Source organism: Argiope bruennichi, chromosome 2 (assembly GCF_947563725.1).
Source record: "Argiope bruennichi chromosome 2, qqArgBrue1.1, whole genome shotgun sequence".
Taxonomy (NCBI): domain Eukaryota; kingdom Metazoa; phylum Arthropoda; class Arachnida; order Araneae; family Araneidae; genus Argiope; species Argiope bruennichi.
This window is the reverse complement of record NC_079152.1, coordinates 130,035,029-130,107,117: the sequence shown is the minus strand read 5'-3', so window position 1 is coordinate 130,107,117 and position 72,089 is coordinate 130,035,029. Positions and strand designations below refer to the sequence as shown.

The 72,089-nt window shown below is 28.0% G+C and overlaps 1 protein-coding gene across 1 annotated transcript; it reads right to left on the bottom strand.

The window, feature by feature from the left end:
* Nucleotides 1-14,229: 14,229 nt before the first annotated feature.
* Nucleotides 14,230-70,633, bottom strand: LOC129961781 (protein turtle homolog B-like). Its single transcript, XM_056075347.1, has 13 exons — nt 70,384-70,633; nt 69,641-69,751; nt 68,498-68,701; nt 44,139-44,441; nt 42,595-42,885; nt 40,462-40,740; nt 29,780-30,079; nt 27,083-27,202; nt 20,258-20,285; nt 19,488-19,576; nt 17,959-18,089; nt 15,058-15,202; nt 14,230-14,330 (listed from the first exon to the last, which is right to left on the bottom strand). The coding sequence occupies exons 1-11, from the start codon at nt 70,631-70,633 to the stop codon at nt 17,992-17,994; spliced, it is 2,073 nt and encodes a 690-aa protein (XP_055931322.1). The 3' UTR covers nt 14,230-14,330; nt 15,058-15,202; nt 17,959-17,991.
* Nucleotides 70,634-72,089: the final 1,456 nt, after the last annotated feature.

Genomic DNA, 72,089 nt, shown 5'->3' with positions numbered 1-72,089 from the left:
TATAAATATGAAATTCTAAATTTTTCCTCAATATATTAAAATCATCACATCTTTTTTTTTAGAAAAAAAGTAGTAAGATTATAATTAAAATACAAAAGTTTAACTTTTTTTTTCTAAGAATTGTCAAATTCCTCTTACATTGGCACAAGTTAATTATGGTAATTCATTTATGTTTATGCTCATAAAATTCTATATAAAACTGGATTCATTTATCTTCAATACATGGAATTTTTACAAATCAAATATAAATTGATTTTTCTTAATTCAATGTTTTATTGTATGTAATGAATTTTAAATACAAACAGAATTAATAAATGCTTGGATTTTGTTGCTTATTCATGCAATTGTCAAAACATTTGTCTATAAAATGCAGACACATTTACAGACATATATTTAAAATGCTGAAGGATAAAAGTGAACAGAAACCTTTTTTTTTTTTTTTTTCTATTTCAGTGTGTTGTTCTAAATATCCAAGTTTCTCTTATAATAAATGCATTTATTCCGGCGAATAAAACTTTATTTTGTATATTCTTGGGTACACTAGATAAACCAACTTTGCCTTTTGGCTAGCCATTCAATCACATTTTGGCCAACCAGCCATTGAACACATCTCATAAAAGTTTGAAAATTCGAAAGTGGATTTAAAAATGCATAAGTTCCACCAAATATAGATTTTTTTCATCTCTATTTTCCATATATTGATATATCTTTTTCATATATTATTAAGAAATAATAAAATACTTCAATAAAAATAGTGTATTAGCTTTGCATAGTTTATAATTATGTTAAAATGTCAAATTAATTTATAAAACTAAATAATTTATATATTATAAAATCTTTTAAGTTAGAAGTCATAGATTTTTTCTGTGTTATTTGGAAAGAATTTCGTTAGTTAGTTTTTTAATAAATCTATGAAATAAAAATTATCTAAATTCTGCCTAATTTATTGAAATAACTTTATTATGCGTGGAATATACAATATTTATGATAAAATATGATTAGTAATTTTTACAATGATATAATATCTTCTAATTAGTTCAGACCATGCAAATCTATATGAATGATAATGTTACAAAAAAACGTCCAAAATATTTTTATGGGCTTTACAGTATAATGTGCAACAGGCTTAATAACGGATAAAAACGCTTTATTCCACATGAAAACAAGAATACACTGTAGCAAAATACAGCCAAATATTACAAAAGAAGAAAATTTGAAGTAAAAGCAGCCTTCTTGCAGTAAATTACTATTAAGCCAAAACAACAGCACAGAGTGCTCAGAGTGATCGACACTCCAAAGAGAGATTTCACTCAACTACTCGTATGAACTCATATCAGCTGACTATTTCATTTCTGTCCCTTAGCCTTTCAAGGCTTTTCGTGACAGGGCAAAGAAACCTCTAGAACGATGTTGTGGTGAAAAGCTTATAAGCCAGATAACAGCCACGAAACACGAGCAATTCCTTTTGTCTTGTGGTCTTGTTACTCGGCTGCAAACCACAAGGCCCCAGGTTCTATCCTCGCTCATAACAATCCGCTACAATGTCGTCTCTTCGCTTCTAATAGAAATATAGCCAAAACTCTTTAATATTATTCTGTTCTTCCTTTTTGAGTCCAAATGCATTGCCAAGTATATCAGCTGTTTCTATATTTTCATCGAGAGCAAGGACCATTAGTACGTTATCCATTCACATCTAATAGATTTATCTGAAGACATAGATTTACATATTTTGGTTACTATTCACAATTAAAAACTATTTATTATTTATTAATTGAATGAACATGGTTCATTTTTAAAAAATGCTATATATCTTCATTTATGCAGATGGGAGCAAAAATTTGATTTATTTTATACTATTAAATGGAAGCATCAAATTATTATAATCGGATTTAGAAATATCCAAGAACTTTTGAGCAGCGCTATTGTTAGAAGATATAGTTGAAACAATAAAACTTCAAAAATGACTATGGTCTTCTATCTGAATGAAAAATAAAACTTTGTGACGGTTTTTTAAATTCTTTAAACCAGCCGCATTTTCAAAAGTTCCTGTTGAAATGATTAAACAAGTGATTGATGGGAAAGTTTCCACAGTAAAATTAAATCTTAAAGTTAAAATTTCAGGAATGTGAATCACTTTCTTCAAATATGTGACTAAATCAGAGAACTGAGGTAAATTTAATTGCCCTTAAATGTTAATGTTTTCAACAATCATAAAGAAAAAATAATCGACGAATTATTCTAAAACATTTTTTAAAAATCCTTTAAATGAAATGAATCTTTCTAAACTGTGGATCAGAGTAACTTGCATAAGATAATTAAATTTTAATGTGAAAGGTAGCATCTTCATTTTACTTTTCTTCAAACTTCTTAAAGGACTTTAATTTAACTTCTTAAATGAAATATATTCCTTTTACAAGTAAAAAATAAAATTTTCTCATTAAAAGTTATAATAGCTGTTTAATTTTCTAAAGTATGTGTCTGTCAAACTGCAAACTTATATCAAAGTTAATTAAAATGGTTAATGCTATTTTGTGACAGAATGTTTTGTTGAGCAAGAATATTCAATTATACATATCTGACTTCTATTTCGAAAACTCTTCTTTCATTTATGTTACAATAATTAAAAACATTTATTGTGATTGAAGAGTATGGGTAGCAGAATAGAAACGAATAGAACAGAAATTATAAGGATGGGAAAGTTTATTTTATTGCAGTGAATTAAATATTGAAAGTTTTATATTTTGAGATTTTACAATTCAAAACTTTTTTCTTTATTTTGCTTGATTAATTTTCTGTGCGAAATTGTTAAACTGAGAAAAAAACTATATACAATAATACATTAAGATTTTTATGAGAATTTATTCATTTGCAACTTTTTAAACTAATTTTAATATTATTTAATATACTTTTTTTTCATTTGACAGGGTACATCTTTACAAAAATAAAATTTTGTACTGAATATAATACAGTATTTTCATATTTTAATTATTCGTAAACTGATTAACAGCAAAAAATTTCTGTTTTATAGGAATATCTCTACATGTTAATGAATTTAAGGTAGAAAAATTCCTTTTAAGATTTTCTAGTATTTATAATATAAAATTTATAAACTAAAAAATAAAGATAATTTAAATAAGATTTTAAGTTCATAGATATCCCAGTAAGTAAATAGATAAGAAAATAGATATTTTTGAACATTTATGTTTAGCTTGAAATATTTAATGTTTGCTAAAGATGGAATATAGCAATTTTTCTTTACTGACTTCTTCAGGATTTTACACGTGTGTGTGTGTGTATGTGTCAAAAGAAATGCCAGGAAAATGCAATAATTATATGGTTGGCAGAAATAATTAAAATAATTTTCCAAAGAAATTTTTCCAATGAAGCCTACGAATATTTTACAAAATGTGTGGAAATCGGATAAAAGATGCAGATTGGTACAGACTTTACCGTGTAATTACCTCCATCTAATCAGTAGAATAGCTTTACATCCAAAAATTGATTCAAATATATAATCGTACAGCTTTAACGTGGTTTCTTTGCTTAACTATTATTTAGTTTCTCATTAAACTCATTTTTGTATCTCTGTAAACTCACTTTTCATCTTTTTTATCCAGAGCTTCCGAATGCAAAGTTGTTTTTTTTATTCACTTATATAAACATCTAATTTTTAAATCTACATTAAGTTGACTTTGAGATTAATCTCATAATTTTGAGCAGCGGTTACGAAACTAGGGTGCCTTCTTAGCTGCCACTTCCTTCTCCAAACTTTCGGACCACACAAGAGAGAATAAATTTGTAATTTTGATAGGGTTTCAACACGAACTTGATCCGCTTACATGGATATTCTTCGGTGTTATCAGGTTTCGAATTCTTTAGTCCCAGACCCAAGATCTTATCACCAGAATATCGCTGACCTTGCAATACTCGAAAGAGAATCAACTATCCTTTTTAATCTGGTTTATTGCTTCTAAATTACGACTATTTTAATAAAATTGATTTTAAAATAACATTTAAATTTCCTTTTATCTATCATTTTTGATATTATGTGGTCACATAACCTTGAATTGGTAGACCGAATGTACTGATATCACTCTGATGAGATTTTCGAAACCCTACAGGTATACAAAATTCTACTGATAGAACGTTTCATACATGTTATTCCTTGCGATTTTAAATTATTGTGTTTATTTGCACGCGAATAGAGAGTCACGCAGAATTTTCGCTGATTTACGTCATCTAAAATAGGATAAAAATCCATCATTTTGGTTTGAAGAACATTAACAAATTTCACCTATCTAAATTCTTTGCATTTTTCTGTCTTCGTATTTACAGACTGAAAAACATTAATCTAATCCCTGTCATGGATGTCTGACATATAATGATTCATCACAGTTGTCAGATAAAATTTCTTGACAATTACACTCCCCTTTTTGCACCTTTGTTACAACATAATAAAAATTTTTAAAAAATCAGTTTTGCGGTTTTTAGGGAAAAAAACATATGTTAAAAGGGAATAACAGTATTAAACAACTGTACAAAAAACTAAATTCAGAAATTTAATTTCTCTCCTCCACTCAGCAATCCAACTGAAACATTTGAAACATGATTCATGATGTATTAGTTAGTTGACCATTTATCTTAGAAGCCGTTTCATTATCAACAAATACCTAGAATCCTGATTTATCAATTTAATAAAGAGCGCAATAAATCGTTGGTGCAGCTTTAATTCACTAAAGCCAAAAGCACCTATAAGTTAATGCTCATATCTCTAAGCTCGCTTTTCAAGATAAATTTTATTGAAGAAAGAAGTAAAACAAAAAACATTCATTTCCTATTCTTTATCAGAAAATATTCCTCACTTTTCAATATCAGTTTCAATTTTTTATCTCAAAATACATTATGTACGAAATGAAACTTTTAAACTACTATAAATATTTTTATAATATTTAATGAAATAATCTAAGAAGAATCTGTTTAACTAGAAAAAGTATTAAACAAACTTTGATTGTTTTTTGAACTTTTGCATTTCTCATCCATCTAGCTTAAATTTTGAATTCGAAAACTGATTTAATAATTATCTATATTTGTTTTGAAATATGCTCTGCTTCTAATAGGGCCATTAACTTATTCAAATTAGAATTTAAAAATATTGCACAATCGTAAGCATTAAATCTGATTGTTGCACAATATTTTGAAATTTTGAATTAATTTGTAGTCATCTTTTTGAACATTGACCCAAATAACTCTATGAAAAAATCTTTTTCTTGTATCAATTTTTTAATGTTCAATCAAAAAGCAATTTTTTATTGTTCTTTAATAATTTTCTTAAAATAAGAGTCAGATGGCCCTTTGCAGCGTTGTATGTGAGAAGCTTAGTAAATAATTTTATATTCAAAAATTCTTGTGTGATGTCATATATCGGTATACATATTTCAGTTTTAATCTGGTTTTAAAATATTTAACCCCTAAAGGCTCAGGCCTAAAATTTACATTGGTGCTCCAAATTTTAAATTTTGTTGTTCATATTATTGTTTATTGACTTAAATCATCTTTAATCTTTAAGGTGTCTGTACACACTTGAAACTTCGAAAATCATTCCAAATATCGAATATTTTTTTTATTGCTTAATATTGTTCTCCGATCCTTCAGCTTTCAAACGATACCAAGATATTGTCAATATTCGAAAAATTTCTCCAGTTATAATTATTTTTCTTGAGATGCTTTCATTAAAAACTCTAGTTACGGTTTTTTTAAAACTCATTTTATGAAGAATGATATTTTTCCACTATGTTGCTTCATTCAAACAATCATAACTCAACAAGAAATGAACCAAATACAATTATTTATATATCAAAATAATCTGTATGAAACAGCGGATGTTTCGGGCTTCAATCAGAGTAATATTTATAGAAATAAATTTTTAATAGTTATTTAAAAGTAAAAATTACAGAAAAAATCTTGCTTTTTCTATTCGTCGTTGATGAAAAAAATTGTTAAAAAAAACTATATATTTTTATAACTTGATTGAGGCAGACAACATGAAGACTAATATGAGGCATAATTTCCAACTAGAATTGTGTGTCTGTACAAATTAGAATTTAAGATGCCATGTTTCAAAAAATAGGCTAATTAGCTCAATAAATATTATTTAATTAATTAACAATTAGTGTAATATGGTTTTTGTCACTGGAATGAGTTGAAACATATATTAATAACTTATTGTGAAAAAACTGGACTTTTAAAGTTAAAATTTTAAAAAAAAATCTTCTAGTATGTACGTACACCTTAAAGCTATCTTCTTTTTACAAAGTGACAATCTTTTCAATTATTTCCAAATTTTATAAAATTCAAATAAGTTTCAAATGACCGGTTGTACTTTATTAAAATTTACTTTTCAAGAATTTATATTTGAGATTAGCAGCAGGAAAAAGTATTATATGTATTAGAAATCGAAAATTAAGGCTTAGATTATTCAAAAATTAGTTAATGCTATTTATAAATTCTCACAGATTAAACCAATAAGGCACTATTATTATTATTATTATTTAATTCTGTGCACGTATAAGCTTTCTCTTTAATTAAGCGATTCGTTAAACAAAAATTAAAAAAAAAAAAAACATTCAGTTCCACTTCACTTTTCACGAAATATTAAATGCAAGGCAGTTCTTAATTTACACTAAATAATTTTTTTTCTATGCACGCATTATATTCATTACCTTTATCTTATTATTGAGGCTTTTTCTTCCAAAAATAATTTTCACCCTTTCTGTTAATTGAATTTCTACATGTAAACTTAATTCTGCTGTTTAGAAATTACAAGCTTTTCAAAAAAATACTTATAGTGGCAGATTCGAAGGATTAGAAAACTGTTTAATAATGAATTGTAAAACTCATTTAAGGGAAATATTTCTTGATTGATAACACAAAATTTTCAACAAAACAAAATGAGCAGTCTTTTAATTAACTTTTCTTTCATAAGTTATTATTTTCTTACTTTCAATTTGCAAAAATCTAAAGTAGATCAGAAATCAGTACTCCATTTTTATACGGGTGGATCCTAACTTTTGTTGTTTTGATAGGAATTAATCTGTTTTTCCTCCATTAATAGATGCAAGGATCATAAATTATTTTAATGGTCCGGTACACGATATAATAACCGAAAGAATTTTATTTGCTTGAACAAGGTACCTACTTCTAAAAACAATTTATTAGTACATCCGATATGATAAATTGTTGTTATTATAATATGAATCTGCTGAATAAAAACATCATAAATCATCATTTATTCTCATATATCAATTTTGGAAACATAACAAAAAGTCGTATCTTAACTTATTTTTGCAGTAATATTAAATTTCTGAAACTAAAGAAACAATTATTTAATCAAATAAGTTAAAAGCATAAATAAAGATTGTGTTTATGCTTTTGGAAGAATGAAGATAAAAAAAAGCAAAGTTTAATTTTGAATAAAACTGAATTAACTTTCCTTCGCAATAAAAGAAAATATCAGTATAGTTATATAAATCATTATTAGTGGGGATGGATGGATGGATGGATGGATATTGGATTTTTTATGGCGCAAGAGCCAAAACTGGCTATGCTGCGCCAAAACAAGTGGTATGTGTATATTATCATATGATTGTTAAACGAAACATTTCCTCAAGGTTAAAATACAGACAACGTTTTACACTTATAAAAAGAAAGCACAATAAGTTTAAAAGACAAAGATCTTAAAATTCAGACTCCAAATATGGAAAAAATTCCAAGAAAATGTTTAAAATCCCAAAAGTTTTCATATAAAATGGAAAAAATTTATAGCTCTTAGAAATTCAAAGATACTCCTGTGAGGGTGTTCTCCCACCAATTCATGCATTTCCAATGTTAATGAATTAAAAAACCGCACACGATGAGAATTAAATTTAGGACACTGAATTAAAATGTGTAAAACTGTAAGATTAACATTGCAGTCTGAGCACATCGGTGGACGCTGACCAAACAAAAGATGTCTGTGCGTAAGGCGGATGTGACCAATTATTAGTGGGGAAAATTGTAATTGGAAATAATGATTTCAAAAAATTTTAGAGAATAAGTCAAATTAATTGTCTAGAATCTTTTCTATATTTTAAATTGATACTTAAATGACGAATTAATGGCATATATTTTAAGATTCTAATTACTTTATGATTTATTTTTCATGCTTTATTTTTCATTTCATCGTATTGTGACAATCTTGGTCGGTATTTTTCTTTTTATCTTTTAATTGCAGCTTAGCAAAAGATTAATCAGCTGTTTTCAGTTTTATGTATATATAATAAAGCTGGAAATGTTCTAAACAAAACACACTGGAAAAAATAAAATGAACTTTTATTTTCAATATATTTTTGACCTATAAACCGGAACTAAGTTTTTCAAAAGTTCAAATTAATAAAAGATTAACATTCAATATATATTGATGATGATGTCCTATCCGCGTTACTACGGAAAGGGGGCGCAATAAAGACCCCTGAGCTCCCGACAACAGAAATCTGACTTCTTGCTCATATGAGGATGAAACTCACACATTCGCTTGCACAACCCCTTTCTACAGGGGGCGCATTCACACACGTCACAGATAGAACACAGATGAGGAACAACCATGCCCGAACCGAATTCAAACCCGGGGCGCTCAGATCAAGGGGAAAACGCGCTACCTCTACGCCAGGACGCCGGCATTCAATATATATTGTATGGAAAGTTTAAGTATTCATAGCTAGCTAAATATGTTTCTATTTTTAAAAAAGGGCATTACAAACTTATATAAATGTATGCTCCAAAAGCTTTTCCACCTGTAGATACTGCGGATTAGAGGCGAGTGTGGTCCATTAAACCCATAGCTGTATTAATTTCAATTTTTCTCTAAAGCTCTAGCTAATATAGAAGTAAATATTATATACAAATATAGAAGTAAAACATTAGCTAATATAGAAGTCTTATTTCAGATGAAATAAGAAATGCTAAGCAGTCAGGAAAGGATGCCAAATAGTTCGGGAAATATCTTTAGTACACTTAAGCAAACGCAGAGCAAATGCGATAAAGAAAAACAATTCATTATTAAATAGAGAGCAAACGAGAAGTGTGGATTTTTTTGTCAGCCCTACTAATAATAAAGATGAACGGGAGTGCATGTGTTGGTGCTCTGCACGCCAGACTGTTTGACTTACAGAAACCAACTCAACATTGGCAAGCGCGAATATGCACTTCGGAAAGAGTTTTTTAAATATAATATTCATTGATTAGAAATTAATCCGAATTTTGGCATTTTTCGGCGGTTTTGTTAAATACCTGTTTGTTTTACGAGATGAATTAAAAAACTAAAGTAACATTATCGCAAAAGTTAGAAGATATAGGAATTATTTATCTCATTCATTATGAGTAATTACACCATCATGTTTTAAGATATATATATATATATATATATATATGATGAAAAAGATCTAAAGAAGATCTAAATAAGAAGAGGGAATAAAACCAAATCAATAATCACTAATTTTAAATTTTACCATTTTGGCACTACAGCAAATATTTCATTCAAATTTATTATTCATTTAGAATAACTTTATAACTGATCTATTTTTACTTACAACTATTGCAAAAATTTAATTTATATCATTTAAAGTTTTTAATGATTCTATTTGTTTTTTCAAAGTTATTCAATATAAATTTTGGATTAGAAACTATTTTTTAAAAGCTTTAAAATTAATTGTTACTAATAACTAAGCATTGGAACTGAATTGCTCTTATGTATTTATAACATTCTTATAGTAAGTGCGAAAATTTATACATTGAAGAAAATAAAAGTAACGTGCATTATGAAATTCAGTTGCAACATTTTTCAGGTATTATTTCCTGAAATTTCGTGGTATGATTTCCGTTCTGTGGGTTCGCCCCAATTGAATTCCGTTAAATTCAATGGCGTTTTTTATCGGCTAAACCCCATGATATTAATGAAATTGGAATAAATCATCGATCTTGAGCGTAAAGTACATCAAAAAGGTATGCGTATTTTGCTTTATAAAAAAATTGTATTCTGAGAAAGCCTAGTGATATTGCGTTATCTACGTACGCGATGTTGCCTTTGCATTTAATTCCATAATATTTTATTTATTCATTTATATGTTTAAAACCTTATATATTTTGTCTTCATGGAGAATTCACTTCTGTGTTTTTTTATCATTAATTAAAGATCTCTGAAATAATTTCTTCAACTGAAATCAGTTCTCATCTGTCCCAAACGAAACTTCTCTTGAAATGTAATCAGAGTAGAACCTACTATATTTATCGATTTTTTTCTTCTTATCGTAGTATTCTTTTAAAATGACAATATATATATATATAGCTCTAGCTAATATTCTATATTAGCTACAGCTTTAGAGAAAAATTGAAATTAATACAGTTATGGGTTTAATGGAGCACACCCGCCACTAATACGCAATATCTACAGGAGGAAAAACTTTTGGAGCATGGACTTATATAAGCTAGTGTTGCCCTTATTTAAAAATAGAAACATATTTTAGACCAATTGGAAATTGCTAAACTCGAAATTTCGGAAGAACTTTCAGACAGTTCTTAGAGGGAATTGTGGGTAACAAAATCTGAAAATCGCTGAAGTCGAGAATGCTTATATTATGGATCATTTGCATCATTGTACTTCAAATTTGTGCTTACTGACAAATGCCTCCGTTTACAACCGCCAACGCAAATTTAAATTTATATATATATATATATATATTTCGTTCCTCTTAAGCAATGTTTTTTTTTTTTTTTTTTTTTTTGCCAGAAAATTCTTTTGCGTCAATGAAGTATCTCCTGAAAACCGGAAAACTCATGCTGTTCCAAAAACTTATAGTTATTGTTGCATATCTTAAAAACTGTTTTATAGATATGAGAGAAAAAAATGTCAAAGTGATGCGTTAGATTTTGCTCCTTCGATTGGCATCAAAATGAATACAAATTCCTTTAAAAAAAATTAACTCTTGAATTTAAAAATTAATTAAAATATGAAACATATTATCATATTTTTAAAATGCCTTGTTTTAGTCTTTTTTACTGAGTATTTTAATGTAAATTACGAATTCCTGTTTAAGAATAATATTTCTTATACCTTGAAATATATTGAAATAAAAACTGGAAAAATATCATTTAACATCAATAATTTTAATTTCCAATTGCTTGTATTACATCCATGTTTTACTAGAAATTAAAAAAAAGTGTTAAATACATTTGAGCTATTTTAATCTAGTGAATTAAAATGTATTCGAAATAGTTATTTTTAAAAATTGAGCTTGTGCAACTCTAAACGTGAATAAACTTGTGAAACTCATATGAAAAAATATTTCATACCCTTATAGAGAATATGTTTATACAACCACTGGCAATTAGAAGTGTACTGTGCGGTAGTTAATTTTGGACGATGCGCAATATCCGGATATTTTCTTGGCCGACTGCTCAGTATTTACAGTAATGACTTTTCAGGACGTCGACACTAATTTTTTGCCCTGCTTGAGCTATCAAGTTGCTTAAGTTGGTGAATATATTACCAAGACTCTCAATAGTTTCGGCTTTTACATTGGGAATGCCACCTACTGGTGTTTTCCGACCCCGAAAGAGAATCCGAAACGAATTTATTACTAAAATTCTTAGGGGCTCTAATTGTTCTTCTATAAAGTTAAATAAATGTCAAAATTTGCTTCGTATTTCAGTTTCATAATTGCTAATCTAAGAGCTCTAAAATTAAAATAATTTCTTTAATAAATAATGGCCAAGTATGTTAAATTCTTCAGTTTTTACTTTGTGGTTTATTAGTCCATCGATTACGAATAAAAAATTATTCATACGAAAATTTCATCATGCACAAAATGAAAAAAATAAAATTGACATTAAACTTCCATTTTGAATATTTTGGAAACATATATTCTAATATGCAAAATTTAATTGAACATTTATTTAAAAGTAGCTAAATATTCAGAATCCGTAAAACTTCCGAATTGATTATAATAACTAGACTCTTAAATAATGAAACATAAAATTCCAACAATATGTTTAAATTACGAAGAAAATTTCTGCACATAAAATAGTAATAATCGTCTGCGTTCATTTAATGAAAATTGAAAGGATGAATTATTTATTCTTAACGGCTTGATAATTAACCTGAGATTGTAAACAGAATAAATAACTTTTGTAAAATTTAAAGCTTGATGGAAAAATTTACTGAAATAGAATATAGCTTTTATACTTTGTAAGACCTTTTAAATTAGATGGGGGTTTTTTTCTCTATGTGGTGAAATCATAATCTGCATAATTCTAAGAATTTTAAAATGAGATATATGTCTAACATTAATTCCAAATTTTATTAATTTTATTTTTCTAAAAGAATAGAAGGGGGAAATTGTTTTAGCTCTGATGAAAATGAAATAATGGCAGCTGTTTTATTTATAAAAAAGGTCTTTTGATAGTAAATTCAAAAAGCTCACATATATGTCGACTTGTCGAAAAATTATGATTTTTATTTACTTACGATTTACTTTACTTTAAAATTTTCAAAACCCAATTCACATATTGAAATGATATTTAATTTTTATGAATTTTGGAAAAAGAATTATTTCTTTTCCAACACATTTTTAAAAGAATTTTTTTAATTTTTTTTTAAAAATGTCTTTCCTGATGTGTATATATATTTTTCAACACTTCAACAACACAAGAAAATTCTTATTTCATTCATGATGAGTTGCATGAGATAAAAATATTTGTCAAACAATATAGTGAGTAATCAAGTTACGCAAACTAATTATAGTCGTTGATGAAACAAAGTCAATGATGATTATGATCTAATTTTAAGAATACTTACACAAAGGAAGTATAGGGAAATACATTATAAGAATTGTTGCTTTTATATTTTTGTCGCTAGCATTTGAAAGGTTTGATATAATTAATAAGAAATTATGATGTATATGTTTATTAATTAAAATGGACCTGCGAAGGCCTTCTGCAATAAGCGGTGTTCCGACTCATTTGTAACATTACAATTGCAAAACGTGGGTCTTACTTTTGAATTTTCTTACGGTGTATCGAACATTGCTGAATTTTGAGCGTATATCGATCTAACCGATTTAGTATCATGTTAGAACTTGAGACAATTCTATTATTAGTCATCAGAGATGATAAACTATCAGTAGAGACAAAATGGTTCATGAACAGTGTATGGAATATAGACACGCTTTAGACGCGCTGTCCGATTATTTATTAAATTTTCATCGACATTTTTAGCCACAAGTGGCCACTCAGTTGAGAGAGCACTGGACATTCCATGGGCAAAAATGCGTCTGTTTTTATTCAAAATCCTGAAGCTGCACCTTTACATGATGTTTCTACTGTAACAAATAAAATCGCAAGATTACTCTTCAGAATTTGGTTTACCTTTTCGTTTTTTTTGGCTGACCATCTCATATCTTAAGGACAAGAGAAACTCCTTTTCACTCACATGTTGCAATAAACATCCAAAACTGTTGCATACAACGTTGTACCAATCTTCATTTCATGTTACAACAGCGGCTGCATTCTTCACACATCACGTCATAATGAGGATAGATTTTGAATTTCGTAATCGACCCATATACTTCTTCAAGGGAGTCACAGTGGATGGGTTCTTTAGGTGTACACTCAGCAGAGACCGATACAAAAGACTCCTGAAGGATTATTTTGTCCTGCTTTAAGGAGATTGTTTGGCTACTATAGTATTAATTCAATACGGTGCAAATGCTGATACAAGGCCTGTAAAGGGCATAATTCAAACTCCTTTTCTTGATAAACGTGTATTCTCGTATACTTTTCTACTTGTCTGACGAACTCAGTTATCAGATCCCCTTGTGACTTCTGGCTGTGATCACAATTGTTTCCTCAAAGATCCCATTAATCAAAGACGTGTTACTAACGAAGCAGACGAATATAATTCTGTGTAAAGCAGTGTCATTAATATCACTGCTGAAAAATGTATAAAAAAATAAATGACTTGTTTTAGCATGATATGTGTATATCTCTAGATTTTCCTCCATGTAAATGGCTCAATAATTTTGATCAAGGCACTAGTAAAAAATATAAAACCTTTATTAAACACTTTATACATTGATAAATTACGTAAGAACAGAAATGTAGAAAATACACATTTGCATGAAATGTAAATGCACTCCATATTTTGCGTTTCTTTATATACCTCGCAACATTCGATTCACATTTTTTTCATTTTTTTTTCATAATTAATTATTTTTCCGTCTCTTTCAAGCAGGGTAGGGATCCTAGAAATATAATCAAAAATATATTATTATTTGTAAATGTAAGATATTACTTATTTATTAAACATGATTTAATAATAGAGCCTTCATCAGAAATAATTTCTTTTTCTTAATAATTATCATAATCATTATTTAAATGGCTTATATTAAATTTTTACAAAGTATCTTTACGATGAAATATGAAGAAGATATAAAATAATTAGCTTGTGCTTCCATGTCTTTAATCTAGTTACAAATTAAAACATCAGCATCAAATGGAAAAAAATAGTGTTTGCAATTTTCCAAAGCTCTATTGCGCAGTCTAAATTGAGCAATTTATAAATAAGATCTTGGCTTAGGGTTTGGAAGGCTCCATATAGCTTAAGAGCCGCTGTACGAACGGGAAAGCTAAATCTGTTTGATTCTTACGTCCACTTGATTGGTTCGGGAGCTTGGAAAGGGAAAGGTCAACTTGGATATTTTCTTTCTCAACCAACCGCGGCTCGCAATTATAATGTCCATTCCATAATATGTCTAGTTTTTCTTTAAAACAGGATGCTAATATAACTAAACCAAGCCAAACTAATTAAATAGGAAAATTTTGCGAACCTAACTGAATCGATAAAGAAGAAATTCTAATCAAAGATCCTTCAACTACATTGGAAATGTCAATAAATGCAGTAATAGTCTAAACTACTTCCTCTTTAGGAAATATTTCCAAATAATGATGAAATAAAAATAAAAAAGTTACCATATTTTCAATTTGATCACAAGAATTTACAGCTTCAGTGTTTGATCGTCTTTATGGAATTTATGCTTGTTTCAGACAGGATTTGGACGTCTGAGTCCTTTTTTGTGATAGCAAGGTAAAGGCAGTAATGGACTTTAAATAAAACCTGTAGGAAAGAAAACATTATTTTCTTCTACAATTCGTTAACAGATCTGTCTTTATGCAAAACGCTTATCAATTAGCTTTTTATTTGAATTTTTAGTTTATTTCCTCTAAATAGGCATTTAAGCAGAAATTAATTAATTAATAAGAGTGTTTTAAAAATCTCTTCGTACTAACTTTGAGGAATGAAAATGGACGTGAGCAAGCGCAATGCTTACTTTAGGATTAAGTTCTGAAACTTCTGCGAATGTATGTAAAATCCTTCGTTTACTTTTTAATAATAGTTTTATCTCCTTAATAATTGTGGACCTCCCATAAAGTTTTGAAAATCACAAAAGCTCTGTTTTTTATTTCCCATCCACATTCAGATTTTTTGCTTCGAAGCACAGTGAAGAAAAATGTGTATATATTGCGGACATTTTTAACCAATTAAAAAATTTAACTCCTAACTACAATTTTAGCGACAAGATCATAAACAAATATAAATTGTTTAAGTCCATGCGTTTTTGAATTATCGCAGTTATATGCATGCGAATGTAAACAAAGGTCAACTCTTTTAAGAATTTTATCTAAATTTTAATACAAAACTGTACCTTAAATACTATTTATTTTATATTTTGTGCATTATACATTTTGTATTTATATATTATTAAATACTATATAATATTGAGTATCAAATTTTATAGATTGAAGCTGTTTCCGTTTTGAGATCACTGTGTTCAATTTTACTCCGATACATAGATGTACTAACTTCCTGCAAATGAAATTCTTTCTACAATTTGAAGTCTACAGAAATCTGAAGTCTACAGATGCGGTGTAACAATCACGTTTTCATTCGTCTAATTATATTATTATTCTTTCTAGTTAGCGTGCTCACAGACATGCTTCATTCCAAAAATGTATTTTTCAGTCTCAGAGAGATCATAAAAATGGAAATCCTGAGTTTAGAAGTTTTTTCATGAAAGGAAAGATTTTAATTCTTCCTTTTGGATACTTCATATCGAAGAATGTAAAAAGAAAGAATAAATAAAAAGTGGCGAATTCAGTATTAGTGGTATGTGTACAAATTGCCGCAGTTTCTCGAAAGTGCTACCACCAACATTAAAGAGGACATATCATAGCCTGTGTAACAATCAGAGTACTTGTCAGGAACACTAAGAATGCTTTCAATGGAAAGATTCGCATTAGAACCAAAAAGAAAAAAAAAACATATATATCTCGAAGAAAAATTCAGGAGTGAGAGATCGGCTGACCTTTCTTGACGCTAAATGGAACATAATAAGTAAGAAATGCCTTGCATAAAATAAAGTTTCACGCTTTGCCGCTTGAATTCGGATGATATATTGTATGGCGATCTCTATTTACAATGGTAATTCCATATCATTTCTTTAAAGAGTTTTTTTGTAACATCCTATATACCATGTTCGACTGAATTGAAATACTACGTAAGGTAAAGCTCTTTTATTTTTTTATCTAATTCGTTCGTTTTAAGCTATGCAATTTGAACACTGTGTGAACGTCATTCAATTATACTTTTTTCATGAGCCCTTTTTTGGCATCACCTAATCAATCTACTCCTTCTTTTTGAAAAGTGATTTTTTTTTTACATGATCGTAATTTTATATAATCAGATATAGAATTGAAAATCTAATCATTTATTATGTTCTTAATGGCTGATGATACTGAATTACTAACTGCAGGAATTGTAAGCGAATCTTTTTGTCTACAAAGTCTAAAATTATGCTATAAGTAATGGTTCTAAGACTGCAACCGTTATCGATTCTGACTGAGAAAATTAGACAGTGATTAATGAGCGAAAATCTTTCTTTTAAACCAAGATGCTTCTAGTAAACGAGGTGTACTGGAAAATAAATTTTCCATTTGAACGCAGACTGTTTCGAATCTAACAATATTTTAAATATCACATAATCGAGTTATCGAGTGAGACAATCTTTCTTATTTCACGTTGCAAATAAACAGACTTACACTCGCTCTTGGTAGAGTGTGATAATTAAGGGTTTATTTAATAATGCCCATTTCATAAATTCCTACAAATTATTGATTACCTTAAAATGTATTGAATAAAAGCAAAACTTTGACAATAGCATTTTTCAAATGTATAGAAAACCGGAGGCAATTTTATACGAATGAAATATTTCTAAGATGACTGTAGTATAATCTGTAAAACGACAGTTTGATTTTTAAAAGTATGAATGAATTGCTTTCTTTCAATCAAAAATGCTGCCTTTGATTGCTTAGTTCTCTTATTTATTCCTAATTTATTTGTAAAAACTAGCATACGGAGAAGTTTTTGAAATTAATTTCTTATAAAATGATTCTACATTTGTTAATTAAGCAAATTTCTCTTTTTAATTTAATCTTTAGTTTCTTTAATATTCTGTAGGTCTCAATTTAAAATCATAAAGCAGCTTTCAAGTGGTTTTTCGAGTCTAAAAGTTGATGAAAATTTAAAACATATTTATATATTGGGATATAAATTGGTATTTTGCCTGAAATTTAATTGTGAATTTCACGTAATCTATTATTTAATTTGTTTATTATTTATTATATTGCAGTTAGTGTAGTTTTATATAATAATTCACATTTAACGTCTTAATAATTCAAAATCCATTTCTTCTATAAATTTAGTAAAAGTTTTAAAATTTGGAAATCATAAAAATTTTCAAAACTTTCTATAAATTTCAAAGAGGATAACTGCAAATTTAAATGACGATTAAATGCTAAAATCAAAGAACTTGCCTTTTCGTAAGTCCAATTTATCTTCCATTTTTGTTATAAAACTGTATGCTTATATTTACGTGGCTCAAACGGCAACGTCTCAATGTCGGTTGTATTCGGAGCTTCAACCAATTTTCCACTCATGAAGAATACTTAAAAGGAAATGTTATAATGAAACATGAGCTTTTTATATAAATGTTTTTAACCATACAGACGCATTATAAATAAAAATAATTAAGTTATTATGATGATTTTACAACAGAATTTGAAATATATATATTTATTTTATTAATTTTTTAAAAAAGTAATGACACAGAACTTTCTAAGAAAATTTTTACACTTACTGAAAAAAAACATTATTGGAAACGATTATATTATGATTATTATTTCATAATTCAGTATATTCGAGCTGCACGTCTTTTTCGAAACAAATTAAGGTTATTTTTTTTAATTTCAACTGTAGATGCAATTATTCAGCGTGCTTCAATTCAAATTTAATTCTTTTAAAGGTATTAGGAAATAAATCAGTAAATAGAAAAATTAAATTTATGCTAAACATTCTACTTGGATTTGACAGACTTCCAAAGTAATTTACAATTGAAAATTTATTACTGATATTTCGTTTTTGAAATTTAAACATATTTAGCCAGCACTTAGAGAGCGGTATGCAACATAAGGTTCAAAATAAATTCAACTAATCTAGACTAAGGAAATTACTCTATTCAAGGAAAGTACGTTTTATGAAATTGACCTATTAAACATACTATTGAATATTAAACTGTACCCCTATAACCTTAAGCGTAACTTGTTAAATATTCCCCACTCTTTAAAATGTTCAGCACAATTTATCTAAAAATTAAAAAAAGCATAATATGGTATATAATATTTAAACATGATTAAACCATAGCAGTTTGATGAATTATTCATATGATTCAATCCAAAATCATATTCGAATAAATAATAATTGTATAAAATTTCATTTTTCAACAAAATTGATTAAAGCATAGCTTGTTGAAAAGAAAGAAAAACAAAATTATATTTGAACTGGACAAAATATGCGAAATAATATAGAACTCAACGTTTGATAGAAATTATAATTCTGAGTGAAATTTAATAAAAATTAACTATAAGCACTAATTAATATTTAATATGAAATAGATAATTGCTCTTAAGGCTAATTAATAGTTTAATTATTGCACTTGCACCCAGCGCGTTTCTGATTACAGGCTTTAATATACAGATCAGATCTTTTCTTTTCAACACTAAATGCCAGTGAATTGCCTATATAGTTATATCCTTCCTTAATTTCCAGTTGATTTTGAAAAAAAACTAACAAAAATAGAGGCACACTGACAAAGCCACTATTCCCTTTTTATTCACAAAGACAGGAGATTCACAGATTAATACCCACACCATTTAAGAAATTAATGTGAACTTATTCGCAAAGTTAAAGAGTGGAAGGAAAATCAGGATCTAATAAAAAAGTAAAGGATTGGAGCTGATATTTAGCTTTCCGGAAGATTTATACAATGAATAATGGATTTCCCTACCTTCTGAGTCCGCTGACTGAGGGATTATGTCTGGCCCTTTCTCATTTGCATCTGCACCTTCTTCCAAATCTTTCTTCTCGGCCTCGTTGCTGTAAAATGAAATGGAAAATTTGATGTTTGAAAATTACACCTTGGAAGGGGCTCAAAATGTAGATAAAAGTAGAAAAGTTTCTAAAAAAGTAGAAGTTTTCTCATTTAATTTTGCAAACATTACCTTGGGGATAAATTGTTCTGCTTAGTTACAGCTTAGTTTACCTAGTTTACTTAGTTTTATCAAGCGTCTTCCGTAATTTCATTGAACAAGCGGAATTTTTAGTATCGATAGTTAATCTGAACTTAGAAGTATGAAGCAAAGCAAAGAAGCCATAAACAATTAGGCAATACGATGCGACGCTTCAAAATGGCCGTTAGCATTCCATTGTGGCGCTTATCAGTTTTCAGAACGTCTACAAAGAAATTTCTTTTGGTAGGGACCGTCTTCAACTTTTTAATATTCCTCTGTCATAAATAACCTTACAATGGCGGTACATTTTGTAAGTGGCTACATGTCCTGATATAAAAAAGATTCGTTTTGTATATGTACTCTATCTTCAACAATTGTCTAAGGACTTTAGATTCAAATTTCATTTTACAGTTTTTGCATAACTATCTTAAGATTAATAAAATATTACTACGTTTAACGTTTTCGGAGAAACGACTATCATGGTTAAAAGTTTTCAATTACAAACACAATAGAATAAGCAATTTGAATTTAATAATTACGCACTTACCTATTTCGTACATTTTCTTCGGAAAGATCTGAAAAAGAAAATTAAGGCTTGAGAGTGTTTCGATATAAAAAAATATATTGAATAAATTTTTAACTATTGAATGCATATTGTCTTCTAAAAAAAATTATGATCTACGTACTAGCTATAAAAAAAGTCTAAAATTTGTGTATATGAATGAGATGAATTTTATTCTATATAAATATGGCACTTAATATTGGATTCAAAATAACGAAATGTGTGAATCTTTTCTGAAATGAGTTATGACATTAACAAATTGTTTTATTGCACATGTAAATTCCTATTGACTAAGAAATCAGTGATGAATTATAAAATTCCAAAATTGTGTAAATTTAAAAAAAATGCAATTTAATTATTCGAATTTTTTTCATATAGAATGCTGCAAATGTATTATATTTTCATGTGCTTTCCTCAGTTAAAATGCAAGAGAAATGATGCATTTGGCATTTTGTGGTTCAATTATTTTTCAAGTAATAAATTATGACATGGGTTATTTTTATAAAATTATTACTATTATTATTATTAAATTATTATTTGACATTATAATATGTTACAAAAACATTTGACAGTGAATATGGGAAAACAAATGAAATTATAAATGATAAGTATAAAAGATGTCAGTGCATATTTACTGAAAACTCTATTTTACTATTTGACCATTTCTTGACCTTCAAGAAACATGCACTGAAACTGGAAATTAATTGGAAGCAGTTCACATCGTATTTTCGAAAAATCGATTGATTGAAGTAATCGGTGATCTGGGAATAGTTAAGACTAGTAAAAGACTAGATAACCATTAAAAGCAAAGGGGAAGTCTATTTTGAGAGAAGAAGATTTTTTCTCTTCTCCTTTTTTTGGAAATCCATCTTACTTAATGTCTACAATGTTTGGAGCAATATCTTAAAATAAGCATTAAACATTCAACATATAGCTAAAAGTAATTGGGTTTTTTTGTTCAGGTTTCTTTTTGTAGGAAACTGCATCGGTAGGGGAGATTCTGTTCCCTAGCTGGCAGCAATTCAGTTCCCGATGTAGCACACGCTTATTCTAAACTAGCTGCCTTTGGCGACCAGCCGGTTCGCCGATCTTAAAGCTAGTTAAAACTTTCAGTTAAAAATTTTATGTACTTGTCTTTAATTGCTTCTTCAAAATATTTTTAAGCTTCAAATTTTGACAGTCATATGATGCACTCATACTATTAAACAGGCCTTAAGCCACAATGTACTATGTATCTCTCTAATCTCCTATCAGCTCCCGTAAAATTCCAACTTTAAATTAAAATGGAAATGATTAAACTGCAATCAATATAAAAAACATTTTATGGATATCACGTATTTTTTTTAAATGAATACTGAAAGCAGCTTCGATCAGCAATACAGTCTTACGTGCACTACAGAATAATTTTCGTAATTTATGTTGTATCTTAACACGTTGATGGACAGTAATGCCATAAGTACTGACACCAAGGTTGTATTGTCCATCAACGTGTTAAGAAATATTCTACAAAAATTTCTCAGATTCATCATAAAATTCAATTTTTAGCTTTACTTTCAAAAAAAATTTAAATGAAGTTAATAACATTATTTTATTTTGTTTTGTTTTGGTCTATAAATGTACTTCAAAAAATTAAGAAATATAAATTTTATACAGTCCTTTGGTTCTAAGAAATGCTATTCTACGAAATATTCTTGACACTGCAACTTTTAAATAAATAAATGAACGATTATATCTTCTGCTATCAAACCTGATCGATTTATGAAGTTTTGAATAAAATAGTTTAGAACAATCAACATTTTCATAATTTTATGTCAGTCAGTCTTGAGAAATCCTGGACGCTGATTGGGGTATCATATTTGAGATAGTCGATGAAATGGTCTAATACTACCCTTTTTTATTGAATAGCGATATTCAAATATTCATAAATCCGTAAGTTTTAGACATTGATTTAGTTGACTGGAATGCAACTCTTTTTATATATAATATTAGCATGTGAAAATATTTTGTTTAATATGATTCACAGAGCAGAGGATGTAGATAAAAGTTAAACAATATAACATTATATGTAATGTAACCGGCGTTCTAGCATAGGAGTAGCGTGTCTTCCCCGTGATCTGGGGGTCCTGAGTTCGAGTCCAGGTTTGAGCATAGTTGTTCTTCCATTGTGCTATCTGTGAGATGTGTGAATGTGCCCTCCTATAAAAAAGGGTTGTGCAAGCGAATGAGTGATGCTTGATTAGCAAAGTTGTACTCTTGACCCAACTAAAATAACCGGCTTAAAATCGATGTCTCCGTAACAGCGGGCTTGTCCACGGCAAGTGCCATAAGAAACAACAGAGTGTAATATAATTATTTACTTCATTTAGACCATTTTAATACATATATTTCTATTATAAAAGGTTTACAAATTAGCCGTTTGGGTCCTGAATTGGAAGGATATATATTAAACCATTTTTATCTTAAACAAATCTGTTTTATTAAATTAATAGTATCGATATTGTAAAAGATATAGAAAGTTTTTCTTTGCATTTACTTTATATAAAATATCCTACTTCATATTTACTTAATTTCATGCAAACACGTGCTGAAAATTATATCTTTATATGTTTCATTTGCAATAACAGTTGATTTATATTTTTAATTTGAGCTTTCGTCAATAAGACACATTGATGAAAGCTAATAGTTAAATAATTTTTCCCCATGCACGCGTGACTTGCTCGTGCAAGTTAAATTTTACTTTTATTTATTTTATTAATAAATTGTTGAAAAATATATTAAATTCATTTTTAACAATTCATTAAAAATAAAAATTTAATTTGTTGGCTAAAACATTCCTATCATTAAAAAGATAATTTTTCGATCTTCAATATGATGTAAAAATCAATTTTGTGCTTAATATTTTCGGAGGTTAGTGCGGAAAACCTTAAAAATTTTCGCTTAATTTTTAATTAATTAACATTCTAATTAAAAAATCGAAAAAAATAGCTCCGAGGTGCACATTTCCGACCTCCAAAGTATACGTATACAAAATTTGGTAACTATACGTCGAACGGTCTGACCTGTAGAGCGCCAACACACACACACACACACACACACACACTGAGCTTTCTTATAAAACTGAGTTCCAAAGATTGTCTATACTTATAAGTTATAATAATATTGGGGGGGAGGGAATTTTATAAGATTATCTGTCAACCGGCTTTTTATACTACTCTTGATTATAATTGCTCATGCTTCAATTATTGCTCATGCTATTACCAATTTACTCTACAAGATTAGGAAAATTGTCCTTAACATTATGAATTATTTAAGAATTTGGAAGAAAAAGTTTTTATGAAATTAAAATAAAGAACAATAAATTTATTTTAGAATTCAATTTCAATGATTGAATAATATAATTTAGGATCGAAATATAAATGACACCATATGCATCAAAACTCATAAAACTGCATCTCAAGCATTTCGAACATAAATATTCTTTTTAACCATACTAGTTATAATCGAAAGTCCTTCAAATATTGAAAAAGAAAAACGTTTTGCAATTATTTTTAAAAATAATCATTTCGACGGATGAACAATATGTGTTCATGCTGATTGTTTCCATTACGGGCTACGTTAAATGTCAGTTTCCTGAGTATAAAAAAATTAAACAATAAACAAAGATAATTTATATGACTTTTAATGAGACTTTTATACCTTCAGAAATTACGAAATTTCATTGCTTAAGTGATTTTAAGCAAACCAGGGAAGCTCGGAGAATTTATAAACCAACACCATTTTTTTAAAAAAATTCAAGAAATTCATCGGAAAAATTTTTTTCAGAACGATAGATTCAATAGATATTGATTTTAAATTCTGTTGATCTTACGTCTCCTGAAGTTTTATTTCAAACATTCTACAGGAGAATATATTCAAAAAAAACCAAAAAATGTAATATATTAGATATATGTTGAAACTTTTGTTGCAAAATAAAATCTTAATCCTCTGACTTCATAATTTTTTTTAAAATCATTATTTAGAACCGATGTTTGCTAATAGGTTCAAATATTTTTCAAATAATGAGAACTGATACTGTAAGGTACACGACAATAATAAGTTGCAATAAAAATCTGCAATCGAAAAAATAAACACTCTAAACTGCGAAAAACGCGGAATGCAATAGAAAATGGATTGATTGCCAGCCCGCGGAAATTGCGGGATATGCAGCTGGTGGGTTAAGAATCTGTTTGAAAAGCACGAAAACTCTCCAAAACCAGATAGACTCAGAGTTTATACTATATTTATCATAATAAATCAGCAAACTAATGATGATCATATTTATTTAAGAGTCCAAAAAAAAAAATTACAGAATAAAATTAATTAGCGGAGCTCTACTATGTCTTTTCCTACTCCATGTCTGGTTTTGTTATTACAATGTGATTCTAGCAAGGACAAATGAGTCTGCTGCAATAGTTGTAGTTAAATATATTAAGAAATCACCTTGGAAATATAATCTTTACTGTATACTGAGGTTATAAACTCTTCAAAGCTTGGATGGTGCACATCGGGATGAATCAACATACCAAAGCTATATTTCCCCCATTGATTTCTCCCATTGATTGACCAAAGCTATATTCCCCCCATTGATTTCTCCCATTGATTGACCATAGCTATATTTCCCCCATTGATTTCTCCCATTGATTGACCAAAGCTATATTTCTCCCATTGATTTCTCCCATTGATTGACCAAAGCTATATTTCCCCCATTGATTGACCAAAGCTATATTTCCCCCATTGATTGACCAAAGCTATATTTCCCCCATTGATTGACCAAAGCTATATTTCCCCCATTGATTTCTCCCATTGATTGACCAAAGCTATATTTCCCCCATTGATTGACCAAAGCTATATTTCTCCCATTGATTGACCAAAGCTATATTTCTCCCATTGATTTCTCCCATTGATTGACCAAAGCTATATTTCTCCCATTGATTTCTCCCATTGATTTCTCCCATTGATTGACCAAAGCTATATTTCTCCCATTGATTTCTCCCATTGATTGACCAAAGCTATATTTCTCCCATTGATTTCTCCCATTGATTGACCAAAGCTATATTTCTCCCATTGATTTCTCCCATTGATTGACCAAAGCTATATTTCTCCCATTGATTTCTCCCATTGATTGACCAAAGCTATATTTCTCCCATTGATTGACCAAAGCTATATTTCTCCCATTGATTTCTCCCATTGATTGACCAAAGCTATATTTCCCCCATTGATTTCTCCCATTGATTGACCAAAGCTATATTTCTCCCATTGATTGACCAAAGCTATATTTCTCCCATTGATTGACCAAAGCTATATTTCCCCCATTGATTTCTCCCATTGATTGACCAAAGCTATATTTCCCCCATTGATTTCTCCCATTGATTGACCAAAGCTATATTTCTCCCATTGATTTCTCCCATTGATTGACCAAAGCTATATTTCTCCCATTGATTTCTCCCATTGATTGACCAAAGCTATATTTCTCCCATTGATTTCTCCCATTGATTGACCAAAGCTATATTTCTCCCATTGATTTCTCCCATTGATTGACCAAAGCTATATTTCTCCCATTGATTTCTCCCATTGATTGACCAAAGCTATATTTCTCCCATTGATTTCTCCCATTGATTGACCAAAGCTATATTTCTCCCATTGATTTCTCCCATTGATTGACCAAAGCTATATTTCTCCCATTGATTTCTCCCATTGATTGACCAAAGCTATATTTCTCCCATTGATTTCTCCCATTGATTGACCAAAGCTATATTTCTCCCATTGATTTCTCCCATTGATTGACCAAAGCTATATTTCTCCCATTGATTCCCCATTATTTTAAAGAGGAGTGGTCCAACTTAGAATACCGTTATTCTTTGCCTCTGAGAATAAAATATCGTTCGTATTATTATATTTCCCAGATCTTCAATGAGGTGGACATATCTTGTTTGGCCTGAGTTGATTCATAGTTTTTGGGAAGGGTTATTTCGATTATTTAAAATGCTACAATCTTTAAATACTACGACCATTTCACTAAAAATCGAATCGCTTGTACATCATAAAACATAGGAACTTTAATCTAGAATACCTATATTTTAAGAAATATCAACGACATGTTTATCAATTTAATTCCGATAAAATAAATTCACATTTGGCAAAGATATAGCATTGCTTTGACAGAAACTAAACTTGTTGATGCAACAAAATTATAATTGAAAGTCTTTAATCAAAATAGGAACAAGCATCATGGAAGGAAAAAAAATACAATCATTAACACGTTCACCGCCACAACTTAAGCTTGTTATTGTGACCACATAATTAGATTACGGGTTCTATGATATATCGTAATCACAATATAGATTGAATTATCTAATTATTTAGATGTACAATTAGAAAGTCAGTGTGCCATATGGGTGGTGATACTCATGGTGTGAAGGTGTTAAACTGAAGTTGTTGAAATGGAAACGTTAATTTCTTCATTTAAAAAAAGTTTGTGTAGATTAATACATGATTGGCAAACTATATAGTTGAATGAAAATATTTATTAGCAATCATAAAAGCATTTTGTGTTTATTAACAAATTTTGTGGTTAAAAATTAAACATGATTAAATTTTAAGGTTTCCATTCTGCTAAAGTTTTTTTAAAAATATGCTTTAAAATAATTATGACTTCGCTTATAACATTTACTTCCTCTTATTATTTTTAGAAATTATTCCATTAAATTATAAAAATAAATTAATGAAATTAAAATATTTTCTCACGAATAAAATATAATATCAAATATTTACCTGCATTATCTTGTAGCTTACGAGCGATTAGGACCAACCCATTCACGGAAAGTAAGAAGAATACAATCACAATAACGCCAATTAGAATTCTCCAAAGGATAACTATTTGAGTTTCTTGCGCTAAAAAAAAGGAATTGAAAACAAAATTTTGTGAATATTAGAATTGGCTTGATTTCATGAATTCAATAATATCAGGAAATACTTAGAAATATTTTCGAGTTATTTTTAGAGTAAGATATTGAAATCAGCAGAAAATAAAAATGCAAATTTTAGGAATTGCAGTAGAATCTTGCTCCTCCATATACTTTTCGAATAAAAAATTAAATATTTCTACTGATTTTATAATAAAATTAGGATGAAAATAAATCAGAAAAATATTTTTTAAAAAAACTCTCAATGGAAACTGAAAAAATGCAGGAATATTCACTTGATTTTACTTGTTAGACAAATTGTAGAATTACAAAGAAATTTGTGTTTCATAAATATAAAGTTTAGTAACTTCTGAAAACAAAATACTTATTACGTGCATTTTAACACTCAATTTCTTAAAGTATGTGAAATGATATAAATAATTAAAGAAATAATGAGCTTAAGATTTTACAAAATATTTAATGAAATATGAATATTTTTATTCATCAAGAGAGATCTAATATTCATTAAATTTTTAGCTCAATATTATTGCCAGCAACTGTCATCTTTCTTCTAGCCATTTTGAGAAATACCAGAAATTCGTATTGAGTTAATAAATAAATAAATAATTAAAAATGATTCACTTCTCATTATTTTTCTAATTTCTATTTAACAGTGTATTTTTATAGATATAGGCATTATTTTATAGGCATTAAGCAGTGTATTTTTATAATTATTTTGATTGTCATATAATGCATTAAGATATCTAAATTGGGCTGATAAATAAATTGTATATTAATTTATTTTATAGTAAAATAGTTGTCAATTGACTAATTTTTATTCTTTAACATTTAATTTATATTTAATTATTAAGTTAACTGTTAACCATTAAAAATAAGTTAACTTATTTTTAATGGTTAACAGTTAACTTATTTTTAATGGTTAACTCATTTTTTTAGTAATTAACTGCATCTTTTTAATTATATCCTTTTTTGGTATTGATATAAGGAAAAGTAATATAAAAAATTTCATGAAATAACTGTAAATATGCCTATGATTTATAAAATAAAACAATAAAAATCATAAAATATTTGAATTACGTTCTAAAACAATTTAGTTAATAAATGACTCAAATAATATTCTGCCAAAAAAAAAAAAAAAGGAAATGGAAATCAAATACATTAATTCTCCTGACATTAGCAGAGTTTGGATTTCAGAACTACTACAAAGCTGAGACAAATATCCTATTACAACTATACTTAGTTCATAAATCAGACCCGATTTTGACAGATCTCATACACGTGTAAGAGATTAAGAGTTTTCTTTTTTTATATATTTCCTTTTGTCTGTAATTTTAACTTATGGTAGAAATTATCAATCTTTTATACCTTTCAAACAACTAAAAATCTTAGCCTTATGTCGACCGCTTTGTTAAAGAGTGGAATGCTGTCATAGAAAATACTCACAATAAAATGGTGCTGAGTCATATAGACTCTTAAATTCCACAGCATCTTTTTGGAAATGTACAGTTGAAGATATTAAATTTAAACGGTAAATTAATAAAAAATAAGCAATAAATTGGGAATTCTGAAACCTATTTCTTTAGTTTTCCTTATATTTAAATCTACTTTGGCATAAAGCAAGGAATTCGAATGTTTTTGTTGTTATCGTATGTGCTTTGCTCAATTTTAATTATTGTTCTGCTTTATAAACTTACACGTTAAATATTGACTTTATAAATTAAAAAATCATTTTAATGATCTCTTTAATTTTATAGATAAATTGAATTTAACTAATTGTTGTTTATTCATCTGAGTGTCTGATTGATTTTACAATCCATTTTCAAGTTGTTTATTGCAAATAAGTTGTTATTTGCAATTAACAACTTATTTGACTCCTATTTATATATTCCTTCTACATTTTTCCATTACATTTCTATTGTAAACCGATTTATGTGAGCTAATGTCTATAATCATGAATTTAAACCTGTCATTTTTGAAAAAGTAATTCCATGACATATCTTAAACAGATTTCACAATGCTTTTTAACTAATAAATTATATATAACATAAATAAATTATAAAATCCCTGAAATGACTGTCTTATGCAGTAAAAAAATTAAATTTATTCTCTGCTTGCCAACAGTTTTGCGAAAAAGAAGGTACCCGACAGTACAATATAATTTTAAACGACAAAGAAATATCTCCTAAAATGTAAGCTTCGATTGTTTCAGAAGCTAGAAAATATTAATAAAGGAAAAACAATTAAACGCATACCGCAAAAATTATTTTTTTAATCGATGTTTTACATATTTTCATAAATAGCACGAAAATATGTTTAATGTTATTCTTTTAAACTAGATAGATATTAAAATTTAAATTACATACCTTGCACAAAAGTGAGGACCAATACAGAATCATAATAGATATTTATATATGATAACATGGTATTTTATTTGGAGGACAGGATTATAAACAAGAATTTGGCAACATAATAGAAATTAGAATATCAAAATAATTTTTGTGACATAAAATTTACCCGTCAGATTTCAATGAATATTCAATCTTACCTGTTCTCCGCTCTGCAGGGTGCAGTGTTGTTGCAACAAGAGCAACGGAATGACTCGCCCCTTTCACGTTGGAAGAATAGACCAGAAGAACATAGGAAGTTCCTGGAGATAGACCATCTATTTTAAAAGTAGGGCTTTTTACCTGTGTCACATTATACTTAAGCTCTTCTTTCTTTGAGCTATAGACTTCTAAATGAAACACTTGAAGAAGGCTACCATTGTAACCCGCCTCACATTCAACAGAAAAGGAATGAAGGGTCAAGTTGCTTACAATGCAGCTGTGGGGAGCATCCGGAATGCCTAGAAATATCGGAAAAGTTCTGATTATAAAAACAAGTTAATTCCTTCAATAAATATCTGGTACTAACATAGAGAGGTAAACGGTTTTTTTTTCACAGAAATTTAACTAAATGTGATACTCAAAGTTAAAATCTCAAAAGTATTGTTTTATAAAATTTCGAGCTTTTTCTTGCATTTGAAAAATTTAGATTTGATAAAAAAAGATCAATAATTTATACTCCATAGAGTAGAATCATCATTATTAGCTCAATATTTTATATAAAATCTAAATCCAATATTAGTTACTCATAGCAATTTTGCTAACTAATGCATTAATTATAAAGAAAGAACTTTGTATCGACAATTGCAAACTACCGCATGCTTATTAAGAATATAGATAATTCTATTTTTCAAAGAAATTGGGAAATTAAGTATTTTTATTTTCGCATTGTCATGAAAAATAAAACTGGAATAGCTGTCATACCATTAAAATTATGAACTGAAAGGAAATAGAAATTAGAGAAAATAGAGATGCTTTAAGAATTCATGGAGATTTTTCCAGTAATTTTTTTAAAAAATTATTTTGGAGTCAGAAATTAACATAGAACAAAAAATAGAATTTACGGGCAGTGCGGCTCTATGAAATTTCTTAGTTTAGTGATACGCAACATTCATCAACTTTAAACATCTTGTATTAAACTTTCTGAATTCTCGAGATAAATTTAAATCGCTTTACGCTCTTAAAAAAATGATCACCCCTTTCCTTGTGTATTAACAAGGACCAAAAGAAGTGAAGTAAATTTAACATATCTATTTCCCTTTTAAAACCACAGCATTTCTTAAATAACCTAAAGTTTATAACCAAAGTATCATAGAGTAGTGTTAGTTTACATATCATTTTGTAATACGTATTTGTGGCTGAAAAATAACGTTATGGTGAATTATTCCACGAAGCATCTAATTTTCATTTCTCTTTATCTTGTATCCCCTAATGCTTAATAGTAAAGATTATTAAAATAATGTAAAATCGTTTCTGTAAGTCTATAAAAAAAGTTACGCGCTGAGATAGAATTACTCGAGGAAATTATTATTATTATTATTTCCGATTTTATTTAGAACTTCCTTTTAAGATAAATTTGAGATACTCAGATGCAAAAAAAAAAAAAAAATTATGATGCCTTAGATTCGCGTATTTGATTTCTTTTCTTTCATGAAACATATACCTTTATGTCACAAAAGAGGCGGATTTACCAATATTTTCATTTGAGTATATTATATTTTAGGCATAAAGTATTTTTCCGAATTTTGTTTTATTAATTCACAAGTAAATGAAATACATAATGTTCATTTTGTGTGAATCGCAGTATTGAAATTAATTCAATCTATAGGAATGAATCGTTGCCAATTAATGTTTCATTTCTTTTTGAATCAAAGATTGCCAGAAATAATTCTATTTCTAGCCTAGCCTTATATAGAACAACTACCACGCGAAACAATAAATCTTGCGTTGTGTGAGGAATACTATTTCGCTATCTCCTCATATTTCGCCTCAGCTGGAAGAAAACGTGCCATCTTCGGCTCTAATCGATAATCCTCCTTTTCTTGATGGTCCTCGTTTATCTGCCCTTTTCCTTGCCATATGCGAGTCGGCCTCGAATTCTTGAGTGTCTTCACCTAACAGAACCCGGATTAACACAGTATTTACCAAGATTATGCAATTATTCGCCGAACGTTTAAAACGGGTTTTCCAAAAAGAGTGAACATCTTTTTAATATTCTTACCTTTATCTAGCATTTATGATGTTACAAATATGCTGCAATTGTTTCCACTCTGAAATCAAATATTAATGATAGGTATAATAATGAGAAATATCCCTAGACATTAGAGACCTGCGCGCCAATGAATTTTACAAAGGACATGGTAGGAGGATCTTGGAGTTATAAGTTAAATGGCATTTGCGATAGATCTGATATGATCGCATGGTGAACTGTGTAGATTGATAGTAAAAATAATATTAAATTAGTATTACTCAATATTTTGAGATGAAAAATATTCGAAATAATCGAGGTTTTAATTTTTTTATGCGTACGGTTTTCCAAAAAGTATAATTTTTGATTTATTTAGGAATTAAATAATTTGTGATGAAACATACAGGAAACCAAAATTTAACCGACATTTTTTTTTAGCATTTAGTGTTATTAGGTAGATATATTTGCGACGTTTTATATGAATTTCAGTTTGTATTGATAATTAATTAAATAATTCAATAATTAACTACCATATGTCTATTTTTTAATCATTACTACTGACATATGTATGCTATTTAAACATATAAAACTGATGTAATGCATAGAATGGAAAGATTTTCTAAAAACAAAAGTTGCTTGTGAAAGCATTCTCAGTTTCCATTTGTTATGATTACTACTATAATTGCAGACAGATTTAAATATATAAAGTATATAATTATATTTGTAATTTCTTAATTATTTCGACATATGAAACTCTCTTAGAATACTCGTCATTTTCTCGCATAAATGTCATTCAGTGGTCCAGGAACTGTGAAATAATTTATATAATGAATGGAGTTTAAGTTCAATAAAGGGTCAATAGGAAAAAGTCAATAGAAAATTGTTCGATCTTTTGATTAATCCACAGTTTTCCGATTAAAGTATAGAAAAAAAAATTAGTAATGAGTGAAAATGAATTCTTCCAACAACTTTTCTGTATGATTTTATTTTCAATGATTCGACTGCAATTGTTTCCAATATGAATAGTTCATTAGCGATATGAGATTTTATAATCCATGATCCTTTCTTTTGAGCAAAGGATATGAAAAATTTAAAACTCAACATTGTATAATTTATCTGTTCATTAAGTAGTTAAATGAATTCTAGTTTTCACAATTATTATGAGATCATGAATGATGGTTTCCTGCTACGAAGGACAAACAAAAATTAAGCATCAGATTTAGTGTGATTTGTACAGCCTATATCCTATATAAAATGTTATGGCAGTAAAAATTGTAAAACTTTGGAAAAAGATATTGCCTTGATGATGGGGGGTCTTAAAAATGAAATTATAAAGCACAAATTTAAACCAGCGGGTAAGGTCTCTGTTACAATTCTGGGCCTATAACCAACTGTTATCCTTCTAGGTTCATAATCAACTCTGTTATACTTTAGGGTAAACTAACCCAAACTTTAGTAAAGCAAGCAGTGAAATTTTTGTGTTAAGAAGGCATAAAGATGAAAGTAGTTTCTTAACAAATGACTTTTATTAAAAATCAAGAATAAAGTCAATGTGCTCGTCACTGGAGCATCAAAATAATAAGTTGAATAATAAAAACTTAAATCAACATTACCAGACCTCAGATTCGGACCGTCTAAAATAACTAATCGGCGTAGTTAAAATGTTGAAGCAACATACGGTTGCACAGCCAAACAGTCGACGCTCTTTATCTTAGAGCTAAAACACATTTCTCATATTCCCTATCCTTCTCCTCTCCCGAAACTACGACACGAGCCGAAATTGAAATAGTCGCTCGATTTGCATTGCGATTGTTGCCAACCACAAAACTCGCAAAAAGGTCGGGTTCGAATCATCGGTTTGTTTACTTTCATTGAGATCATGGAACGGGATTGGAAAAACAACACAAGGACCGTAAAATTCCGATCCGAAAATAACTTTCGCATGGTCTTTCTTTAAATGTCTAACAGTCTCCCTGAAACTTTCTCGTGAAATCTCAAATAAAGGTCTTAGCCTCCTTCACCCAAATGAAACTCTGGACCTTGTGTAAGGCTGCGAATTCTTAGTAGGTCATTAGAAAATAATAGTTGTGAAATATAGATTTTTAGTGTGTGTGAATGTTGCATTTTTTTTTTTTATTCTGGACGACTTTCTGCCTGCCGCTAGACACCTAAATTTGACAAAACACTACAGTTGTGGTCAGTAGGTAACATACCAGATTACATTCCTTTAATTCACTGTGTTTATGTCTTGTTGCGTTTACATATATGCGAAAGTATAAAACGTTGGTATTTGGCAAATTTGTTTCAAAATTTAATAAGAAGTATTTATATTTTAGATGCTTAATCTGTGTATGAAATTTTGTCATTTCTTTGCTTTCATAAAATTTTAAAAAGAAATCCGAAATATTTTATTTCTATGAAAAGTTAAAAATATGTGATTTCCAAGATCAACTCTTAATTCTGTATGCTTCTTTTCTACGCAACCCCATATTCAGCTACCTTTACAAATTAAAAATTTAAGATATTAAAAGTACTACAACACAATACAAAATAAAAATATGTTGAAAAAAAAACGATTATCAAAATCAACGTTTATTTTTCCAAGTACATGTCTTATTTTATATTTTTAAGTTCAATTTTAAATAAAAATTATTTCTTGTAATTTCTGGGTGTAAATTGCAATATATAGTACAAATGTGTTTAGCAGAAAATGGAAATGAATACTTAATCGGCTAAATTTATTTATTCAAACATATTTTTGATTTCTGTTGGAGCAGATGTCATCGTAAAAACAAAAGTTTATGGCTCTTTTTTTTGTTTTTTTGAAAAATGCTGGTACGTAAATTTTATAAAAATTCTGTATATTTCCAATATCATATGGTTCACTACCTTTATATTTGCATTTATCTCTTTAAATGCTTAATTAATTAATTAATAAGGAATATAATCTTTGTTCATATAATCTTTTTGTAATCTTTCGTATAATCTTTTTTCAGATTAAAATTTCAGTTGGTTACCACAACAAATAATTAAAGTAATTACATAGTGAATTGCACACGCACACACACACACACACACACACACACACACACACACACACACATATATATATACATATGAAGGGTGTTGCCGAATTCGACCGACAAATTCAGAGAGGTGATAGTAGGCATCAAGAAGATAAAGAATCTACATACAACATGGGATCGACATACAACAGGAGTTCCTGTCGGAAACTCTAAAAAATTTATAAAAAAATAACAAATGGTTGTTTTTCAACTATGAATTTTTTTGTAAGTGAAAGCACATTCTTAAAAGTTTTTTTTTTCTTCATGTTGGTAACATACGGATTTGATGATCTAGGGGATCATAATTCGTAGAGGATAGTAAAAATGTTTTCAACATAAGCTGTCCCATTTTTGTTTCCCGCGCCCTAAACTGTTTTTGCTAACTGGTATGTACTTTTCTTTTTGTTTTCATAATTGGTTGTGAGAGGTATTATATGGTTATATTATGTTATTGTATTTTTGCTTATTAGTGATCGTATTCTTTTAATTTATTCTTTTGTTTCTTTTTTGTAAAAATGGTGTATCTCTTACGCCTAATTTCAGGGAATTTTCGGGTTACGAGGAGTCAATACTGTTGGACAATTTAGTCTGGATTCCTCACAGAAAAAAATCCCTTATTTTGAATCCCTGCCTGAGGGTGACCCTTGAGAAAGTCTTCAGGCAGGATTCTTATTTTATTTTGTTTAATTTTGATACTTTCTTCGCTATTAAATTGGTTTTTATTACTAATTGTCTAGATTCATCTGTGTTTTAGTAGTAGCTGCATTTGCGCTCTCTAAATACAATGGTGCTTTTTTTTTGTTTTAGTTTGATTCAGAAATATTTTTTTTTAGTTTAGATTCCGAAATAATTTAGTTTCGTTCCCGAAATAATTTTAATTTTAGATTGTTTCAATAATAGGTTTTAATTACCTAATGCTTATATATTTGGTTTAATATATATATGATACGGCCAAAGCCCGAAATCGACCAATTCGCGAAATGGCTTGGGACGATCTGCCAAAGTAGGAAGAAAGAAAGCAAGAGCAGATTGTTTTATACCCTGTTAAAAATGAAGTATTTAAAAATGAACATTTCTGTGCACTGTTGTTTTTTTAAGTACAATTGTTTAAAAAAAGAGTTCAAATATAAGTGACACCTCTGAGTTAAAAATAAGCTTGTAATATATAAAAATATGATATCGTGTTATTCTGTTCTCATATTAAAGCCATAATAGAAATTATTCAATGAACGTATATGCTGTAGAAACGTGATAGCGTGAATAAGATTAGATTTGCACCCTTGAAAAAGACGAATTATATCTTGAGCAAATGTACTGAATATCGTGTAGGAAGACAAAGGTAATTTGAGTAATCAATTTGTCAACTACTTTTAAGGTTGATCCTTAGTCTTTTTCTGCTCCATAGACCTAATGTTAAAGATCCTAGATCACATTGTCTTCCGAAATATCGCCTCCAAAAATATGAAATTTTCTGCAAAGGCAAATAATTCAAAGGGCTAATTAAAACAAATATAAAGCAAAATAGTTTTGTTGTTAACATTATTTAAAGACATTTCTTTGTTAGCGTCATCTGTCGAATTTCACCTACAACATGTCCTTATTTATATTTTATACATAAATGTCATTATATTTATTTTAATTTACTCTTTAATATTGTTTTTTTTTCCTTGTAAAAAGTTCTTATTTTATGAATCGACATTTCAGAAGAGGATGCAGTCTAGAAAAATTAGCATTAGGTCTATGGAGTAGAAAAAGACTGACAATCACCCTTAAAACATTTCTTGGAACACACTACGCTTGTGCGATTTAGCCAAGTTGGCAGCATAATGGGCTGCAGATCGAATGGCCTGTGTTCGAATTCCTCTGGGTTCAACCATCGCAGTCGATATCTCTCTTTGCAGATTTGGAAAAACACATACTCATATTCTAATCCCTGCACGTATTCAAAAAGTGCGTACACTCATTTCTCAAATTTAAGTCTTGTACTCGCAGCTATTATAATAACATGAAGTTCTCCAGAATGATTACATTTTACTTATAAGTTACTTAAACTTATTTTTAAGTATTCTGTATAATTTGCCACCTACCGTCAATCTACCATTATCACATCGGGCTTTGGCCAAACCTCTTGATCAAAATGCGATTTGGCCAGCCATTTCCCGAACTGACCGAACTTCGGTCGTAACACACACACACACACACACACACACACACACACACACACACACACACACACACACACACACACACACACACATATATATATATATATATATATATATATATATATATATATATATATATATATATACATACAATCATGGTGGAATTGGAGATTAAAAGTGACATCGTCTTTAAAATGAGATCTGCAGTCTCCATTCGGGCTTGAGCAATAAAACTCACATCAGCATAATGAGAAGGAAAATAAGTGCATAAGTGGAAATGGAGAGCATTAAGGTTAATAAGCATTAGAAAATGAGGCTAATCCTAAATTAAAATAAAATGTTGCCTAAAATGTCCTAATTAAAAACTAAGCGAAATATATTTTATTTGGCATGAAGAACATCAATCGCTAATGGCTTTTAGCTTCTTTTAATTTAGGATGCACACACATAAGCAAGAGCACTTACAAGATCAACTACACATACTTGTAGAACAATCACACGAAAATAAGAATCGACAAATTAGTTAGAATGAAACCTGTTTCGAAAAAGTTATTATAGAGTGTAGCCAATCATTAGCCAACCTCAGTTTCTTTTTCATATTTTCTGACTCATAGTCCCAGTCTGGATCTCTTGTTAGTGTAATAGAAGAAGAAAAAAAAAATCATATAGTTCTTTCAAAGAAAGATGATAATGAATGCTATACATAATTAATTTTATTTACCTGTAGCTCATATAAAAGTACATCCATTTTTTATTTATTTTCTACAAGCATATTATTTCTTGATATTTGTCCCACGATTACCGATCGCCGTTTATTTTTCAACCCGAAATTTCAGTCAAAGAAAAAGAAAAAACAATTCATTTTTACAAAATATGTACCTACTAATGACATTCTTGATTTAATTTATTATCATTCTTGCCCCATTCGTCCTAAAGACTTTTTCCCAGACTTTAACAATGCCGTCTCCAAATTAAATTTCCTGACAAGACATTTGAAAAAGAGAGCAAACAGAAAACTCAATAAGTCAGTTGAGAAAGATTAAATTGCTGCAAAAATGAATTATGCTTTAGCTTGCACTTGACTGTTATTTTTCTTTTGCTAAGTTTCTTTTCTAAATATTATCACATATTTTTTGCAAACTTCACTTTCTTAAACTTTTACTTTGAAACAGATAAATATTTTAGAAACTATTTCTTTATACACTTCTTTTTGTTCATTCTTGTTTTATTTTCTCAGGTAAGTTACGTTTCTAAGATCCGGCAGCCTTAAAGAAATATGTGAGTATGCATATTTTGAATTAAAATTCTAAATAAATGTATTTTTGTCTATTCAGTTCAGAATGTGTTCATTTGATAATGTGTAACGTAAACTGATATAAATATAAAATATATAATAAATAGATAATAGACATAGCTATTATAAACCCGGAATGACAAATGCAAAAATTCCTTTAAATAGAATTGAGGAAAATTTATTAATTACTGATATGGTCTTAGAGTAATATCTAAAATTTTGCTGCATCAAAAGCAGCTGGTTTAGTCCAGCTGCTTTTGATAATAAAAGTGTTTGCTATATGCTAATGAAATCAAAAATCGTGTAATTAAGATCTGAATAAATATGGATATAAAGAAATGAGATAGGCAAATTTCTTAATGCAACCAGGAACTTTCAACACACACACACACACACACACACACACACACACACACACACATATATATTGCATATAAGAAATGCGTCGGTCTACATCGCAATATAAGAGCAAAACAGAACTTTTCCATTCGGTGGTTTTTACTATGAGATTCTGATAGGGATTTCTTTGACGTGTGTAGTCTTTGAAAAGGAAAATGTAGGTATCTTTAAAATAATGTTGTAAACATTAAGGGTTTTTATCCTTCTCTCGGAGTGCAGGAACCTGCTGAATGCAACAGTTTTCTAGAGCGCTTGTTAAAAGTAAAGAAATGAAATATGTAATCGGATCAGAAATAAGAGAACATTTTAGAAAGTAGTTAATATGGGTTAAATTAGATTTTAAAATATCATTATATAAACGTGTGTTCTTGTTTATTTCTCATCTATGGGCCTAATTATCATAATTGCTATTAATTAATAACCGTTGTGATAAATTGCATTAAAGATATTCTAAAAATATAAAAAATAGCCTTTTTTTTGCTAATTAATATAGTTATTTACACTAAATTTTGTATTTGAGAAAGAAACTTTAAAGTAAATACGTGTAATAACGTAAATCTATTGACTTTGGAAATAAAATTGCTTAATATTCATAATTTAAAAAAGAAAAAAAGAACTAAATGTAAGAATAATTCAATGTTTTCTTTTCTTATAATGTTTAGTTTTTAGTCAAGAAAGCCTTTTATCTAATGAAAATAGGAGTTGTATCATGGTGACTTTTATCCCATGGTCATCGTGCAGATTGATGGATACTCGTCCCAATATCTTCTGTGTTTTCCTAATTTTCAAGAGTTTGCTGATAGAAGGCATTTCGTACATTTATAAAATCTTAAAGTATTATCTTTAGACACTTGCCCTTAAACTGCTAAAATATATGTGCAGTTAGAAGATAAGTATAAAACTATAGAAATTTTTTGAATTTTTTGGAGTTAATTTTAAAATTTAATGAATTTATATAATTTTTTCATGTTTTAAATGGTGGATTTTTAAAAATAATATTATTTCATTCCATTTATATAACTATTTTCATATTTTTTTCCCATGTTAGAGAAATTAATTCACAGGCTCTTTGATTTAATTTTTACTTTCAGTCAAAGAAATTGAAATGAAAAACATCAATGCAAAAACTTTTTTTTAATTTATTAAAAAAGTAATAACTTTGTTGGTCATGAGGACCAAAATTTATTTTCATGAAATTACCTGATTCGAATTGATATTTAAATGCTTTATTCAGAATTTTTAATTGATTTTTAATGCATTAGGAAAATAATAGTATATAGATTATAAAAAAAAATGCCTTATTTAGTAATTGAACAAATGTAGAATAAAAACTTTATAGAAAACTTAAGAATGATATATTTCTTATAGTTTTGCTATCTGCATCGAAATTAATAACTGCAAATCAAATATTACAATCGTTTAAAATAGTTTCGTTGAAATTTTAACGAATTCAATAAATGCCCTAGTTAAATAGTTTCAAAGAATTCATTTTTTTTCAAGAACCCTATTAAATCTCGAAATACAGGGAATTAAATAAGTTTATGTGCAGAAAAACGCCAAGAAATATTAATACGATTCCCTCAAGGAATAAGCATAGAGAATTTATTTTTAAAGAAAAGAAATAAACTATTTATGTAAAATGCAATTTGTAGATATCTATATAATTCAAAATGAAGAAATAAAAACTCGTTTTAAAACAATTGTCAAAGGAGAAAAAAATAAGAATACATACTTGCAGCAAACAACTGGAATTGACAAGGAGATTCTTGAATGCCGACACTATTTTGTCCCCAGCAGAATATGACTCCATAACCCGAATCAGTAACTGGTGAATAATTTAGAACATACAAGCTGCTCCAGTTTTGAAGGATTACTATGCCTTCCGAATTTTCCAGGGACCACAGAAATGATACATTATTAGGGTCCGCATATACATCGCACGAGACATTTACTGTCTCTGTTTCAGATATGACGAATTTCTGTGGATCGTGTCTTTTACATTTGGGAGTATCTGTAAAAGAAAGATTAATAGCTTTGTGTTTTAAAAATATTTGATTGAAGAGAACAGAAAATAGAGGAAGGAAATTGTATTCGCCAGCAGATATTTATTTTAAAATGTTAGTATTTTTTTTCAGAGATTTATAGTCTTATTTCTGGGATTAGATTTGAGGAAATGGGACTGAAATGAAATTTTCCGAGAATCTAAAGAGCAAAATTCATTAATAGTTCAGAACTTGTTTCTGTCTCCTAAATCTAAAGTATAATTACGTGGAGAGTGATGGCGGTGGTAGAATGTCCTTATTAAAATCCAACATTACGCTTCGCCTAATATCCAACTCTCGACTTCTATAATTCTATGGTGACAAGTAAGGTATGGCAGATAACACAAAATTGAAAACAGAACAGAAGTTAACTTAGAAAGTACAAATTATATTAAGCATATAACCACAAGTGTAGTCACAAGCAATAACAAAAAGTAAGTGAGAACAAATATTGCGATGGTTAACGGAGTGTCCGCCTCGGATTTAAGGCTATCTTCAATTATAGCAGAATTATAGAGACCCTGGCGTTGTAATTGGCCTGGATTGTTCTTAGCTACTAGTCAGGAGTTGAATGAATAGCTGGTCTTAAATCGACTGCAGTGATGCTGGGTAAGGATGAAAGGGGATAACTTCTAATAACTCGTATAAGCCATATTGATGGAGAGGCGGAGGGAATGAAATGACAGTCAAAGAAATAGTTTTTGCTTGCCAATATGCTGTGGGAGTTCATTCAAAGATTTTTTAAAACACTTTTGGAATGGGATGTTGAATACTTTCTATTATTAGGTGGGAACCAATAAGCAGTGCTCTACTCTGAGATGGGTGGTAAAGGTACCTCAGGAAGTGAAGGGGTTAAAATTTTTTTAGGGTTATGGGATTGATGTTAGAAGGGTTGAATAAGAGTTGCATTTCGAGGTCTTTGAATTTTACTATTTGATACGTATTTTGCTGCTTCGGGTAGTATTTCATTTTCATTGTTGTCTAATTTATTTTACAAGATAGTTGAGGTTTTTCTAGATAGTTTCATTGAAAGATTGCAGTTGTAGAGAATTAAGCGAGAGATTATGTAGCGCCATGCTTTACAAATGATTCGAATAATTCTATTATTGATTTTTTGTAAAATTCTTAAAGTGCATTCAGCTACATGTCCCCATACAAGACATGAATACATAAGTACTAAACGCAAATAGGCTGTAAAAATAAGCGTCTTTATGTCGCAGTGTCATTTTGATTTCCAGACAATGAAAGGGAAAGTATATGTGACTGAATATGGAAATTTTATTTTGTGTAGTGGAAATAATTTTTTCATGTAAATTTACATCTTAAAATTTTTCCAAAACATTTTTCTTCCAGAGAATACGTTACAAGTTTGTTCTGCTTTTTAATTTGGGGAAAAGAAGTGAATTGTTACAAATGGAACATCGCCTTTAATTACAGTGCCATTTCGCTATTGGCTAATAGATGATAACAAAATGATGAACGTAAGGCACGCAAACATGGCTGAGGATAATTTCAAAAATGTAAGCTCGCTGATAATCCTTATTAAAATGCATTAGATTTAGGACAGGATATTATCAAAAGTAAATGAATTTTACCATAATTAGAAAGAATATGTGCATACTAGGAAAAATTAAAATAGTATGAATATGCATAAACGAAGACAAATATGTATTGGAAACCAAATTTCCATTTCCACTTAATGTCATATTAGTCAATGCTGTATACTAGTGAAATTTTCTGAAAAAAAATGACATTCTGAGTGACTGTGTCCTTTTTTAAGGCTGAAACAATATTTTTTGTCATAAAGCAATAAATTTACTTACATTTGATAGTTAGATGAATTGAGTTGCTTGTTCCACGATTGACGAAGTTTTCTGCAGAACAGTGGTATGAACCATTGTGTTCTCTTTTGGCTCTCTCAATCACTAATGTCTGATTGGTGATTAATATACCTAAAGGTTCGATGGTTCTCACAGTATGTTTCCTAAAATACCAAGTTATATCATACACAGGCGGATTGGCTGAAATAGAACATTCCATATGTATGTAATTGTCTTCGATGATATCCATATTTTTTGAACTGCCATTGACTGTTAAATTTACCACCGGTATAACTGCAAAGAAAAAAAATATAATTGCGAACTTCTGAAATCTTTATCAAGTTGGCATTATCAAAAAATTAATTTTAGATTTTTTTTTTTTTTTACAAAATACATAAAATTATGCTGAAATACGAATGATTAGTACTTTTGTAAATGTTAAGGTATAATTAGGTAATAATTTGAAAATTCTTATTAAAGAAATAGAAAATATTGAAATTATAATGCTGCTACTTTCTGCAAAGAATAAATCTTGATTAGGCATTTCAAAAATTTCTGAAAATTAAATAATTTTCAGTATAGAAATTTAGAAATTCCTTTAAAACTAGAAGTGTATATACTTTCTGAAATTACAGGAAAACAAATTAATTGCTTATTTTTTCATATTAAATTTATCCTGAAAAGTGAAATTGTAAATTATTCGGCAGAACTGTTTCATTATATGGCATATTGACTTAATCTACAGAGAGTGATTTCTTACTTAAGAGCGTCTGGGATAAGAGCAAAGACCGATTTTTCAGTCATTTTGAAAACTATAAATGTGCTTTTTTTTGCAAGGGTTTGATGCTCTAATACTGGACTCACAAATAAATAGCAAAGATGGATAATAACTTATTTCAATGCAACATGCACAGAAATAGCATAAACAATTTGTTACCTACTTTGAAAATTCGACTAAAAGAAGATTTAAGATATTTACTTATTAAGCAACGATCATTACTAAAAAAGTGCCGCAAAATGTTTTCAATATTTGCTTTAATTATGCCGGATACGATTAATAATATATGTATAAAACCATATGCATTAGCTAAGCATACAAAATAATGAGAAAAAAGCTCTTACATATTTTACAAAAAAATTAAAAATTAGAAAAATGATAAATTATTTTAGATTAATATTAATATTTATTTTTTTTTAATTTAACTAAATCATATAAATCTAATTCTACTGAATTATGTAGCCTTCATTTTAAATTTTACTTAAGAAAATTTGAAACTTTCTTAAATTATTACCTATTCTAAAGTTAACTAATTTGGAATGGTTGAAATAGTACAGGTGATTATTTTCTAATTTATTTAAGGAATTTCCTTCTTCAGAAATGTATTTAAATGCTTAACTATTGTAAAATTAAAAAAAAGAAAAGAAATTCCCCTAACGACTGGATTCTATTCACTAGGAATTATAGTAATGAGATTTACAGTATAAACACATATTCATTTAAATATTTTTATCACAATTCTAGGAATCAATATTAAAATACTGCTTACAATGAATATTTAGATTTAGAGTTGTTTCTATAGTTGTTTTCGGAATAGCAGGATTAGCAGCTTTACAAGTGAGAGGTCTGCCGTCATCTTCCGGAATAGGTACAAACTGCAATGTGTTGGTGGTGATATTTCCATTTTCCTCGTCGATTTCTTCACTAAATCCAGAAGTAATTTTGTTTCCACCGAGCCACCAGCGAGTTATTGCAGGGGGTCTGGATCCTTTAGCTTGGCATTCTATGTAATAACGCTCCCCAGCCAGCATCGGATGATTCGAATCAATGATTTCCACGTGTAATGGCAACACTAAGAGAGTAATGGAGATAATTTTGTACTTGCGAGGTTTAAAAAGTGGCTTTATTTCAATGAGAATGAAAATACTAATAATTTATTAAAAAAAAGTGGTTACTTGATAAATGATTAACATGCAAAATAAAAATGATGTCATATTTTGTTTGGAAATTTCATTTCTTTATCTATTTAATCCATAAAATCAGAAAAAAATCAATTTTCCAGAGAGTAATGATTCGGTAATAAATAGCGTTTGAATAATCTGTATTTGGATAAAAATAGCTTTATGCACTGATTCGTATAGAGATAATTTTCACGAAACATTAATACTTTTATACCTTTAATTAAAGCATTATTTAGTATTAAACAACTTATTAAGATGATTTAGATTTTGAAATTTCAACATTCAAATATGAAAAGCTCCAGAATTGAACACATAATTAGAATTATCATATTTATGGACAATAATTGTTCACTACACAGCATTTTTTTGGAAATATTTATGTTTCTTATTCGGTTTCCTTAATATAGAATTATAATTATTATAGATTTATTTATTTTAAATCATAGCTATTGAAGCTACTTAAACAGCATTGTAGCAAGCATAATTATGTTGGAAGGGGTTTAATTAATTTTTTTAATATATGCATAATCAGATGGACAAAACATGCTTCCTGAATGATTTAATGAAGCCCATCCAGTTTTGTTATATTTTTGGGTTCATTGAGTTCACAGGTCCAGAATAAAAAAATATAAGAGAGATTCGAGACCATTGTAAGATTTTTTTCGAAAGCAATTCAATAATTTTAATTATAGTACTATTACTAGTATAATTCACAATTATAGTAATAATATGTCAAATTTTGTAATCCTAAATTACTGTGTGTTTGAGTCATAATGTTCATGCGCACAGGCATATTTTTCATCTAGGAATTTTCACAGAACAATCACATTTCTCAGTTGCTAAAACATATATATATATATATATATATATATATATATATATATATATATATATATATATATATATATATATATATATATATATATATATATATATATATATATATATATATATATATATATATATATACAAAAGTATTAAAATCAAGTTAATAGGAAAAACAAAAAAAACAAAAAAACAAATAAAAATTGAACCAAAAAAATATAAAAAAGAATCCGGCCTGAAGACTTTTTCAAGAGTCACCCTCAACTTGATTTTAATACTTTTGTATCAATTTATCTATGTTTTAGAAGTAGCTGCAGTTGCGCTCTCTAAATACTATGAAGTTCCTTTTTGGTTTTAGTTTGAATAGGTAATAATTTTTAGTTGCGATTTCGAAACTGTTTTGTTTCGTTTTCATTTTAGTTTCTTTTTCAAACTATTTCTTACTATAGATTGGTTACTTATATATGTGTGGGCAAAGGTAACGACCAGCATTGATATGTGAAATATATTTATTAAGATTAAAGGAGAAAAGATAAAACATTACTACATAGAACATAAAAGATACATGAGCGTGAGCTGCACGTCTTGCAGTCTCACTGCCCAACTCTCGTCTGCCAATAATGGCGGGAAAGCATCACATGATTAATGACGTAACGCAGCATGGCGCCATACAGGATACGAGATCTGTCAGCGCTTCCCACATATATATGATTTAAATTACAGGGCGAAGAATGCTTTTTTCCTAAAAATTTTTTTCGTCATTCTTGTTCGTTGTATTTTTTGTTATTAGGTCGACGATTGCACAGTTAAAAAAATTTCTTTCTCTAATTCAAATAGGTCTGCAATTTGTAAATTCAAGCTATCTCAATATTGATTTATCTAACATCTACTTTGCATATTCCAAAATGAAAAAATGAAATGAAAGATTTAGTCAGCATAAGCCATTTATTACAAAATGCTATATTTATATTTTTTTGTTTTGTTTTCGTCTATAATTTAGATACGTTTCAATGTCTAAAATTTGATGCAATGTAATACAAATTTGGTTTCGATCCATAGATATCCGACTGAAATAAATATCATTGATATCTGGACAAGTTCTTTTTAAAATAGCATTTCATTATCTTAGAAAGTGAAATCTATATCTCAATGTAATCTAAATTAATTGTTTATCTAATCCCATTTATATCTTAAATTTATCTCCCCAATAACTTTAATTATTTTACTATCTGTAAATTGACGTTTATTTCATGATAATAACGCCGCATGCATTTTTCCAAACTTAATTGATTTTTAATCGGGTTTGAATTAGTGAAATAATTTATTTTAATCTTTTTCTTTTCCCATACCGTTAAATATTTTAGTTATATTTGATGTCAGGTTTTAAAAATAAATAGATAGTAACCTCTATTATGTTAATTCTGTTAAAATACTAATCCCTACTGTGTTAAAATTCATTGCGTTCTCTGAAGTGACATTTTATTAATACCATAATTTATTATGTATGACAAATTTATAAAAGATAGAAAATCTTCATGTTTTAATTTATTATATTTCCTTTATACAGGGATGAGAAATCACTGAATAAATAAGCGGATTTCTCAAAGGATTATGTTAATGATGGTTATATTAATTCTCGTTTCTTTGAGGGTTATATTAATGATCTGTTGTTCAATTGCATTCATTCCGTAATTGGATGCTCCCCATTCCCTCTGCTTGAAGAATTAGGTCATGTTCTATGCTAACTTTCAGGATTTCACCATTAGTGATGATTACCATTCAGGTCATTTCAGATACAGTACTTCAATGGTTCTTCCAAATTTTAAATTGAAAAGGAAATAAGTAAAACAAATTTAATGACGTCGTCATTAACCACATTAAACAAAAAGCAGATTTCCGCAATAAACCATTATGAATATCATTAATTTATTATTTAAGCGTTTTTTAATGATTACTATAGAAGAAACAACATTTTCTCTGTCTGTTACATTATAAATTGTTAATTTAGATCCTATCTTGTATAATATTTCTCTTGCCAAATCTCTGAATTTTTGCTGAAAGGGTTCATACCTTGGAAGTAAAAATTGAATCACAACAATCACAATCACAGAAATAAAAAAAATAAAAAATTGAATTTAAATCTTTGAGAAGAATATTATGTACAAACAACTTTCAAAGGGGAAATGGACTATAACTTTTAACCAATTCCTGCGATTTTTGTGATTACATTAATATGCCAAATTGCCATTCTATCACTTTACTTGATAAAATAAAATAGGATTTAGGGTTGTATTTCGGATGATCAATTCTTTATGTCACAACATTACTTTTCAGAATTATATAGAAGCTCATTAGGGGGATTAAGCATTTAAAATGAGAAAACAACCAAAACCTTAATGGATCAGTCTATTTATGGAAATGCAAATTAAAATCTAGACACACATAGCTGTTATTTCAGACTTCTTGATTCCTTTTAAGAAGGGCAATAATTTACCAAAAAAATTTTTAGATGTCAAGGAAAAAAAATGATGCTCCATTTTAAAAACTGCATAGAAATCTTTGTAAAAAATTGTAGAAATTTTAATAGAAAATAGTAAGTGCGATTCATTGACAAAAGGAAATGAAGTAGCTAAAGAATAGTTTATAAACGGTTGCAGATACTAAGTGACGCAAGTTAATTAATAAATCGTGCACGAAGAAGAATTATAGATTAATTAAAACATTACCACTAAGCGCAGAAATAACTAAAATTTTCATCAGTTACCTTTTCACTTGCCATCTAAAATTATAATTTTTAATTCTTCACAAAAAAAATGGCGACATTTTGTATTTCTTTGGATTGAATAATGATTGACATTGTTTTCTTCATAGAAATTTAGCATAGAAGTATTAAATATAATTATAATTTAAAAAATCATTGAATGAGCTCCAAATTTTAGTTCGATGTAAGATCTCTTCTTTAGACATGATGAGAATAAATAAATAAAGAAATTAAATTTGATTTAATAAAAAATGGATTATTTATAAGAAAAGGCGTTTAAACTTTATAGAAAACAGTAATATCAAATACTATTTGAAATGCATATCTGTAATAAATTACAAAATGTGAATTTTGTAATCTTTTATTTAAGAATGTCTAGAACAACAAAACTATGAAAGTCTGTATTGAATATACAAGTAAAAGTACAAGAACATGAGCATAAAAATCGAACTCAAAATCATTTTTCTCGTATGCTCTTCAGCGCTCTACCTTTTGACTGTATACAGTTTCAAGGAAACAATGAATATATTTTAAAACATAGTGAATTTGGAATGATCCTCCAATTGCATTTCCAGCCCAATGGAGCCATTTATTAATTCTAAACTAAGTATTTTTAATTCATTTTCTCTTTCTTTTTTAAATAAATCTTAATATAAATAAAAGTCATTGTAAATATAAACGTTAGTAAATTATATAAGTATGATCAGTATCTCTTCTTAAACATTTAAGTCGAATTCAAAGTCTGTACACTTATTATCAGTAAAGATCAGAGAAAGAATATTGTGAACTTTTGAGTTCAAAAATTAAATAAATACTCCATTATTTAGAAATTAACCAGGATTACATCCTTTTCCTTTTTTATTTTTGTTTTTGAAATAATTTCTACTGGAATTTATTCCAGAAGAAATATTTTTAAACCTTAAATGTATAAAAGTAACAAATCACATAACAACGTTTGCATTATACCTCTTTTAAATGCTATTAATTAAATATAAAAATAAATGAATTGAAATTGATGATAAATTTGAACGACTCTAACAATTTTTTCCTATATTTTCTGCTTTATTTGAATGCATATTTGTCACACTCCGTTTTTATTTGTTTCAATGTAGTGACTTAACTTTGCTTAAAAACATGTATAAGTTAATCCCGCAAACAGAGCAAAGAAATTTTAAATGAAAATAGTATCTACAATATTATGCAGGGAATATCATATCAATTCATTGTAAGATATTCATAAACCGAACCCACAACAAAGAAAACTTAATTATTTATATTTTTCATTTTTTATGCATATGCAATTTTTCCATTTCAAGGAGTGCCATTATACTATGTACATTAACTAAGAAGAAAAGACCGTATTTCCTATTTCATATCCTACGGCTTAATTTTTCACAATGTTTTCTTTTCACGTTGTCATTAAATTCTAAAATAGATGTTTTGTTTTGTCAATTTCGAGACAAATTACCATTTTCTCAATTACCATCCCAAAAAAGACATAGTTAAGAAACTATTATAAAAAGATCTAGAGTTCATCTTTTTTAACAAATGAAAGACGAGCATAAAATTACATATATTAAACAAGTTAGAAAATATCTTTCAAAAACCTTTGAATAAATCTAAAAGAAAATAAAATACAGTAAAGATAGTTTGTATTATTTTATAATGTACGTTTTTTATAAGAATTTTGTTGAAGTTGTGTTTGACTTTTCACAAAATAGAATGAACCTTTTCTTTTTTTTCCCCTCATTTATTTGAGTTCAAATATTTATCCTTGGCTTTTATATCAAAAGATAATTTTTTTTATACTTTCTGTGCTTGCTTTTAATTTTTATAAGCAAGATTTATCTTTGGAAGTTTCCAGTCCCTTCTGTATAATTTTTTTAAATGTCGGATATATATTTGAAGGAGGAAATAGTACTCTGGGAAATTATTGTACAAAAGGACAGCAAAATTTCGAAATGTTTCAGGTTTTCAATAGAGAGTTTTGCAAAAAGTAATACTATAAAAAATAAACTTTATACTGAAAGACTGAAATAATTTTTCTCATCAATCAGTGTCCCATATTTGGTTAAGAATTAGTATCAAATGCAAATTAGTGGTATGCTTTAAATTTTATATTTGCAAAGTAATTCTGCAATATTTTGGCAAAATAATAAATTTTAATGGTATATTTTTAAACCTTTTCTTTAGGTTCCTTTCAGCTTTTCGAGCCACAAACCCTTATTTAATACTGCGTTATATCTATAACGTTTGTAAAAGGGTTATTGAAAATTTTCAAAAAGCAAATAGAATCATGCTAAATTGTACTTTAATAATTTAAAAAAGGGTTGCTTTTTTAAAGATTTTTGTTGCTAAAACAATTTTCCCACTCATTGAAGATTTCGTGATAATTTTCATATGCTTTATATAAAGGATTAAAAAAATATATATAAAAACACTTATTCTAAAATACGAACTTAAAATACAACCTTTATTTTTATCGTCAAATATTTCAATGCTTGATAAGTAAGAAAATATACTTTTGAAAATAAAATGAGATTCGAGATAATGAGATTTTGAAAAAAAGAGATTCGAAAATAATAATGTTTTATGTTTAATTAATTAAAATTTACTCTTAATGTTTTATGTTTAATTAATTAAAATTTACTCTTAATTCAAAAGCAACGATAAAATGCAAAATAAAAGCATCTAAAATCGTCGAAATATACGTGAGTGTAAATTCAGTAACTACAAATTAAGTAAAGTCTTTCCTCAAATTACAAATGGCAACCATAGGAGATTAAAAACTGACTACGCATTTCAATTGTAGCTCAGTAGGCGACTCCCTCCTGTTATCTCTCTGAAAGAAAAGACGATTCTGTTTCGTCTACAAAAAACAGCTGAGGATTTTAAGGTACGAATGAAATTCTCACGCTTGCCGAGCTCTTAAAAATAAGAGGCTCGTCTCGTCATTGGCAGAGGTTAGCCAATTCCATACAGTTATTAAATTTCCTATAATGGTGAGAACAGACTATCAAATCTTAATCTTAATCTAATCAAAGTGGAATTGAAATGTATTATAGGAATTTTACATTTCATTTGTAGATTTCTAGCAAATTTTGAAAGGGATCTTTCCGGTTATTCTTGTGAAATGAGCACAATAATTACTAAACGAAAGCAGCTAAATAAAATTTGGTGAACAGATTTAGCATCTAAAATGTTGATCCTTTTCCAATTTTAAAGCAATGATATAAACGATAATCATCTATCCGTCGAAACTTTCGCATGCATGCAGATACAATATTTCAAAAATATAATAATTTAAATAAATGAAATTTGGTATATGAATTGGTACAAGAATAATTCTGTAAAATTGTAGTTTCCATCATTCGAGAAAAAGGCGTCCAAGATTTAAATTCGATTTTCGGTATTTGTATGAACCACATTTCAGAGTTTAAACAATGAAAAAATTTCAAACATCACACAATAGATTCAGCAAAAAAAGCAGATTCAAACCGAATTCAAGTCATGTCAATGCCATGCAATCCATTTGCATCTTTACCCTATATTCACAGTTTTATACGGGAAGAAGTGAATAATACTTTTATTACAGAATATCTTAGGAGGTCACTACCGCTGGTTGAAGCTCAGCCTCTTTTAAAGTGAGTATTCTTTAAAAAAGATCCAGTTATTGACAAATGTAGGTAAAAAAAAAATAACTGTCAATATAATTTTAAAAATGTGTTCTCTTTGATACCATAAGCTAATCAAACCGGATTTAAATTTTGAACATTTGGAAATAATATGAGAAGTTTTCTATCATTTCATTGCAGTTTATACAAATATTATGACGATTTACATAACTACTTGATTTAATAGGGGACACAAAGCATTTACTGTTTTACTGAATCATTCATTTTGATTCATCAATACAAAAAGATTCTTATTCACTGGATGTTGCAATGAGCAAAAGGATAATTGTAGCATATTTTAATATATTAAAGAAGACTTGTAAAATACTCGGAATTTATATTTATTTATGATACCTTCATAATTTTGAATTGTATTTGCAGATTATTACCAAGCATAGTTAAAGGTGTTTTAGCGTAATTTCAATTCAAAAAATTTATATATATATATATATATATATATATATATATATATATATATATATATATATATATATATATATATATATATATATATATATATATATTGAGTATTGTTTTATTTTCTTCCCTGCTTTCTTGGTTGTATTTTAGTCCATTTTAGAAATATTTACGAAATTTGTTGATATTATGCAAAATGAAATTCAGAGTTCTAGTGCTTGGTTTCTGAATCATTTTTCAGATTTTAATCTCTAACATTCCGAAACCATATTTTTTGTATTACCGTAAATAATTTTGAAATGCCAATCAAGATTATCAAATCAATTTTAAGAAATTTCTAATTTTACCAATGATTAGAATATATATATTCCAATGATTTGTTTTGAATTAGCTAAAATTATGAGCTAATTAGAAAAGGGTTTTAACTTAGATTGCATAAATAAAACCCATTTAAAATTTTCAATGCAAAATCGTAAATATTTAAACGAAAAACTCTTGAAAAGTGGGATATTTTCCAGAATTCATTTCTGTATACATAAATCATTTTTCAGTCGAATTTCGAGCATTTACTTTGCATATTGATTCTGTCTCCCATTTTGCAGATACTAAATTAGACCATTTGCATTTAAAGAAATTTAGAATAACAATTTTAATCAAAATAATTTACTACAAAAGGAATTATTTTCGAATTCTTTTAATTCTTTTACCACAAATTTTGTAATTGGGGGAACTAATATGTCTTGGATTCTTTATCTGTGCCTCAATGTAGGCTGTCATCTTGTGACAAACAGTTGAGCACAATTCACTTGTACTTAATAAAATTTATTATTACTAAAAACTTGTTGTTGTTTATTACTAGAATTTGGTTTATGAGAGCTGCCACGAAATTGCTTTTCCTAATTAAAATTATAAAATGAATTAATTATTAAATTATTAAATTCCTGAAGAAATATGACTTTATTTTGAGATTTTAAGGATTGTTTCAAGATTATAATTATAGTTTGTATAGGATTTCAAAAATAGTTTGGTAAATAAATCTACATGTTATATTTTAAGAAGAAAATAAACTGTAAATATTACCATGTATTTGAATTGTAAACGTTCATCTCTTCCATCGAGAATCATAAACACATCATTTAATGTGTATTACTGTTGCCAGTATATGTTGTCAATTAGTGAAGTTTCTTTCAGGATAAAATAGCAAAACAAAGCATGAAAATATTGCTTTCGAAGTTATAAAATAATCAATTGAATTTGTGTACAGTGAAGAAGAAAATAATAAATTAGATGTATAAAATGTGTGATGTTAAATTTAAAATATTAATTTGGCGTTGTACTGAAAAGAAAAATTCATATATAATGCTCTGTATAATTGTAAAAAAATATCTTTTGATCAAAAGAACTTTTTGTATGAACAATTTATAAACAAGGTGGCAAATCTGGATTCGAAGAAATTGAAAGAAGAAGTTCAAGTTTATAAGCTTGCAATGATCAATAATAAAATTTGATCTGACGAGTGGGAAGTGGAAAAAAAAGACTGAAGTATAGTTGAGAATACTTATGAGAAGGCATCCTGCAAAACTATCCAGTAGAAATCTAGAAAAGACAAATTAGTCAAAAATAGCAGTTCCCAACTTTACCAACGTTGAAACGTTCTTTAAAAATTTCGGAAACGCATAGTTCAGATTAGGTTTATTTCCTCTTTTGGGGTCATAACGAAATTAAATTAATGAATAAGATGTATGAATAAGAGCATGAAAATGTATGAATAAGAGCATGAAAATGTATGAATAAGAGCATGAAAATGTATGAATAAGAGCATGAAAATGTATGAATAAGAGCATGATTGTAGATATAAATATGACCATCTTATGCAGTGTGTCACTGAGGATGCAATTAATTTTTTATTACTCTTACAATTTTTGGATTATGAACATAATTTAGGACTCCATTAACCTAAATGAAAATGTAAATTGTTGGTTTTTATTCATATAATTGAAGAAGAGTAACAATGTATAACATTTTCTTCCACCCATTATTTTAAAAACTTAACTGCAATTCCATTCCCAAAATGATTAGCATTGAAAAATTTAAAGCTTAATCAAACATAGAAATAAATTTTTATATGAGTTTGTAGACGAAAGCTCGTAAATTCCCTTTAACAATATATAGGAAAAGAGTTAACAACTAAGGAAACAAAAATTTAAATGTCGTCTCAGTTTTAGTGATAATAAGAATACTACTTAATTCCTGCTAGTTCTTGAATCCGATTAACACCTGCAGCATAAATAATATGTTATTCCAGCTTAATGGCACCATTTGTAATATTAACCTTTTTTTATTGTATACGATCTTCAATAAAATAATTTTTGGAATCATTTTGAATCACCCTGCATTTATATAAGGGAAGACACCTTCAGCATTCATTTATAAATCATCATATATTTATCTGATACTCTGATATAAAATAATCATATTTATTACCATAAGCTGTAAGTACAGTAGTCTAAATATCATGCATTTTATTATCATATGTTGTAAAGATCAAACTCTAAAATCCGTCTTTCTAGTTTAATTTTATTTATCTATCTTTAATAATTGTATCGATGAACACATTATTTGACAGACAGAGACACAGCCAATCAAGTGACAGATTTGATGCAAAATTCGGTATGAATATTTGATTGTTAGAGTTATATGGGATAAAACAATAAGACAAATTCCATCCATTAGGCGTATTAGTCTACTTCAATTATCGTATTGATATCCAGATACGCAGAAAAACTAATTTCCAGTCCGCGGGTTTTGTCCAAAACTCTTATGCAGAACTCTATACTGAAAGGCACTGAACATCAGTAAAGTGAAACTACTGCGAGTTGTCTGGATATAGCTACATAATTTCTTGCCCCTTTCGTTAAATTTCATTGATTAAATACCCGTAACGAGTGCTTTATTCGTTACTCTCTCTGAGATGGGTTTGGGGATAGACAGGTTTTCTGAAATCTCTCAAAGAATGCTCCAACATACTGTTGCTTAGTAGCCAAAAGCTAAGCGGAAACTTATTTTGTATATAAATCCCTTAAGAGAACTGGTTGTTATTGCTGATTTTTGAGGAGGGGGTGAGTGAAGTGTTTATTCTCATTTTTGAAAAATAATATCTTGCTTTACCATATTTTGAAGGAAAATCGATTGGTTTTAGTAATGAAAGGAGTAAATACAGATATACACAATTCTGTAAATGATATTTTATCTATTTTTTTTTATCTAACATTTAGATTTTCAGAAAAATCTCAGTATCAAATATTTTTGATTTATTGATGAGAAAAAATTATCTTTAAATTTAATACTCTTTCATTTTATGTAAATACGTGTTCAATAAGAAAAGCTTCGTGAAATAAATTCCGGAATAGAAATCAAATATCCATTGAATCTGTACTTCCAGAAAAGTTATATATATATATATATATATATTTTAAATTAACTTTATTAACATTAGATATCATTATCAGTCTGTTTTACAAGATACTTTATCTGGAAGATTATTGACATTTTTGCTAATTTTGATTTATAATTATGAAATTTTGTAATGCATGCATTATATAAAAATAAAAACACATCCAATATATTTTTTAAACTCTTTAAAGTGTATTAAACTATGTTATTTTTAAAAAAATCCCGAAAAATATAGTTTTTCTGAAATTTAAAGAATTTTAATTCAAAACTTTTTATTATTTTTAATCTTATATTTTTCTAATGATATAAAAATATATTTCGATCAAAACCAAGCATTATTTTTAAATTTAAATTTAAAAATTAATATTTTTGGAATTATTTAAAATTTTTATAATAACTTTTCGTTTTTCTAAACTACAATTCTTTTATAACTATCCTAAAAATTTAAAACGTAAAATGTATACCCAGTTTATAGCTTTAAACAATCCTTCTTATAAATTTTATGTAATTTCCTAAAAAAATAAGATACCCAGGGAGAAATTTATTAAAAGTTTTTTTAAAAGTATTAATGATATAATTAATTATTTTATTTTAGTCGAATAAAAGCGGTATTTGTAAACTTAATGCTTCTTGCACAGTTCATCATATGACAATAAATTCATTTAATGAAAATGTTTTATTTTTTAATTTTATTGGATTATCTCTTAAATTCATAAATTATGTAATCTTATTGGATAAGAAGGATAAAAAATTAATAAAGACGTTGCGTCACATATAAAATCTTAATTATACATTTCAAGATGCATTAATCCATAGCTTAAATTATTCAATCCATTTCAAGGGCATTTTGAAACAACCTTTTTCATTATATTGTGTATATATTTTCATTATATTGTCATCATTTTTATTCATGGAAAATAGAAATGTAAACATTTTATTTTCCGTTTAATTAGAACTTCTTAAAATTCCCAAATGAGCCCCATTTGATGGTAATGAATTGCTCTTGGAGTGTTTAGGATTTCATAAATTAATCCCATACATTTGCATTTAAATGCTCCTTCACTTTTAATCTTGTTTTCCAGTGTCCTTAGATGTAATTAGAATAAAAGCCCTTATTAATTCTAAAATTAAATTTTGTACTATAGTTTATTGCATAGTAATGCTTTTATCAGAAGTTATCTAAGCTTTAAAATTCTTCTCGTTACATGTCTCTTACGTAATATCATTATTACAATATTTTGATAGATTATGTAATATTAATGTGCTTCTTAACTTTACTTATAGGCAGAATAATCAACTTTTCATAAATAAAACTATTCAAAGAGGGTTTTTTTTCCTTCGTTGAGCATTAAGGTTTATTTGAATCATTAGTCTTTTTGTATTTACTATTTTTTTTTATCTTTTTTTCTAGCATGGATGAATGCTGAACATCATTAAAATCACTTTTTGAAGAGTGATCAAGACACGTAACATATAAGCAATGAATAGACTGTTTTCTAGGTAATATTTTTAAAATCTATTTTTCTATGGAGTAATTTAATTTAGCTTTCAAAGTTTAAAGTAAAATTCTATGCAATTTTGAATTTGAATTCGAAATGATTAAGAATTGAAATTCAAGAGTCAGTTTTTTTTTTAATCATTAAAATATTCATTTAGAGAACAAACATTTTTGGTTAAAAATATTAACGAATTGCTCATTTCTTGGCTTGGTTTTCAAAATTGCCAACTGAGAGAGCTTCCATGTCATATCTCTCAGAGTTTAAACTATACCTCAGGTTTCCTTCCAGCATCTTACGTACAAGAATACAATATCATATTTTGAAGGGGGGAAAACACAGTAATCTGAGTTATTTAGCTTCAGTTCCAACACAATGAGAGACAACAATATATATCTGTGTATATTTTATTGAACGTGATTGACGATAAGCTTAATTGATTCTTTTTGTATAATTTTATAGCAGCGTCAATAAAAACAAACATGAAAAATCTTTTAAAAAATGTATTTTTAATAAGAAAATATTTTATTTCAATTTAGCCGTTGATAATTTACTACTGATTTTCAATTTTGGTACAAAGACTATAATTTTAATATTTACCATTATATTTTTCAGCTGTGAGATAGTGAAATTGAGAAAATTAACTTCCTATTTACAGTGTTTTGGTTTTTAAAAGAGTGGAAGCAATAAAAAAAAATTAGGGGAAATGAATAGATAACAAACATAGAGCAACATCCTTTAAAGGAACCAACCATCCTTTAAAGGAAAGGTTGCAATAGTATAATTTAAATCGAATCGAATATAATTTAATCGAATGAAAGTTTCTTCTTAGAGCAAATTGTATTCATTCGAGACACTTAATTAATTACTCTAGAGATTTTTGTTTTAGATGGCGATATCAATTGGCAGTGATTTCTCTTGCTGAAATACAATTTATTAATTATTTTGATCATTATATCCAAATACATTCTCCAACTAAGAATAAGCAGATGAAAAGAAACCGCATCTGATTTGGCGTTTGGTTGAATGATGAGTACAGCAATATTGAATGATCGAAGTTACCTTTTTAATGACAGGACGTACCTACTATTGGGCGATCAGTACATTTAGGAATCATACCCTTCTTCCTTCGATGATAGTCATCTAGTTTATTTTAGTACTTCAGCAGAAAAAGAAAACCGCTATGTCATACGCAAATATTTCACTTTATAATGACTTTTGTTTCTCCTCTTGTCGCTCAATAATAATAGCAAGTGAATATTTAAACAAGAATTATTGGAGTATGCAGTTATAACTTATGTTATAGCTGCTTTCTCTGCATAACATATTATGTATTCTCTGCATAACTTCTGTTATAGCGGAAAATCGCAAAACACTCAATCAAAATCAATGACATCCATCATTTGCTGTGACACATTTTTTCACTTTTTAGGTTCACCTATCTCTTAAGAATTGTGATTTTTCTATAATTGCATTCATTGATCTAAATTAGTTGCTTTGTCATTTGAATATGAGATCATTGTAAAAATTAGATGTAAAAAAAAGAGTTTTCAAGCAAAGTTCAATTTGCGATAGTCTAGTTCTTCATCCAGCAAAAGAGAAATTAAAAGTTGCAGAACTGTGCAATTAAGATAGCTGCAACTCAATTCAGATGCAACAAAATAATCATACCAATGGGCTTCTAGAAATAATGGTAAAGGCGAATCATATATTGATGCTGAATGTTTTAAAAAACAAAACTGTGGATGTAAATGGAAAAAGTGAGAAGAAAAATTTAAATACATTCCACTTAACAGAAGAGGAACTATAAGATCAGTAGATCTCGCCATGGAAGTTCCCAAATCCCTGCTTCCCAACTTTGCAACCAATCCCTGCTTCCCAAATCCCAACTTTGATAATAGGAAAACCCATAAAATCTGCTTCGACAACCATCAAACCATTTGTCACAGAAAAGAAAGCAGAGCTTCGAAGTCAAGAGATACTAATAGAAGTTTAAAATGCAGAAAACGAATCATTAAAAAAAAAAAAACAGAAATTCTCTTAATACAAAAAATAAAATATAAAAAAATAGAAGAAAATTTTGTATTTATTTTTTAATTCAATCCAGATATTTTGGTGATAAATGCTGCCTTCTATATTTATTTTCTCTTACAGCTTTTTATAAGTATCCGCATATAAAGTAAGAAAATGCAAATGAATAGTTTAATGATATATTACGGAATATTTAAATGTCATTTTCTCGAGTTACACATCAATGCAGCTAGGATCGTTTATTCTTGTTTTCTAGTTTAATAAGGATTATAAAGTTGTATAGCAATTTTAAACAGTATTAAATTGAGAGTTGGGAATTGCATGCTAAGAGGGTTTCCATTATTTGAAACAGAACTAATTAATTATTCCAGAAGAGATTCACTGCCAGCACAAAAACTCAACTATAAAAAGGCTTTTACCCAACCATATAAGAAACGCAAAAGAAAAAAAAAAACAAGAGGGTCATAAATTTCATTGTGGGAAATTTTAAACACCTGGGACCATAAGAAAACATGTTTTTTTTTTAATTAAAAGAAATTTTTAATTACAATTACTTCTTTTTTTTAAATAAAAGTCCTCATACGGTAACTCAAAATCTAACAGGGATAGTTGAATAAAAGTTCCAATATAAGTTTCGAATTATGGGGGTTATGAAATGAGACAAAATGTTTGAAATTGGGGAAATATAGTATGCGAAAAAATACAGAGTACTGAGATGAAAAGATGAAGAACATTACATAGTATTGAAATGAACAGATGAACAAAATTACATTATTGTCATCTGTGAGTTTATTTTACTCAAAAGGAATTACCATACATACATACACACTATTAGCGTGTTGATTTACCACCGTATGCGTAATGTTAGTGTTCAAAGTGTGCACCGCCTCGCTATACACAGTGTTCATATCGTTCACGCAGATTCTCAAACACATTCCTGAAACAAAGGTTGCTGCAGACTTCTGCAAAAGGAGGCACAGTTCTTGGTGGATCTTCACAGATGGACACACTCTCCTTTAACATTCCCCTTCCGTTGACACAGTATACTAGCACAAAGGCAAAATTTCGTAACAATAGGCAGCATAACTTTATTACTTGGTGCCATCTTATTGATATTCTATTCTCTTGGAATTCTTTCTCTGTTCATCTTTCAAATTCGGTCCACCTTCACGACAGCTTTAGTAAGAGCAGAATTAATGTTCAACTATGTACACTTTTTCCACTGTCGAGAGACCCATTTCCAACAACAACTGCACAACACAGCTTCCTTTTCACTACTGCGAACACGTGTAGATGGAGCTATGCCTCGTCGACAAACGCAACGACGTGTTTGAGATGCGTGAGTTTCAGTACTGTATATTTTGGCATTTACTGTATTTTTTCGTTTATACGTGTTTATTCAACATTCAGTTGCGAATTCATGGGACAATGTATATTTGCATACATTTAACTCTCTTCCTAATTTACTTGCATTACAAAATATTTATTAGATTTTCGGTTATTTCATAGATTATTATCACCTATACATTTTTTGCAAAGAAAAGTACGGTTGCGACATTACAATATTTCATAAGTATTAACTATTTTGGTCAAATTTCAATAAAAATTATTACAAATTCGCTTTGTTCTCAAAAAATGTAATACTCATTTTTTTCCCTTCGTTTTCGTACTTGTAATTGATAATGCGTCTAAAAATAATTTTAAAAAAGTATTTAAAATTAACTTTTGCACACTGCGAATGTAATAGGCCACCTTAATATACTCTACATGTTAGAATAAAATTTCAGCAGCTGTTAAAGTTGGAAAATATAAATATAATAAAAACCATGCACAAAAAATTTTCATAAAAATTACCCAAATATAGGGAAAACTTGAACAACAATTAATTTAGCATCTTTAAAATTACGAGGGAAAGTCTTAAAAGGTAAAAGGACTTTTGCCATTTCGCTTCCCAAGGTTTGGTACACTATTAGTAATAAGCGCTGAATTAGTGTAGTCCGCAACACTTTTATAAAATGTGTCACTCTTATTCCAATGTTAGTCGCTGGAGCGAGCAGACCGTTAAATATGGCAGCTCCATCGTCAAACTGCACCAAATGAGAGCGGCGATTCATTTTCGTTTGCAGAACGTGTTAACCCTGCGGAATGCAACACCCATTCTCACCAGAAGTTAATAACTTTGAACATCAGCCATCAAATGCTAAGGTATACTAACACTATTCTGGGACATGGAAGGATAGTAGCCCTTCATTTCATCCCAAGCGGCTAAATTATGAACATTGAGAACTATTGTGATATGTTGCACTTGCAATACGATCTAAACGGCGTGGAACACTACGAAAGGGGGTTATAATGCAGCAAGACAAAGCTAGGCCAACGGGCAATCGTAACAATAGCGGAGTTGGGATTCTAAGTGCTGGAACAACTACCATACAGTCCTGACCAACCTCCAAGCGATTTTCATATGTTTGGACCATTGAATAAAATGATAAAGGGAAGAATATTTGCAACCAATGAAGAAGTCAATGATGCGGTTCAAAATTGGTTAAGATATATCCTAAAAACTTTTTATTCCGACGGAATCAAAAAATTTGTGAAACGTTGGAAAATGTGCCTTGAAATCCAGGATAGTTATGTAAAAAAAATAGTGTATGCTTTAATTTTCTATCATTAGAATAAATGCATCATTGCTTAAATGTATCTTTACTTCTTCACTCTCCCTCTTACATTTTTTAAATCTTTTTAATAGTGATAATAGCAATATTTTGCAATATTTTTCGGAATTGTTTTGAAAAAAATGACAAACTTCGATTAATTAAATAAAATTTTTAATACACTCCAAAGTGTGTAGCTCTAAGGTAAATGTTCTATCCTGTAGAACGCCAACATATTCTTGCGCATGCATTTATTATTAGTAGTAGAAATAAGATAGATATCTAAAATCGTCGATCATAGAGCTACAGTAATGCTAATGTTAATTATATGTTTATAGAGAGTCTTTATTCGCATGTTTTTTATCACAGTAAATAAGAAGATATTAAAAAATAATATTATTATATTACTAGGAGTAGAAATTTAAAAAAAATTGAAAAAAGATAATTAATGAATGATTTCATGTTTATTATAATGAACTAAAACTGTTCTTATGCTACGAAGGAAACAAGCACTTTCTAACACAAAGTAATGAATTTAAAGGAAAACTTCGTTTATTTGTATAAACCAACTCAACTCGAACAAATACTTCTTCCAAAGGAAGTGTTATTTATTGTTGACAGAAACTTATAATCATAATTGCCACCCATTTTGAAGCTGCGCCTTGAAGAATGTTCGAATTCTAAGAAGACAAAAAAAATATGAAGTTAGTTTAACATAAATGAGCTCCATAATTTGCATACCACCGATCGATATTTTTTTTTAAAAATCCCGTAACACTCATCAATCAGTTCTCGAAACTTCGTTGTTTTAGTTGAGAACAGCTATTAGCACGTTTAGTAGAAATGTTCTTAATTGGCGCATTTTGAACCAATGAGCAATCTCCAATAAACATTGTTCGCGTTTTTCTGCTCGTTTGTAGAATCATTATGTCTCAGGTATCTAATATTTATAACATGAAGAAAGTTGAGGGAAAAATAAAGTTTATTTCTTTAATGATGTGTGCCCAAAACTTGATTTTATTGAATGGAGTTTGAAAGAAACTAAGAATCTTAAACTGAATTTTGTGGTCATGGTTTCTGTTCGCATATTAAATCTTCGATAAAAGGAGTATAAAGTTTTTGAATTTCTCGTCACTAACGGTATGCTTTTTTTCTTTCCTTTTCTTTTCTTCCTCTTTCTTTACGAGTCTTTTGAATTAATAATTAATTTTTTCAATATAAAAATTGAAGAAATGAACTAATTAGGTATATAAGGTAAGGAAATAAAATTATATTTCTAAGGAGAATTTTGTTTCAAGGTTTTTGTAACAATCCTGTTACAATGATTGATTCATGAGGGAGAATGATATTTGGAATAAGAATAACTTCAATATTTACGTATATTTATAAAATTATGATTAAACATCTTTATAATCAATTTCCTCTGCGTATAACTTTTATGCATTCAATTATTTTTGTAGTGTACATAAGGTTAATGTTCGGCCGCCACAGCTGAATTATTTTGAAGTGATTGTTGCATTATAATACAAAAATGTTTGGAAATATAAAATAAAGTTTGGACGTAAAAATTATTCAGGAATTCCCGAATATTCATTGGAATTATGTTTTTTCCCACATACAGAAATGATGAAGACCATTTTAATTCGAAAGATTAACCAATTTAATTCCAAGATTAACTTACGAAAAGTGTCATTTATGTCTATCTGATGAAATATTCAGAGAGTTATTCAAAAAAAAATCCTTAAAATAAAAGCTTTTACATAATTACTAAACTATAACATATAAAATTCTATCTTACTTTTCTCTTTCTAAAAATAAGTGATGATTACGGAATTAATCAAAAAATAAATACATCATTATAAGACAATAGATAAGCATTTTATCTTATAGGAAAATATGAATTTGAACTTTTATTTCCATTTAGGTAAATATGCTTTCGACGTTACATCAGCTGAAAAGAAAGAATTTTCATTTTACACTCTTTTATAATTAGTATTCAAACAGAAAATATTATTCTTTATAAGTTTAACAAAGTTATAAACAATAAATAATCTGATTTGAAATAAGTTTAATTGAAATCTGATAGATATTTTTTTATGTTCATAAAAACGCAAATAGCTGCAGATAACAGTGGGAGATGTATTGGACAGACATTTTTAACGATTAGCTGTTTCATTTGTTATATTTAATTTTATTTAAATTGATTATGCATGACTGGTTATCACCAATAAAGTATTTACTGATGCAACAATTTGCGCATCATTACATTAATAAAGTATTTATGAAGCATGTTATGGCACACGTTAACCTTTAAAAACGTGTAGTTTATAAAATTTTGTACCTGAACTTATTGGACATTCTTTGTAAAGTCGAGTCACATGATACCATAGAAAATTTATTGCACCGGTAATTCATTTTAAAATCTCCATTATCTTTAACGGTAAAGTAATTTCACATTCTGATTTCTCATGCAAACACCACGAATAGTAAACAAAATATTTATTCTTAGCCTCCAACAATGGAAGAAATTCACACAATTAAATGTTTTGCGTCAGAATGAAAGAGATTTGAATTTCATTGCAACCGTGGAGTTTTATTTTTGAGCCAATTTTCCAAATTTAGAAAACAGTTCATTCAGTAATCAAGATTGTACTATTAAATAAATAATTTTTAGATATTTAAAAGTTGTAAAAGTCAATTCCGGAAAATAAAATATTCTAGAATTTTCTCCAAACAACAGTGGTACCTCGTTTAATTTTTTATCAAATTAATCTAAAATGTTTTTAAAAAATCATACTGAAGTGTATATTTTTTGCCACGCGAAGTGTATTTCTGTTGAATGTGTAGCTCTAGGTATACCTATAATTTTTTCAAAACCAAAATTGATATCTCCACGCTTTTAGGGATTTTTGGTTTTAAGCAAGTAAGGTATGTCAAGAAAGTTTCAAATTTTTGAGAGAAATGCACTTTTAGCATAAATTATCATTAAACGAATTATGTTTTGAAAAATTCAAATAAATTACTTTAAGAATTACTTAATTGGGTACCATTTGGAAGCGTTTCATTTCTTGTTTTCTCATTTAAAATTTGGTAAAGAATTTTATTTATGATATTTAAATTTCGTATTTTCTGATGTAAATGTTTTCAATTTAAGATCAGTAATTTTTACTACATGAAATATAAAAATTAATACGCCAGTACTAAATGTCAACGATAATTGAATGGCTTTTTGATAAAAGAATTAAATAAAATCTATGCTAAAAATTTCTTGAAGTCTGATACTTATTTACATATTGAATATTACTCAGTAAATTGAGATATAACTTTACAATTAATCTAAATGCTATTAAATGAAACATTTTAAAACTGACATAATAAAAGCCCAGTGCCTCAGATAAATTATAATTAGTAAGTAATTCAAATAAATATTGAAGCCTTACTGTCAAGACTTATGAAAAGTCTTAGATATATAATTAATTTAAATAACTCAAGGCTAACTGAAATCATTTTTTAAAAAATTTTATTAAACATTAAAACATATTATTTTGCAACCCTCTATGTTATTTATTTGTTCAACAGAATTAATATTTTATCCTCATCTAAATAAACACACACTTTATTTAGATGGGGATAAAAGCGAATACACTTTAAAGCTTAAACCTTTACGCTTTAAAGCTTAAACCTTTTAAGCTTTAAAGTGCATTTAAAGATATTGCAAAATAGTTTTCAGGTGAAGTATGTTTCGCCCTTCCTGTAATCCGCCTGCGTTAAAGAACTATCAATTTCAATTAAACCTTTTTACAACTTTATTTTCAAATATTATCCTCCGTTCAAAATACGAATGAAAAGCTATCTTTGAAAGAAAAAAAAAGCTTTTAAAGAAATATTTGCTTGATTTTCAGCACTTCTTCTGAGTCTTCGTTGCTTCCTTTCGATTTATTAAGGTATTATTATTTGATATTTTGAAAAGATGAAAAGAGTGTAATCACATTTAATGCAAATACTCAGATTTTAATTGAAGTAATTATGTTTTTTTTAGTTTTTATCAATTAAATGTCTCTTTAGACTTCATTTAAATCCACGCAATTTCTAAATAAAACAGAACATTTATTGTTTTCTTATAGATTATAATTTTCCTGTGTTGAAGTTGTATGGTTGATTTTCATATTATTTTAATGAACTGCACGAAATGTTAATTTAAACAAATCAGAAAAAATGACTTTTTCGCAGCAAAATTTCAAAATAAGAACAATTTTGAACCCATTCGTAAAATATTGTAAATTGGTATTAAGCAAAAACACTAGGCTGTTTCAAATAATCCACATTACCAAATGCTACATATTTTTCCGTACATAGGTTTATATTCAGTTTACTGATGGAGAATCAAGATGTGATTATATGGTAAATTTTGTTGACAGGATTTATTATTGCCTTTCAGGGAGTTACTTATAATTCATTTCTTTCAGGAATTTTTTCAAAGTGAGTACTAAATTATTATTATGAATTTTGGAATGTAAGGCAGGAGCAGGAGTCGTTAAATATTGGCATTCATTGCTTTTGCAATTATCTTTGCGCATTTAATGAGCAAGATATACAGGATCATTATAGAAAAATCTATTCCGACATATGAGACTGTATCTATCACGCGTTCATAGAAACAAAATTAAATTCTGGCTTACGATATTTTGAGATATGCGCTCAAGAATCCTATGAAAAACAGCAATTAAACTCTAACAGTTACGGTTACTGGGACAAAACTTCAAAATTTTCAAATGGTAATACCAACTTTTTTATTGGAATGTGTTCTCCGTAGCAAAAAACAATAAACAGCGTTGGAATGGTGCCTGTAGCACGAAAAACACCAGCGATACACAGAGTAAGATGAAAAGAGAAAATAACCACAGAGAAACAACAGAAAGAAAAAAAGATTGTATTTCACAAATTTTTCTCTTGACCTTTTTCAACACCGATGACCCTTTGCATGCAGCAGATGGTGCCTAGAACCAAACCACGTGCCATGCCGAAAGGAATCTGTTGACCTTCACTTCTCTGTTAGGCACTCACAGTTGTTTTCTTTGTCTGCCTAGTGCAGGGGATTTTCGATCTACAGATATAGCTCCAACGCTATTTATCTTTTTTCTTTTTTTTTTTTTTTGCTATAGAGAACACATTTTAACAAAAAAAAATTGTTGCCCTTAGAAATTTTGAAATTTTGTAACTGTATTCAAAGCAGTTATTCTTATATAACCGTTAAATCTAAACGTTTAGTTTTCCTACGATTCTTGAACGAATACCTCAAAATACAGTGTACCAAATTTTATTCCTTTCCGGTATGGTTATTGCGATCTCATTTATCGGAATAGATTATTTATAATCACACTGTATTTCATGTAAGAAGTATTGTCCCATTCAATCTTCTAAATTTTATATTACATCTTAAGTTATTCAGAATAATAAGAGTGGAGTGAATGCTTTCCAAAGTTTCAATTTTACTATTTCAAATTTTGATGCTTTTATATAATATGAAAGAAGATCAATTTGATAGTATGATTTAGAAAATTTTCTTCTAAAAACTTACGTGACAAATTATTTGCTAATCTTAAGAGAGAAAGGAAAAGAAGCGATTTTAGAGAGCAGTGCAACATTTATGAAATTAAATTTGCAAATGAGAAAGTTTTTCAGGAGTAACATTTTTGTATATAGTACAATTTATAATAATTTGTAACTCTTTTTTCAAAAAGACTAGCTTTTGCGAATGCTTAACGATTTTTTTAGAATTTGTATCAAGGAAAATAAAAAGATTCAAGAAGATGATTCTGTAAACTACCAGTATAAATCCTAAGATATTAGTAAATATTTATGCGAGGGAAAGAATTCATTAATGTTTAAATCTATTTATGTAAAATCAGAATGATAAGAAATTGTGAAAAAAGATAATCTGTCTTTATTTCAAAATGCTTGATATTTAGGTTTATAGGAATAAAAAAAATATAATACTTCTGCCCATAATAAGAACCTCTATATAGTTAGAATATTGTTACTACATGATTTGACTTCACTAAAGATTGGTTATATTCTGAACGGGCATGCATGCTATTGATGGAATGCAAAGGAAAAAAAATCTCCCAGATCAAATATATTCTCGAGCATAAATTTTATTACCCAGTTTCATTCTACGGAATATTTATAGCCATTCTTTGAAATTAAAAAATATATATATATATTTTTTTTTATTTGCTACAAACAAATTCTTGTAAATTTTGTTGTTTTCCTCATTGTAAATCTTATGATATTGGCGTTCATCAATTTTCAAAATAAATAAAAAACAAATAAAAATAATTCATTCATAGAAGATTTCAAGAGCTTAAAAAGGTCAACTTTAAAACATTTGACCACTTGATGCATACAAATGTAGAAAACAAATTCTCTAGTGTTACATCTTACAGCATCCCTTTAAATAAACATCATTTTTCCCAAAATAAGATTTCTAAAATATTTTTGATGTTTAATATTTTAGAAAACATGCCAGTTTTAGGCGCTTTACAGCATATTTTGTTGAATAGAAGCTCGCTTTTTTTGTGAATCTGAAAGAATAAACAAAATATAAACACTCTTGAAAAAAGCCATGATACTTACGATTCATATCCAAATGAATGGATTCCACTTTGGGTTTTGTAAGATTCGTGTTTGACGCCTTGCAGGAGTATTGAGCCATTAAATCTGAACGCCTGATTTTATTCACCGTCAATTTGTTTCGGACAAAGCCTTTTGTTGTTACATTGAAAATGTCATCCACGAGTACCTCATCTCGCCACCACGTAACAGACGGATGGGGATTTCCTGTTATATATTCAAAATATTATATATTCAAATATATAGTATAATATTATTATATAATATTATTTGAATATATATATATATATATATATATATATATATATATATATATATATATATATATATATATATATATATATTCAAAACAAAGCTTTATTTAAAATTTATGTATTTGAAAATATAATTCGATCACATTAATGACTTATTTTTATGATGTGGATTTAAACCTTATGAAAAATTAAAAACACTTTTGATATGACTTAAACCCATAAACATATACAAGACAAACCATATATTTATTCAATATCACGTAATCTCTTACAAGAGACTTAAAGAAATATAAATGCTGCTTCCGAGTTTGAAAGAAGGCATTTGAAAAGTAGAATATTTTCTATAAATATTTAAATAAATGAAGAAACTGGTTATTTCAGTTGACAATTTTAAATCTTTCAAATATGTTAAATTATTATTATAATAGAAACTAAGATGTCTGCCTGGAATTTTAGATCATATATAATTATAAAATATTTTATAGATATTTAGTTGAAAAGTTAATTCTAAATTATTCAACACTATACCCATCTTTTGATCTTTCTCTTCTTTATTTTTCTGATGATTTATTGATTTAAAAAGTTCGTTTTCCTATCTAATTAGACAGAGAAAAATTGAAAGTGAGAATTCATGGTGTAATAAAAAATTCACGGAATTTCACGCATTTTCTATGTTGAATTATAATAATTATGGTTGTTAGAAATAAATTGAAGAATAAGATGATTCAATAAAATGGGACTACGGTGAATAGGTTATGTTATTTGGAATGAGTAAAAACTGAATATATCTTTGACGTAATTGATATATATGGATTAAAACTCACTATGGGCATAAAAAATATAACTGTGTAAAAAAATGAAATGATTTTCAAACTTTATCGCTTAATCTTACCTCCATCAACATCACATATCAATGTCAGTGTAGAACCTTCGTCAAAAGGACCAATGACACCTTTCAATCGTTGTCCGTATTCATCCATTATGATAGGATCATGAGGAGGCACTACGTAATAAAGATATTTGATGCTATTAAAAAGCTTGATATTTTTATGAAAAATAATATAAAAGGAACTCAAAAAATAATAATCAAATAATTTTCCCTAAAAAACTTTCATTGTATGAAATTCAGAATATTGAATATTTGAAACAATAGCTTCTCATGGAAAATGAACATAATGAAATCATATTTAATGCGTATATTTCTGAAGATAATTTCATTGTTTTTTTATGCACATATTCTAATTATATTAACTATTACTATTTAAATATACATATATTTAAACCAGCAATTTAGTTTATGCTATTCAGCTAACTAAAGCATATTTAATTTGGTTATTGACTTAGACAAGATTCTCAATATATATATATATATATATATATATATATATATATATATATATATATATATATATATATATATATATATATATATATATATATATATATGCGCTCAATGTTAAAGTACCTATTCAGAATTTTTTTTACACAAGAACATTCAGTTTGTAAAGTATTTGAGAAGATGAATAACATATTTGCAAAAAATTATTCCATGAATACGTAAAAGAAGCATCTAATAATAAAAACTACATATACTTGAATAAAAGATAAGTTTCACTTTTTTTATCAATTACTTACCAATGACTTTCAGTCTACTTTGAAGAATAAGAGTCCGTGTCTTTCGAAGATCTACTCGGCATTTGTATACTTCTGCATCTTCTGGCACAACAGGGGTGATGATTAGAACTGGGGGGTGAACACTCACATCAAAATGAATCCTTTCTTGTACTTCAGGTGAAGGAAAATGTTTAGCCCTTTTGATAGTAGTTTTCCTTATGTCCAAAGTATATATAGGATTAGGATTGTCAAGTCTGTACCACAAGATCATTGAAGCTCCATCCTCTTGTAAATGTTCGGTAACATTGCATGGAATAACAGCTTTGCTGCCAGCTACAGTTACTATCACAGGGATATCTAAAAATAATATATATATATATATATATATATATATATATATATATATATATATAATGTGCAAAAGATGAATAAAAAGATTTCATTGTACTTGTACATTCATTGTAAAGATGAATAAAAGGAATACATGTATTAATATTAAGATTTTATAAATTGTAAATGTGGAATACATTTTGTTTATAAAATTCTACAGAGAAAGTAATTATCATTTTCAGAAAACATTTATACAAATTAATAATAAATTGGTTTTATGCAAGTTATTTTAATATAGCTTGATGAAATGCATTGCTATATTGCATTGAAGAAGACTAAATCTATTCCATGCATCAAGTGAAGGAAAATGAAATGTAAATGTGATAAACCACAAAAAGTCATAAATAAATAAGGCATGAAATAATCCAAAAGCTATTTCAAAATATTATTTATTTCACAAAATTGAAAAGACGGAATGGTCAAACGTCAGGACACTTGATCAAATTAAAAAATCACTACTACGTTTTAAATGGTTGAAAATATGATGAAATAATGAATATTTTTCATCTAACTCTTTGCAGTATATTAACTACACTTTATTGCTAAAAAAACCAGTTCTGTAAAGGGTTTTGCTTAACTCAGATTACAAACAGCCATTGTGATAGTTATAAAATTGTACTCCAAGAACAAAGAAGCAATAAATAATATTTAAGATTTTGTATATTTTCATTTCTATCTTTAAGTATTTTTGTACATTATATATAAAATTTAAGTCCATAGTTAATAGAAGTAACAATCCTATTTACTGAAATAAGTTTTTTCATCAAAACAGCAACATCAATCAGCAAACAGTTTCTGATTATTTTAATATATATATCACAATTTTTCTTCATTTCTTTATTTCATAACTGAAATATTTCATACCAAATACGAAACAATATCCATGTGTAAAAGTACTTTTTACAGATTTCACAACTGAGCATTTTAATATGTAATTTTTCTGAATTTATTGATGAGAATAATCATTTATTACCAAATAATTGCTAATGATCCTCGGATATCAACTAATACTTCATCACCAATCGGAACACAAAATGCATAGCATCAAACACTTAATCTCAAATATAGTAGAATATATATATATATATATATATATATATATATATATATATATATATATATATATATATATATATATATATATATATATATATATATATATATATATATATATATATATATATATATATATATATATAATGATAAAATAGCGTCATATTCGAATCGCGAAGAATATTTTAAACTCAGTATCGTAAAATCATTCTCTTTAAAATGTTCCAAATTTATAATAATTATTGTTTAATTTATTTAATTTTTAATAATTCATGCATTGCTAT

Coding starts and splice junctions, on each gene's coding strand:
- LOC129961781 (XM_056075347.1), bottom strand. CDS start 70,633: ATGATCTTGTGGTACAGACTTGACAATCCTAATCCTATATATACTTTG. Junction 27,203..29,779: donor CCCTGCAGAGCGGAGAACAG/GTAAGATTGAAT, acceptor CCTTTTTTTTAG/CGCAAGAAACTCAAATAGTT. Junction 18,090..19,487: donor TCAGTCAGCGGACTCAGAAG/GTAGGGAAATCC, acceptor TTTCCTTTTAAG/TATTCTTCATGAGTGGAAAA.